The sequence below is a fragment of the Eubalaena glacialis genome, chromosome 9 (assembly GCF_028564815.1).
Source record: "Eubalaena glacialis isolate mEubGla1 chromosome 9, mEubGla1.1.hap2.+ XY, whole genome shotgun sequence".
NCBI lineage: Eukaryota > Metazoa > Chordata > Mammalia > Artiodactyla > Balaenidae > Eubalaena > Eubalaena glacialis.
In genome coordinates, this window is record NC_083724.1 from 94,467,975 (window position 1) to 94,539,011 (window position 71,037).

Genomic DNA, 71,037 nt, shown 5'->3' on the forward strand with positions numbered 1-71,037 from the left:
CATGGCTGTGAGAGGGAAAAAGAGGTTACACGAAGAGACAGGGTATTTCAGTTTCTGAGTCAGAGCTCATCCTGCCTTGTTATGTAGCTAAATGGAAACTCAAAGTGAGCCCTAGCTTCGAAGGAGGGCCCTGATATGCCATGCAGCGGGATAGGCGTACAACAGCTTCTATGAAGCCTTAGTCACTCTTCTGCTTTAGCTGAAGGCTAGTAAGCTTTTCTGGACTCCTAGACCCCTCGCGGCAGCACTCGCTTCCCTACAAAGGCACTGAGCACCCCCAGGCTCTCCTGAGTCGAAGATCAACATCCAGACACGTAGACCCTTCGCAGTACCCGTGTCTGTGCCGAGTGAAGGAGAGCATGATGCACACTTCGTCGCGGGACCTAGATTTTCTCAGCTCACCAATAGCCTCAGGAACATGATTCTAGGAGGTGCAGCATGCCATGCAAGTCTGCCTGCTTACAGTAGTCCGAGCTGTACTGAGAAAAACTCTTTGCTTACAATTCCTTCTACCACCTCATAGCTGAAGTCAACCTACCTCTAGGAGAAAGTCGGCTTGTGGTCCAAGTGCAACTAGAGCACACTTTCTGGTATAATGCTACAGGCTTTTGGAAGATGCCCAGGAGCCAGGACACCTAGGGAATTCTTTCATTTAGGCAGTTCGCTACACGCAGAACACCCGGCATAGGAAAGTGGATTCTCCAAGACCCAGGGAGTAGCTAGGTCTCTTTTGACTTGTTAGAAAGCACAGATGCTTCTTCTGCGTGTCAACCTGGAAATGGCGGCCTTAGGAGTCAAGCCTTGTTTTCCCGTCTTGAAAGCTCCATTCAAGCGGCCTTAAAGCTACCTGAGAAACACTGTGGTTGTGGGACTTGTATTCACTCCAGGCATGGCTCTGGAAGAACATGAGTTATCTCGAAAGAAAGCGGGTGCTTCCAGGCTCTGGTTAGGAGCATATCCTGCCCTGCACTAGAGCTAAGGGGAATCTTGACGTGCACTCTACCCTGGCCTACAGCTCTAATTTGCCATCCAGAAGGGTAGTTGTGCAGCCTTTTCCTTGAGTCCTTAGTCACAGTTCTGCATTAGTTTAAAGGTACTAATCTTCTCAGGACTCCAGTCCCACTCGTGCCAGTACCCGTTTCCGTACAAGAACTCTGAGTACCCCAGGGCTCCCCTGGGCTTGCCGGGCCACACTCACACCCGTAGGCCCTTCACTGTGCCCCTCTGTAGGCCGAGTGAAGCATAACAAACTGCACTCTTTCTTGGGAAAGCTAGATTTCCTCAGCTCACCAGCAGCCTCTGGAACACGGTTCTAGCAAGTCCAGCATACCATGGAAGTCGGCCTCATCGCCCTATTCTGAGCTGTACTGAGCAAAACTCTCTGCTTTGAAGTCCTTCGAGGACCTCATACCTGAAGTCACCGTATCTCAAGGAGAAAGACGGCTTGCATTCCAACGTCCACTAAAGCACAGTTTTCTGTGTAACACTTCAGGCTTTGGGGACATGCACAGGGCTCTTAGGAGACCTAGGGCAGTCTATTGTCTAGGCACGTCGCTACATGTACAACACCCTGTGCAGAAAACTTGATTCTGGGAAGAGCCAAGTAGCTAGCTAGGTCTCTTTTGTCCTCTTAGAAATCACAGATACTTACGCTGCGTGTCAATCTGGAAACAGGACCTGATGGGACTAGCCTTGTTTCCCATCATGAAAGCTCCTTTTATGCGCCTTGAAGCTAAGTGAAAAACACTGTTGGTGTCGTGCTTATACACACGACAGGCATGGCTGTGAGAGGGAAAAAGAGGTGTCACGAAGAAACATGGTATTCCAGTTTCTGAGTCAGAGCTGATCCTGTCCTGTTCTATAGCTAAAGGGAAACTCAAAGTGAGGCCTAACTTCGAAGGAGGGCCCTGATATGCCTTACAGCGGGTTAGGCGTGCAACAGCTTCCATGAGGCCTTAGTCGCTCTCCTGCTTTAGTTGAACGCTAGTAAGCTTTTCAGGCCGCCTAGATCCCTCGCGGCAGCACTCTTTTCCGTACAAGGATACTGAGTACCCCCAGGCTCCCCTGGGCTTGCTGGGCCGCACTCAGACGTGTAGGCCCATCAGGGTGCCCCTGGGTAGGCCGAGTGAAGGGTAACCCGCTGCACTCTTCCTTGGGCGAGCTAGATATCCCCAGCTCACCAACGGCTTCATCAACACGGTTCTAGCAAGGCCAGCATACCATGGAAGTCGTCCTCGTTGCCCTAGTCTGAGCGGTACTGAGAAAAACTCTCTGCTTACAAGTCCTTCTAGGACCTCATCCCTGAAGTCACCGTATCTCTAGGAGAAAGGCAGCTTGCACTGCAACTTCCACTACAGCACAGTTTTGTGTGGAACACTTCAGGTTTTTGGGAGAGGCACAGGACCCTAGGAGACCTAGGGCAGTCTTTCATCTAAGCAGTTCGCTACACGCAGAGCGCCCTATGCAGAAATGTTGAATCAGGGAAGAGCCAGGGAGGTAGCTAGGTCTCTTTTGACCTGCCAGTACCCACGGACGCTTATGCTGCGTGTCAACCTGGTGATGGTGCCTGATGCGAATGGCTTTGTTTTCCCACCTTGAAAGCTCTTCTTCTGCGCCTTGAAGCTCCCTTAAAAACACTGTGGTTGTCAGGCTTATACTCACGGCAGGCATGGCTGTGAGAGGGAAAAAGAGGTTACACGAAGAGACAGGGTATTTCAGTTTCTGAGTCAGAGCTCATCCTGCCTTGTTATGTAGCTAAATGGAAACTCAAAGTGAGCCCTAGCTTCGAAGGAGGGCCCTGATATGCCATGCAGCGGGATAGGCGTACAACAGCTTCTATGAAGCCTTAGTCACTCTTCTGCTTTAGCTGAAGGCTAGTAAGCTTTTCTGGACTCCTAGACCCCTCGCGGCAGCACTCGCTTCCCTACAAAGGCACTGAGCACCCCCAGGCTCTCCTGAGTCGAAGATCAACATCCAGACACGTAGACCCTTCGCAGTACCCGTGTCTGTGCCGAGTGAAGGAGAGCATGATGCACACTTCGTCGCGGGACCTAGATTTTCTCAGCTCACCAATAGCCTCAGGAACATGATTCTAGGAGGTGCAGCATGCCATGCAAGTCTGCCTGCTTACAGTAGTCCGAGCTGTACTGAGAAAAACTCTTTGCTTACAATTCCTTCTACCACCTCATAGCTGAAGTCAACCTACCTCTAGGAGAAAGTCGGCTTGTGGTCCAAGTGCAACTAGAGCACACTTTCTGGTATAATGCTACAGGCTTTTGGAAGATGCCCAGGAGCCAGGACACCTAGGGAATTCTTTCATTTAGGCAGTTCGCTACACGCAGAACACCCGGCATAGGAAAGTGGATTCTCCAAGACCCAGGGAGTAGCTAGGTCTCTTTTGACTTGTTAGAAAGCACAGATGCTTCTTCTGCGTGTCAACCTGGAAATGGCGGCCTTAGGAGTCAAGCCTTGTTTTCCCGTCTTGAAAGCTCCATTCAAGCGGCCTTAAAGCTACCTGAGAAACACTGTGGTTGTGGGACTTGTATTCACTCCAGGCATGGCTCTGGAAGAACATGAGTTATCTCGAAAGAAAGCGGGTGCTTCCAGGCTCTGGTTAGGAGCATATCCTGCCCTGCACTAGAGCTAAGGGGAATCTTGACGTGCACTCTACCCTGGCCTACAGCTCTGATTTGCCATCCAGAAGGGTAGTTGTGCAGCCTTTTCCTTGAGTCCTTAGTCACAGTTCTGCATTAGTTTAAAGGTACTAATCTTCTCAGGACTCCAGTCCCACTCGTGCCAGTACCCGTTTCCGTACAAGAACTCTGAGTACCCCAGGGCTCCCCTGGGCTTGCCGGGCCACACTCACACCCGTAGGCCCTTCACTGTGCCCCTCTGTAGGCCGAGTGAAGCATAACAAACTGCACTCTTTCTTGGGAAAGCTAGATTTCCTCAGCTCACCAGCAGCCTCTGGAACACGGTTCTAGCAAGTCCAGCATACCATGGAAGTCTGCCTCATCGCCCTATTCTGAGCTGTACTGAGCAAAACTCTCTGCTTTGAAGTCCTTCGAGGACCTCATACCTGAAGTCACCGTATCTCAAGGAGAAAGACGGCTTGCATTCCAACTTCCACTAAAGCACAGTTTTCTGTGTAACACTTCAGGCTTTGGGGACATGCACAGGGCTCTTAGGAGACCTAGGGCAGTCTATTGTCTAGGCACGTCGCTACATGTACAACACCCTGTGCAGAAAACTTGATTCTGGGAAGAGCCAAGTAGCTAGCTAGGTCTCTTTTGTCCTCTTAGAAACCACAGATACTTACGCTGCGTGTCAATCTGGAAACAGGACCTGATGGGACTAGCCTTGTTTCCCATCATGAAAGCTCCTTTTATGCGCCTTGAAGCTAAGTGAAAAACACTGTTGGTGTCGTGCTTATACACACGACAGGCATGGCTGTGAGAGGGAAAAAGAGGTGTCACGAAGAAACATGGTATTCCAGTTTCTGAGTCAGAGCTGATCCTGTCCTGTTCTATAGCTAAAGGGAAACTCAAAGTGAGGCCTAACTTCGAAGGAGGGCCCTGATATGCCTTACAGCGGGTTAGGCGTGCAACAGCTTCCATGAGGCCTTAGTCGCTCTCCTGCTTTAGTTGAACGCTAGTAAGCTTTTCAGGCCGCCTAGATCCCTCGCGGCAGCACTCGTTTCCGTACAAGGATACTGAGTACCCCCAGGCTCCCCTGGGCTTGCTGGGCCGCACTCAGACGCGTAGGCCCATCAGGGTGCCCCTGGGTAGGTCGAGTGAAGGGTAACCCGCTGCACTCTTCCTTGGGCGAGCTAGATATCCCCAGCTCACCAACGGCTTCATCAACACGGTTCTAGCAAGGCCAGCATACCATGGAAGTCGTCCTCGTTGCCCTAGTCTGAGCGGTACTGAGAAAAACTCTCTGCTTACAAGTTCTTCTAGGACCTCATCCCTGAAGTCACCGTATCTCTAGGAGAAAGGCAGCTTGCACTGCAACTTCCACTACAGCACAGTTTTGTGTGGAACACTTCAGGTTTTTGGGAGAGGCACAGGACCCTAGGAGACCTAGGGCAGTCTTTCATCTAAGCAGTTCGCTACACGCAGAGCGCCCTATGCAGAAATGTTGAATCAGGGAAGAGCCAGGGAGGTAGCTAGGTCTCTTTTGACCTGCCAGTACCCACGGACGCTTATGCTGCGTATCAACCTGGTGACGGTGCCTGATGCGAATGGCTTTGTTTTCCCACCTTGAAAGCTCTTCTTCTGCGCCTTGAAGCTCCCTTAAAAACACTGTGGTTGTCAGGCTTATACTCACGGCAGGCATGGCTGTGAGAGGGAAAAAGAGGTTACACGAAGAGACAGGGTATTTCAGTTTCTGAGTCAGAGCTCATCCTGCCTTGTTATGTAGCTAAATGGAAACTCAAAGTGAGCCCTAGCTTCGAAGGAGGGCCCTGATATGCCATGCAACGGGATAGGCGTACAACAGCTTCTATGAAGCCTTAGTCACTCTTCTGCTTTAGCTGAAGGCTAGTAAGCTTTTCTGGACTCCTAGACCCCTCGCGGCAGCACTCGCTTCCCTACAAAGGCACTGAGCACCCCAGGCTCTCCTGAGTCGAAGATCAACATCCAGACACGTAGACCCTTCGCAGTACCCGTGTCTGTGCCGAGTGAAGGAGAGCATGATGCACACTTCGTCGCGGGACCTAGATTTTCTCAGCTCACCAATAGCCTCAGGAACATGATTCTAGGAGGTGCAGCATGCCATGCAAGTCTGCCTGCTTACAGTAGTCCGAGCTGTACTGAGAAAAACTCTTTGCTTACAATTCCTTCTACCACCTCATAGCTGAAGTCAACCTACCTCTAGGAGAAAGTCGGCTTGTGGTCCAAGTGCAACTAGAGCACACTTTCTGGTATAATGCTACAGGCTTTTGGAAGATGCCCAGGAGCCAGGACACCTAGGGAATTCTTTCATTTAGGCAGTTCGCTACACGCAGAACACCCGGCATAGGAAAGTGGATTCTCCAAGACCCAGGGAGTAGCTAGGTCTCTTTTGACTTGTTAGAAAGCACAGATGCTTCTTCTGCGTGTCAACCTGGAAATGGCGGCCTTAGGAGTCAAGCCTTGTTTTCCCGTCTTGAAAGCTCCATTCAAGCGGCCTTAAAGCTACCTGAGAAACACTGTGGTTGTGGGACTTGTATTCACTCCAGGCATGGCTCTGGAAGAACATGAGTTATCTCGAAAGAAAGCGGGTGCTTCCAGGCTCTGGTTAGGAGCATATCCTGCCCTGCACTAGAGCTAAGGGGAATCTTGGCGTGCACTCTACCCTGGCCTACAGCTCTGATTTGCCATCCAGAAGGGTAGTTGTGCCGCCTTTTCCTTGAGTCCTTAGTCACAGTTCTGCATTAGTTTAAAGGTACTAATCTTCTCAGGACTCCAGTCCCACTCGTGCCAGTACCCGTTTCCGTACAAGAACTCTGAGTACCCCAGGGCTCCCCTGGGCTTGCCGGGCCACACTCACACCCGTAGGCCCTTCACTGTGCCCCTCTGTAGGCCGAGTGAAGCATAACAAACTGCACTCTTTCTTGGGAAAGCTAGATTTCCTCAGCTCACCAGCAGCCTCTGGAACACGGTTCTAGCAAGTCCAGCATACCATGGAAGTCTGCCTCATCGCCCTATTCTGAGCTGTACTGAGCAAAACTCTCTGCTTTGAAGTCCTTCGAGGACCTCATACCTGAAGTCACCGTATCTCAAGGAGAAAGACGGCTTGCATTCCAACTTCCACTAAAGCACAGTTTTCTGTGTAACACTTCAGGCTTTGGGGACATGCACAGGGCTCTTAGGAGACCTAGGGCAGTCTATTGTCTAGGCACGCCGCTACATGTACAACACCCTGTGCAGAAAACTTGATTCTGGGAAGAGCCAAGTAGCTAGCTAGGTCTCTTTTGTCCTCTTAGAAACCACAGATACTTACGCTGCGTGTCAATCTGGAAACAGGACCTGATGGGACTAGCCTTGTTTCCCATCATGAAAGCTCCTTTTATGCACCTTGAAGCTAAGTGAAAAACACTGTTGGTGTCGTGCTTATACACACGACAGGCATGGCTGTGAGAGGGAAAAAGAGGTGTCACGAAGAAACATGGTATTCCAGTTTCTGAGTCAGAGCTGATCCTGTCCTGTTCTATAGCTAAAGGGAAACTCAAAGTGAGGCCTAACTTCGAAGGAGGGCCCTGATATGCCTTACAGCGGGTTAGGCGTGCAACAGCTTCCATGAGGCCTTAGTCGCTCTCCTGCTTTAGTTGAACGCTAGTAAGCTTTTCAGGCCGCCTAGATCCCTCGCGGCAGCACTCGTTTCCGTACAAGGATACTGAGTACCCCCAGGCTCCCCTGGGCTTGCTGGGCCGCACTCAGACGCGTAGGCCCATCAGGGTGCCCCTGGGTAGGCCGAGTGAAGGGTAACCCGCTGCACTCTTCCTTGGGCGAGCTAGATATCCCCAGCTCAGCAACGGCTTCATCCACACGGTTCTAGCAAGGCCAGCATACCATGGAAGTCGTCCTCGTTGCCCTAGTCTGAGCGGTACTGAGAAAAACTCTCTGCTTACAAGTCCTTCTAGGACCTCATCCCTGAAGTCACCGTATCTCTAGGAGAAAGGCAGCTTGCACTGCAACTTCCACTACAGCACAGTTTTGTGTGGAACACTTCAGGTTTTTGGGAGAGGCACAGGACCCTAGGAGACCTAGGGCAGTCTTTCATCTAAGCAGTTCGCTACACGCAGAGCGCCCTATGCAGAAATGTTGAATCAGGGAAGAGCCAGGGAGGTAGCTAGGTCTCTTTTGACCTGCCAGTACCCACGGACGCTTATGCTGCGTGTCAACCTGGTGATGGTGCCTGATGAGAATGGCTTTGTTTTCCCACCTTGAAAGCTCTTCTTCTGCGCCTTGAAGCTCCCTTAAAAACACTGTGGTTGTCAGGCTTATACTCACGGCAGGCATGGCTGTGAGAGGGAAAAAGAGGTTACACGAAGAGACAGGGTATTTCAGTTTCTGAGTCAGAGCTCATCCTGCCTTGTTATGTAGCTAAATGGAAACTCAAAGTGAGCCCTAGCTTCGAAGGAGGGCCCTGATATGCCATGCAGCGGGATAGGCGTACAACAGCTTCTATGAAGCCTTAGTCACTCTTCTGCTTTAGCTGAAGGCTAGTAAGCTTTTCTGGACTCCTAGACCCCTCGCGGCAGCACTCGCTTCCCTACAAAGGCACTGAGCACCCCCAGGCTCTCCTGAGTCGAAGATCAACATCCAGACACGTAGACCCTTCGCAGTACCCGTGTCTGTGCCGAGTGAAGGAGAGCATGATGCACACTTCGTCGCGGGACCTAGATTTTCTCAGCTCACCAATAGCCTCAGGAACATGATTCTAGGAGGTGCAGCATGCCATGCAAGTCTGCCTGCTTACAGTAGTCCGAGCTGTACTGAGAAAAACTCTTTGCTTACAATTCCTTCTACCACCTCATAGCTGAAGTCAACCTACCTCTAGGAGAAAGTCGGCTTGTGGTCCAAGTGCAACTAGAGCACACTTTCTGGTATAATGCTACAGGCTTTTGGAAGATGCCCAGGAGCCAGGACACCTAGGGAATTCTTTCATTTAGGCAGTTCGCTACACGCAGAACACCCGGCATAGGAAAGTGGATTCTCCAAGACCCAGGGAGTAGCTAGGTCTCTTTTGACTTGTTAGAAAGCACAGATGCTTCTTCTGCGTGTCAACCTGGAAATGGCGGCCTTAGGAGTCAAGCCTTGTTTTCCCGTCTTGAAAGCTCCATTCAAGCGGCCTTAAAGCTACCTGAGAAACACTGTGGTTGTGGGACTTGTATTCACTCCAGGCATGGCTCTGGAAGAACATGAGTTATCTCGAAAGAAAGCGGGTGCTTCCAGGCTCTGGTTAGGAGCATATCCTGCCCTGCACTAGAGCTAAGGGGAATCTTGACGTGCACTCTACCCTGGCCTACAGCTCTAATTTGCCATCCAGAAGGGTAGTTGTGCAGCCTTTTCCTTGAGTCCTTAGTCACAGTTCTGCATTAGTTTAAAGGTACTAATCTTCTCAGGACTCCAGTCCCACTCGTGCCAGTACCCGTTTCCGTACAAGAACTCTGAGTACCCCAGGGCTCCCCTGGGCTTGCCGGGCCACACTCACACCCGTAGGCCCTTCACTGTGCCCCTCTGTAGGCCGAGTGAAGCATAACAAACTGCACTCTTTCTTGGGAAAGCTAGATTTCCTCAGCTCACCAGCAGCCTCTGGAACACGGTTCTAGCAAGTCCAGCATACCATGGAAGTCGGCCTCATCGCCCTATTCTGAGCTGTACTGAGCAAAACTCTCTGCTTTGAAGTCCTTCGAGGACCTCATACCTGAAGTCACCGTATCTCAAGGAGAAAGACGGCTTGCATTCCAACGTCCACTAAAGCACAGTTTTCTGTGTAACACTTCAGGCTTTGGGGACATGCACAGGGCTCTTAGGAGACCTAGGGCAGTCTATTGTCTAGGCACGTCGCTACATGTACAACACCCTGTGCAGAAAACTTGATTCTGGGAAGAGCCAAGTAGCTAGCTAGGTCTCTTTTGTCCTCTTAGAAATCACAGATACTTACGCTGCGTGTCAATCTGGAAACAGGACCTGATGGGACTAGCCTTGTTTCCCATCATGAAAGCTCCTTTTATGCGCCTTGAAGCTAAGTGAAAAACACTGTTGGTGTCGTGCTTATACACACGACAGGCATGGCTGTGAGAGGGAAAAAGAGGTGTCACGAAGAAACATGGTATTCCAGTTTCTGAGTCAGAGCTGATCCTGTCCTGTTCTATAGCTAAAGGGAAACTCAAAGTGAGGCCTAACTTCGAAGGAGGGCCCTGATATGCCTTACAGCGGGTTAGGCGTGCAACAGCTTCCATGAGGCCTTAGTCGCTCTCCTGCTTTAGTTGAACGCTAGTAAGCTTTTCAGGCCGCCTAGATCCCTCGCGGCAGCACTCTTTTCCGTACAAGGATACTGAGTACCCCCAGGCTCCCCTGGGCTTGCTGGGCCGCACTCAGACGTGTAGGCCCATCAGGGTGCCCCTGGGTAGGCCGAGTGAAGGGTAACCCGCTGCACTCTTCCTTGGGCGAGCTAGATATCCCCAGCTCACCAACGGCTTCATCAACACGGTTCTAGCAAGGCCAGCATACCATGGAAGTCGTCCTCGTTGCCCTAGTCTGAGCGGTACTGAGAAAAACTCTCTGCTTACAAGTCCTTCTAGGACCTCATCCCTGAAGTCACCGTATCTCTAGGAGAAAGGCAGCTTGCACTGCAACTTCCACTACAGCACAGTTTTGTGTGGAACACTTCAGGTTTTTGGGAGAGGCACAGGACCCTAGGAGACCTAGGGCAGTCTTTCATCTAAGCAGTTCGCTACACGCAGAGCGCCCTATGCAGAAATGTTGAATCAGGGAAGAGCCAGGGAGGTAGCTAGGTCTCTTTTGACCTGCCAGTACCCACGGACGCTTATGCTGCGTGTCAACCTGGTGATGGTGCCTGATGCGAATGGCTTTGTTTTCCCACCTTGAAAGCTCTTCTTCTGCGCCTTGAAGCTCCCTTAAAAACACTGTGGTTGTCAGGCTTATACTCACGGCAGGCATGGCTGTGAGAGGGAAAAAGAGGTTACACGAAGAGACAGGGTATTTCAGTTTCTGAGTCAGAGCTCATCCTGCCTTGTTATGTAGCTAAATGGAAACTCAAAGTGAGCCCTAGCTTCGAAGGAGGGCCCTGATATGCCATGCAGCGGGATAGGCGTACAACAGCTTCTATGAAGCCTTAGTCACTCTTCTGCTTTAGCTGAAGGCTAGTAAGCTTTTCTGGACTCCTAGACCCCTCGCGGCAGCACTCGCTTCCCTACAAAGGCACTGAGCACCCCCAGGCTCTCCTGAGTCGAAGATCAACATCCAGACACGTAGACCCTTCGCAGTACCCGTGTCTGTGCCGAGTGAAGGAGAGCATGATGCACACTTCGTCGCGGGACCTAGATTTTCTCAGCTCACCAATAGCCTCAGGAACATGATTCTAGGAGGTGCAGCATGCCATGCAAGTCTGCCTGCTTACAGTAGTCCGAGCTGTACTGAGAAAAACTCTTTGCTTACAATTCCTTCTACCACCTCATAGCTGAAGTCAACCTACCTCTAGGAGAAAGTCGGCTTGTGGTCCAAGTGCAACTAGAGCACACTTTCTGGTATAATGCTACAGGCTTTTGGAAGATGCCCAGGAGCCAGGACACCTAGGGAATTCTTTCATTTAGGCAGTTCGCTACACGCAGAACACCCGGCATAGGAAAGTGGATTCTCCAAGACCCAGGGAGTAGCTAGGTCTCTTTTGACTTGTTAGAAAGCACAGATGCTTCTTCTGCGTGTCAACCTGGAAATGGCGGCCTTAGGAGTCAAGCCTTGTTTTCCCGTCTTGAAAGCTCCATTCAAGCGGCCTTAAAGCTACCTGAGAAACACTGTGGTTGTGGGACTTGTATTCACTCCAGGCATGGCTCTGGAAGAACATGAGTTATCTCGAAAGAAAGCGGGTGCTTCCAGGCTCTGGTTAGGAGCATATCCTGCCCTGCACTAGAGCTAAGGGGAATCTTGACGTGCACTCTACCCTGGCCTACAGCTCTGATTTGCCATCCAGAAGGGTAGTTGTGCAGCCTTTTCCTTGAGTCCTTAGTCACAGTTCTGCATTAGTTTAAAGGTACTAATCTTCTCAGGACTCCAGTCCCACTCGTGCCAGTACCCGTTTCCGTACAAGAACTCTGAGTACCCCAGGGCTCCCCTGGGCTTGCCGGGCCACACTCACACCCGTAGGCCCTTCACTGTGCCCCTCTGTAGGCCGAGTGAAGCATAACAAACTGCACTCTTTCTTGGGAAAGCTAGATTTCCTCAGCTCACCAGCAGCCTCTGGAACACGGTTCTAGCAAGTCCAGCATACCATGGAAGTCTGCCTCATCGCCCTATTCTGAGCTGTACTGAGCAAAACTCTCTGCTTTGAAGTCCTTCGAGGACCTCATACCTGAAGTCACCGTATCTCAAGGAGAAAGACGGCTTGCATTCCAACTTCCACTAAAGCACAGTTTTCTGTGTAACACTTCAGGCTTTGGGGACATGCACAGGGCTCTTAGGAGACCTAGGGCAGTCTATTGTCTAGGCACGTCGCTACATGTACAACACCCTGTGCAGAAAACTTGATTCTGGGAAGAGCCAAGTAGCTAGCTAGGTCTCTTTTGTCCTCTTAGAAACCACAGATACTTACGCTGCGTGTCAATCTGGAAACAGGACCTGATGGGACTAGCCTTGTTTCCCATCATGAAAGCTCCTTTTATGCGCCTTGAAGCTAAGTGAAAAACACTGTTGGTGTCGTGCTTATACACACGACAGGCATGGCTGTGAGAGGGAAAAAGAGGTGTCACGAAGAAACATGGTATTCCAGTTTCTGAGTCAGAGCTGATCCTGTCCTGTTCTATAGCTAAAGGGAAACTCAAAGTGAGGCCTAACTTCGAAGGAGGGCCCTGATATGCCTTACAGCGGGTTAGGCGTGCAACAGCTTCCATGAGGCCTTAGTCGCTCTCCTGCTTTAGTTGAACGCTAGTAAGCTTTTCAGGCCGCCTAGATCCCTCGCGGCAGCACTCGTTTCCGTACAAGGATACTGAGTACCCCCAGGCTCCCCTGGGCTTGCTGGGCCGCACTCAGACGCGTAGGCCCATCAGGGTGCCCCTGGGTAGGTCGAGTGAAGGGTAACCCGCTGCACTCTTCCTTGGGCGAGCTAGATATCCCCAGCTCACCAACGGCTTCATCAACACGGTTCTAGCAAGGCCAGCATACCATGGAAGTCGTCCTCGTTGCCCTAGTCTGAGCGGTACTGAGAAAAACTCTCTGCTTACAAGTTCTTCTAGGACCTCATCCCTGAAGTCACCGTATCTCTAGGAGAAAGGCAGCTTGCACTGCAACTTCCACTACAGCACAGTTTTGTGTGGAACACTTCAGGTTTTTGGGAGAGGCACAGGACCCTAGGAGACCTAGGGCAGTCTTTCATCTAAGCAGTTCGCTACACGCAGAGCGCCCTATGCAGAAATGTTGAATCAGGGAAGAGCCAGGGAGGTAGCTAGGTCTCTTTTGACCTGCCAGTACCCACGGACGCTTATGCTGCGTATCAACCTGGTGACGGTGCCTGATGCGAATGGCTTTGTTTTCCCACCTTGAAAGCTCTTCTTCTGCGCCTTGAAGCTCCCTTAAAAACACTGTGGTTGTCAGGCTTATACTCACGGCAGGCATGGCTGTGAGAGGGAAAAAGAGGTTACACGAAGAGACAGGGTATTTCAGTTTCTGAGTCAGAGCTCATCCTGCCTTGTTATGTAGCTAAATGGAAACTCAAAGTGAGCCCTAGCTTCGAAGGAGGGCCCTGATATGCCATGCAACGGGATAGGCGTACAACAGCTTCTATGAAGCCTTAGTCACTCTTCTGCTTTAGCTGAAGGCTAGTAAGCTTTTCTGGACTCCTAGACCCCTCGCGGCAGCACTCGCTTCCCTACAAAGGCACTGAGCACCCCAGGCTCTCCTGAGTCGAAGATCAACATCCAGACACGTAGACCCTTCGCAGTACCCGTGTCTGTGCCGAGTGAAGGAGAGCATGATGCACACTTCGTCGCGGGACCTAGATTTTCTCAGCTCACCAATAGCCTCAGGAACATGATTCTAGGAGGTGCAGCATGCCATGCAAGTCTGCCTGCTTACAGTAGTCCGAGCTGTACTGAGAAAAACTCTTTGCTTACAATTCCTTCTACCACCTCATAGCTGAAGTCAACCTACCTCTAGGAGAAAGTCGGCTTGTGGTCCAAGTGCAACTAGAGCACACTTTCTGGTATAATGCTACAGGCTTTTGGAAGATGCCCAGGAGCCAGGACACCTAGGGAATTCTTTCATTTAGGCAGTTCGCTACACGCAGAACACCCGGCATAGGAAAGTGGATTCTCCAAGACCCAGGGAGTAGCTAGGTCTCTTTTGACTTGTTAGAAAGCACAGATGCTTCTTCTGCGTGTCAACCTGGAAATGGCGGCCTTAGGAGTCAAGCCTTGTTTTCCCGTCTTGAAAGCTCCATTCAAGCGGCCTTAAAGCTACCTGAGAAACACTGTGGTTGTGGGACTTGTATTCACTCCAGGCATGGCTCTGGAAGAACATGAGTTATCTCGAAAGAAAGCGGGTGCTTCCAGGCTCTGGTTAGGAGCATATCCTGCCCTGCACTAGAGCTAAGGGGAATCTTGACGTGCACTCTACCCTGGCCTACAGCTCTGATTTGCCATCCAGAAGGGTAGTTGTGCAGCCTTTTCCTTGAGTCCTTAGTCACAGTTCTGCATTAGTTTAAAGGTACTAATCTTCTCAGGACTCCAGTCCCACTCGTGCCAGTACCCGTTTCCGTACAAGAACTCTGAGTACCCCAGGGCTCCCCTGGGCTTGCCGGGCCACACTCACACCCGTAGGCCCTTCACTGTGCCCCTCTGTAGGCCGAGTGAAGCATAACAAACTGCACTCTTTCTTGGGAAAGCTAGATTTCCTCAGCTCACCAGCAGCCTCTGGAACACGGTTCTAGCAAGTCCAGCATACCATGGAAGTCGGCCTCATCGCCCTATTCTGAGCTGTACTGAGCAAAACTCTCTGCTTTGAAGTCCTTCGAGGACCTCATACCTGAAGTCACCGTATCTCAAGGAGAAAGACGGCTTGCATTCCAACGTCCACTAAAGCACAGTTTTCTGTGTAACACTTCAGGCTTTGGGGACATGCACAGGGCTCTTAGGAGACCTAGGGCAGTCTATTGTCTAGGCACGTCACTACATGTACAACACCCTGTGCAGAAAACTTGATTCTGGGAAGAGCCAAGTAGCTAGCTAGGTCTCTTTTGTCCTCTTAGAAACCACAGATACTTACGCTGCGTGTCAATCTGGAAACAGGACCTGATGGGACTAGCCTTGTTTCCCATCATGAAAGCTCCTTTTATGCGCCTTGAAGCTAAGTGAAAAACACTGTTGGTGTCGTGCTTATACACACGACAGGCATGGCTGTGAGAGGGAAAAAGAGGTGTCACGAAGAAACATGGTATTCCAGTTTCTGAGTCAGAGCTGATCCTGTCCTGTTCTATAGCTAAAGGGAAACTCAAAGTGAGGCCTAACTTCGAAGGAGGGCCCTGATATGCCTTACAGCGGGTTAGGCGTGCAACAGCTTCCATGAGGCCTTAGTCACTCTCCTGCTTTAGTTGAACGCTAGTAAGCTTTTCAGGCCGCCTAGATCCCTCGCGGCAGCACTCGTTTCCGTACAAGGATACTGAGTACCCCCAGGCTCCCCTGGGCTTGCTGGGCCGCACTCAGACGCGTAGGCCCATCAGGGTGCCCCTGGGTAGGCCGAGTGAAGGGTAACCCGCTGCACTCTTCCTTGGGCGAGCTAGATATCCCCAGCTCACCAACGGCTTCATCAACACGGTTCTAGCAAGGCCAGCATACCATGGAAGTCGTCCTCGTTGCCCTAGTCTGAGCGGTACTGAGAAAAACTCTCTGCTTACAAGTCCTTCTAGGACCTCATCCCTGAAGTCACCGTATCTCTAGGAGAAAGGCAGCTTGCACTGCAACTTCCACTACAGCACAGTTTTGTGTGGAACACTTCAGGTTTTTGGGAGAGGCACAGGACCCTAGGAGACCTAGGGCAGTCTTTCATCTAAGCAGTTGGCTACACGCAGAGCGCCCTATGCAGAAATGTTGAATCAGGGAAGAGCCAGGGAGGTAGCTAGGTCTCTTTTGACCTGCCAGTACCCACGGACGCTTATGCTGCGTATCAACCTGGTGACGGTGCCTGATGCGAATGGCTTTGTTTTCCCACCTTGAAAGCTCTTCTTCTGCGCCTTGAAGCTCCCTTAAAAACACTGTGGTTGTCAGGCTTATACTCACGGCAGGCATGGCTGTGAGAGGGAAAAAGAGGTTACACGAAGAGACAGGGTATTTCAGTTTCTGAGTCAGAGCTCATCCTGCCTTGTTATGTAGCTAAATGGAAACTCAAAGTGAGCCCTAGCTTCGAAGGAGGGCCCTGATATGCCATGCAGCGGGATAGGCGTACAACAGCTTCTATGAAGCCTTAGTCACTCTTCTGCTTTAGCTGAAGGCTAGTAAGCTTTTCTGGACTCCTAGACCCCTCGCGGCAGCACTCGCTTCCCTACAAAGGCACTGAGCACCCCCAGGCTCTCCTGAGTCGAAGATCAACATCCAGACACGTAGACCCTTCGGAGTACCCGTGTCTGTGCCGAGTGAAGGAGAGCATGATGCACACTTCGTCGCGGGACCTAGATTTTCTCAGCTCACCAATAGCCTCAGGAACATGATTCTAGGAGGTGCAGCATGCCATGCAAGTCTGCCTGCTTACAGTAGTCCGAGCTGTACTGAGAAAAACTCTTTGCTTACAATTCCTTCTACCACCTCATAGCTGAAGTCAACCTACCTCTAGGAGAAAGTCGGCTTGTGGTCCAAGTGCAACTAGAGCACACTTTCTGGTATAATGCTACAGGCTTTTGGAAGATGCCCAGGAGCCAGGACACCTAGGGAATTCTTTCATTTAGGCAGTTCGCTACACGCAGAACACCCGGCATAGGAAAGTGGATTCTCCAAGACCCAGGGAGTAGCTAGGTCTCTTTTGACTTGTTAGAAAGCACAGATGCTTCTTCTGCGTGTCAACCTGGAAATGGCGGCCTTAGGAGTCAAGCCTTGTTTTCCCGTCTTGAAAGCTCCATTCAAGCGGCCTTAAAGCTACCTGAGAAACACTGTGGTTGTGGGACTTGTATTCACTCCAGGCATGGCTCTGGAAGAACATGAGTTATCTCGAAAGAAAGCGGGTGCTTCCAGGCTCTGGTTAGGAGCATATCCTGCCCTGCACTAGAGCTAAGGGGAATCTTGACGTGCACTCTACCCTGGCCTACAGCTCTGATTTGCCATCCAGAAGGGTAGTTGTGCAGCCTTTTCCTTGAGTCCTTAGTCACAGTTCTGCATTAGTTTAAAGGTACTAATCTTCTCAGGACTCCAGTCCCACTCGTGCCAGTACCCGTTTCCGTACAAGAACTCTGAGTACCCCAGGGCTCCCCTGGGCTTGCCGGGCCACACTCACACCCGTAGGCCCTACACTGTGCCCCTCTGTAGGCCGAGTGAAGCATAACAAACTGCACTCTTTCTTGGGAAAGCTAGATTTCCTCAGCTCACCAGCAGCCTCTGGAACACGGTTCTAGCAAGTCCCGCATACCATGGAAGTCTGCCTCATCGCCCTATTCTGAGCTGTACTGAGCAAAACTCTCTGCTTTGAAGTCCTTCGAGGACCTCATACCTGAAGTCACCGTATCTCAAGGAGAAAGACGGCTTGCATTCCAACTTCCACTAAAGCACAGTTTTCTGTGTAACACTTCAGGCTTTGGGGACATGCACAGGGCTCTTAGGAGACCTAGGGCAGTCTATTGTCTAGGCACGTCGCTACATGTACAACACCCTGTGCAGAAAACTTGATTCTGGGAAGAGCCAAGTAGCTAGCTAGGTCTCTTTTGTCCTCTTAGAAACCACAGATACTTAGGCTACGTGTCAATCTGGAAACAGGACCTGATGGGACTAGCCTTGTTTCCCATCATGAAAGCTCCTTTTATGCGCCTTGAAGCTAAGTGAAAAACACTGTTGGTGTCGGGCTTATACACACGACAGGCATGGCTGTGAGAGGGAAAAAGAGGTGTCACGAAGAAACATGGTATTCCAGTTTCTGAGTCAGAGCTGATCCTGTCCTGTTCTATAGCTAAAGGGAAACTCAAAGTGAGGCCTAACTTCGAAGGAGGGCCCTGATATGCCTTACAGCGGGTTAGGCGTGCAACAGCTTCCATGAGGCCTTAGTCGCTCTCCTGCTTTAGTTGAACGCTAGTAAGCTTTTCAGGCCGCCTAGATCCCTCGCGGCAGCACTCGTTTCCGTACAAGGATACTGAGTACCCGCAGGCTCCCCTGGGCTTGCTGGGCCGCACTCAGACCCGTAGGCCCATCAGGGTGCCCCTGGGTAGGCCGAGTGAAGGGTAACCCGCTGAACTCTTCCTTGGGCGAGCTAGATATCCCCAGCTCACCAACGGCTTCATCAACACGGTTCTAGCAAGGCCAGCATACCATGGAAGTCGTCCTCGTTGCCCTAGTCTGAGCGGTACTGAGAAAAACTCTCTGCTTACAAGTCCTTCTAGGACCTCATCCCTGAAGTCACCGTATCTCTAGGAGAAAGGCAGCTTGCACTGCAACTTCCACTACAGCACAGTTTTGTGTGGAACACTTCAGGTTTTTGGGAGAGGCACAGGACCCTAGGAGACCTAGGGCAGTCTTTCATCTAAGCAGTTCGCTACACGCAGAGCGCCCTATGCAGAAATGTTGAATCAGGGAAGAGCCAGGGAGGTAGCTAGGTCTCTTTTGACCTGCCAGTACCCACGGACGCTTATGCTGCATGTCAACCTGGTGATGGTGCCTGATGCGAATGGCTTTGTTTTCCCACCTTGAAAGCTCTTCTTCTGCGCCTTGAAGCTCCCTTAAAAACACTGTGGTTGTCAGGCTTATACTCACGGCAGGCATGGCTGTGAGAGGGAAAAAGAGGTTACACGAAGAGACAGGGTATTTCAGTTTCTGAGTCAGAGCTCATCCTGCCTTGTTATGTAGCTAAATGGAAACTCAAAGTGAGCCCTAGCTTCGAAGGAGGGCCCTGATATGCCATGCAGCGGGATAGGCGTACAACAGCTTCTATGAAGCCTTAGTCACTCTTCTGCTTTAGCTGAAGGCTAGTAAGCTTTTCTGGACTCCTAGACCCCTCGCGGCAGCACTCGCTTCCCTACAAAGGCACTGAGCACCCCCAGGCTCTCCTGAGTCGAAGATCAACATCCAGACACGTAGACCCTTCGCAGTACCCGTGTCTGTGCCGAGTGAAGGAGAGCATGATGCACACTTCGTCGCGGGACCTAGATTTTCTCAGCTCACCAATAGCCTCAGGAACATGATTCTAGGAGGTGCAGCATGCCATGCAAGTCTGCCTGCTTACAGTAGTCCGAGCTGTACTGAGAAAAACTCTTTGCTTACAATTCCTTCTACCACCTCATAGCTGAAGTCAACCTACCTCTAGGAGAAAGTCGGCTTGTGGTCCAAGTGCAACTAGAGCACACTTTCTGGTATAATGCTACAGGCTTTTGGAAGATGCCCAGGAGCCAGGACACCTAGGGAATTCTTTCATTTAGGCAGTTCGCTACACGCAGAACACCCGGCATAGGAAAGTGGATTCTCCAAGACCCAGGGAGTAGCTAGGTCTCTTTTGACTTGTTAGAAAGCACAGATGCTTCTTCTGCGTGTCAACCTGGAAATGGCGGCCTTAGGAGTCAAGCCTTGTTTTCCCGTCTTGAAAGCTCCATTCAAGCGGCCTTAAAGCTACCTGAGAAACACTGTGGTTGTGGGACTTGTATTCACTCCAGGCATGGCTCTGGAAGAACATGAGTTATCTCGAAAGAAAGCGGGTGCTTCCAGGCTCTGGTTAGGAGCATATCCTGCCCTGCACTAGAGCTAAGGGGAATCTTGACGTGCACTCTACCCTGGCCTACAGCTCTAATTTGCCATCCAGAAGGGTAGTTGTGCAGCCTTTTCCTTGAGTCCTTAGTCACAGTTCTGCATTAGTTTAAAGGTACTAATCTTCTCAGGACTCCAGTCCCACTCGTGCCAGTACCCGTTTCCGTACAAGAACTCTGAGTACCCCAGGGCTCCCCTGGGCTTGCCGGGCCACACTCACACCCGTAGGCCCTTCACTGTGCCCCTCTGTAGGCCGAGTGAAGCATAACAAACTGCACTCTTTCTTGGGAAAGCTAGATTTCCTCAGCTCACCAGCAGCCTCTGGAACACGGTTCTAGCAAGTCCAGCATACCATGGAAGTCGGCCTCATCGCCCTATTCTGAGCTGTACTGAGCAAAACTCTCTGCTTTGAAGTCCTTCGAGGACCTCATACCTGAAGTCACCGTATCTCAAGGAGAAAGACGGCTTGCATTCCCACTTCCACTAAAGCACAGTTTTCTGTGTAACACTTCAGGCTTTGGGGACATGCACAGGGCTCTTAGGAGACCTAGGGCAGTCTATTGTCTAGGCACGTCGCTACATGTACAACACCCTGTGCAGAAAACTTGATTCTGGGAAGAGCCAAGTAGCTAGCTAGGTCTCTTTTGTCCTCTTAGAAACCACAGATACTTACGCTGCGTGTCAATCTGGAAACAGGACCTGATGGGACTAGCCTTGTTTCCCATCATGAAAGCTCCTTTTATGCGCCTTGAAGCTAAGTGAAAAACACTGTTGGTGTCGTGCTTATACACACGACAGGCATGGCTGTGAGAGGGAAAAAGAGGTGTCACGAAGAAACATGGTATTCCAGTTTCTGAGTCAGAGCTGATCCTGTCCTGTTGTATAGCTAAAGGGAAACTCAAAGTGAGGCCTAACTTCGAAGGAGGGCCCTGATATGCCTTACAGCGGGTTAGGCGTGCAACAGCTTCCATGAGGCCTTAGTCGCTCTCCTGCTTTAGTTGAACGCTAGTAAGCTTTTCAGGCCGCCTAGATCCCTCGCGGCAGCACTCGTTTCCGTACAAGGATACTGAGTACCCCCAGGCTCCCCTGGGCTTGCTGGGCCGCACTCAGACGCGTAGGCCCATCAGGGTGCCCCTGGGTAGGCCGAGTGAAGGGTAACCCGCTGCACTCTTCCTTGGGCGAGCTAGATATCCCCAGCTCACCAACGGCTTCATCAACACGGTTCTAGCAAGGCCAGCATACCATGGAAGTCGTCCTCGTTGCCCTAGTCTGAGCGGTACTGAGAAAAACTCTCTGCTTACAAGTCCTTCTAGGACCTCATCCCTGAAGTCACCGTATCTCTAGGAGAAAGGCAGCTTGCACTGCAACTTCCACTACAGCACAGTTTTCTGTGGAACACTTCAGGTTTTTGGGAGAGGCACAGGACCCTAGGAGACCTAGGGCAGTCTTTCATCTAAGCAGTTCGCTACACGCAGAGCGCCCTATGCAGAAATGTTGAATCAGGGAAGAGCCAGGGAGGTAGCTAGGTCTCTTTTGACCTGCCAGTACCCACGGACGCTTATGCTGCGTGTCAACCTGGTGATGGTGCCTGATGCGACTGGCTTTGTTTTCCCACCTTGAAAGCTCTTCTTCTGCGCCTTGAAGCTCCCTTAAAAACACTGTGGTTGTCAGGCTTATACTCACGGCAGGCATGGCTGTGAGAGGGAAAAAGAGGTTACACGAAGAGACGGGGTATTTCAGTTTCTGAGTCAGAGCTCATCCTGCCTTGTTATGTAGCTAAATGGAAACTCAAAGTGAGCCCTAGCTTCGAAGGAGGGCCCTGATATGCCATGCAGCGGGATAGGCGTACAACAGCTTCTATGAAGCCTTAGTCACTCTTCTGCTTTAGCTGAAGGCTAGTAAGCTTTTCTGGACTCCTAGACCCCTCGCGACAGCACTCGCTTCCCTACAAAGGCACTGAGCACCCCCAGGCTCTCCTGAGTCGAAGATCAACATTCAGACACGTAGACCCTTCGGAGTACCCGTGTCTGTGCCGAGTGAAGGAGAGCATGATGCACACTTCGTCGCGGGACCTAGATTTTCTCAGCTCACCAATAGCCTCAGGAACATGATTCTAGGAGGTGCAGCATGCCATGCAAGTCTACCTGCTTACAGTAGTCTGAGCTGTACTGAGAAAAACTCTTTGCTTACAATTCCTTCTACCACCTCATAGCTGAAGTCAACCTACCTCTAGGAGAAAGTCGGCTTGTGGTCCAAGTGCAACTAGAGCACACTTTCTGGTATAATGCTACAGGCTTTTGGAAGATGCCCAGGAGCCAGGACACCTAGGGAATTCTTTCATTTAGGCAGTTCGCTACACGCAGAACACCCGGCATAGGAAAGTGGATTCTCCAAGACCCAGGGAGTAGCTAGGTCTCTTTTGACTTGTTAGAAAGCACAGATGCTTCTTCTGCGTGTCAACCTGGAAATGGCGGCCTTAGGAGTCAAGCCTTGTTTTCCCATCTTGAAAGCTCCATTCAAGCGGCCTTAAAGCTACCTGAAAAACACTGTGGTTGTGGGACTTGTATTCACTCCAGGCATGGCTCTGGAAGAACATGAGTTATCTCGAAAGAAAGCGGGTGCTTCCAGGCTCTGGTTAGGAGCATATCCTGCCCTGCACTAGAGCTAAGGGGAATCTTGACGTGCACTCTACCCTGGCCTACAGCTCTGATTTGCCCTCCAGAAGGGTAGTTGTGCAGCCTTTTCCTTGAGTCCTTAGTCACAGTTCTGCATTAGTTTAAAGGTACTAATCTTCTCAGGACTCCAGTCCCACTCGTGCCAGTACCCGTTTCCGTACAAGAACTCTGAGTACCCCAGGGCTCCCCTGGGCTTGCCGGGCCACACTCACACCCGTAGGCCCTTCACTGTGCCCCTCTGTAGGCCGAGTGAAGCATAACAAACTGCACTCTTTCTTGGGAAAGCTAGATTTCCTCAGCTCACCAGCAGCCTCTGGAACACGGTTCTAGCAAGTCCCGCATACCATGGAAGTCTGCCTCATCGCCCTATTCTGAGCTGTACTGAGCAAAACTCTCTGCTTTGAAGTCCTTCGAGGACCTCATACCTGAAGTCACCGTATCTCAAGGAGAAAGACGGCTTGCATTCCCACTTCCACTAAAGCACAGTTTTCTGTGTAACACTTCAGGCTTTGGGGACATGCACAGGGCTCTTAGGAGACCTAGGGCAGTCTATTGTCTAGGCACGTCGCTACATGTACAACACCCTGTGCAGAAAACTTGATTCTGGGAAGAGCCAAGTAGCTAGCTAGGTCTCTTTTGTCCTCTTAGAAACCACAGATACTTACGCTGCGTGTCAATCTGGAAACAGGACCTGATGGGACTAGCCTTGTTTCCCATCATGAAAGCTCCTTTTATGCACCTTGAAGCTAAGTGAAAAACACTGTTGGTGTCGTGCTTATACACACGACAGGCATGGCTGTGAGAGGGAAAAAGAGGTGTCACGAAGAAACATGGTATTCCAGTTTCTGAGTCAGAGCTGATCCTGTCCTGTTCTATAGCTAAAGGGAAACTCAAAGTGAGGCCTAACTTCGAAGGAGGGCCCTGATATGCCTTACAGCGGGTTAGGCGTGCAACAGCTTCCATGAGGCCTTAGTCGCTCTCCTGCTTTAGTTGAACGCTAGTAAGCTTTTCAGGCCGCCTAGATCCCTCGCGGCAGCACTCGTTTCCGTACAAGGATACTGAGTACCCCCAGGCTCCCCTGGGCTTGCTGGGCCGCACTCAGACGCGTAGGCCCATCAGGGTGCCCCTGGGTAGGCCGAGTGAAGGGTAACCCGCTGCACTCTTCCTTGGGCGAGCTAGATATCCCCAGCTCACCAACGGCTTCATGAACACGGTTCTAGCAAGGCCAGCATACCATGGAAGTCGTCCTCGTTGCCCTAGTCTGAGCGGTACTGAGAAAAACTCTCTGCTTACAAGTCCTTCTAGGACCTCATCCCTGAAGTCACCGTATCTCTAGGAGAAAGGCAGCTTGCACTGCAACTTCCACTACAGCACAGTTTTGTGTGGAACACTTCAGGTTTTTGGGAAAGGCACAGGACCCTAGGAGACCTAGGGCAGTCTTTCATCTAAGCAGTTCGCTACACGCAGAGCGCCCTATGCAGAAATGTTGAATCAGGGAAGAGCCAGGGAGGTAGCTAGGTCTCTTTTGACCTGCCAGTACCCACGGACGCTTATGCTGCATGTCAACCTGGTGATGGTGCCTGATGCGACTGGCTTTGTTTTCCCACCTTGAAAGCTCTTCTTCTGCGCCTTGAAGCTCCCTTAAAAACACTGTGGTTGTCAGGCTTATACTCACGGCAGGCATGGCTGTGAGAGGGAAAAAGAGGTTACACGAAGAGACAGGGTATTTCAGTTTCTGAGTCAGAGCTCATCCTGCCTTGTTATGTAGCTAAATGGAAACTCAAAGTGAGCCCTAGCTTCGAAGGAGGGCCCTGATATGCCATGCAGCGGGATAGGCGTACAACAGCTTCTATGAAGCCTTAGTCACTCTTCTGCTTTAGCTGAACGCTAGTAAGCTTTTCTGGACTCCTAGACCCCTCGCGGCAACACTCGCTTCCCTACAAAGGCACTGAGCACCCCCAGGCTCTCCTGAGTCGAAGATCAACATCCAGACACGTAGACCCTTCGGAGTACCCGTGTCTGTGCCGAGTGAAGGAGAGCATGATGCACACTTCGTCGCGGGACCTAGATTTTCTCAGCTCACCAATAGCCTCAGGAACATGATTCTAGGAGGTGCAGCATGCCATGCAAGTCTGCCTGCTTACAGTAGTCCGAGCTGTACTGAGAAAAACTCTTTGCTTACAATTCCTTCTACCACCTCATAGCTGAAGTCAACCTACCTCTAGGAGAAAGTCGGCTTGTGGTCCAAGTGCAACTAGAGCACACTTTCTGGTATAATGCTACAGGCTTTTGGAAGATGCCCAGGAGCCAGGACACCTAGGGAATTCTTTCATTTAGGCAGTTCGCTACACGCAGAACACCCGGCATAGGAAAGTGGATTCTCCAAGACCCAGGGAGTAGCTAGGTCTCTTTTGACTTGTTAGAAAGCACAGATGCTTCTTCTGCGTGTCAACCTGGAAATGGCGGCCTTAGGAGTCAAGCCTTGTTTTCCCGTCTTGAAAGCTCCATTCAAGCGGCCTTAAAGCTACCTGAGAAACACTGTGGTTGTGGGACTTGTATTCACTCCAGGCATGGCTCTGGAAGAACATGAGTTATCTCGAAAGAAAGCGGGTGCTTCCAGGCTCTGGTTAGGAGCATATCCTGCCCTGCACTAGAGCTAAGGGGAATCTTGACGTGCACTCTACCCTGGCCTACAGCTCTGATTTGCCCTCCAGAAGGGTAGTTGTGCAGCCTTTTCCTTGAGTCCTTAGTCACAGTTCTGCATTAGTTTAAAGGTACTAATCTTCTCAGGACTCCAGTCCCACTCGTGCCAGTACCCGTTTCCGTACAAGAACTCTGAGTACCCCAGGGCTCCCCTGGGCTTGCCGGGCCACACTCACACCCGTAGGCCCTTCACTGTGCCCCTCTGTAGGCCGAGTGAAGCATAACAAACTGCACTCTTTCTTGGGAAAGCTAGATTTCCTCAGCTCACCAGCAGCCTCTGGAACACGGTTCTAGCAAGTCCAGCATACCATGGAAGTCTGCCTCATCGCCCTATTCTGAGCTGTACTGAGCAAAACTCTCTGCTTTGAAGTCCTTCGAGGACCTCATACCTGAAGTCACCGTATCTCAAGGAGAAAGACGGCTTGCATTCCAACGTCCACTAAAGCACAGTTTTCTGTGTAACACTTCAGGCTTTGGGGACATGCACAGGGCTCTTAGGAGACCTAGGGCAGTCTATTGTCTAGGCACGTCGCTACATGTACAACACCCTGTGCAGAAAACTTGATTCTGGGAAGAGCCAAGTAGCTAGCTAGGTCTCTTTTGTCCTCTTAGAAACCACAGATACTTACGCTGCGTGTCAATCTGGAAACAGGACCTGATGGGACTAGCCTTGTTTCCCATCATGAAAGCTCCTTTTATGCGCCTTGAAGCTAAGTGAAAAACACTGTTGGTGTCGGGCTTATACACACGACAGGCATGGCTGTGAGAGGGAAAGAGAGGTGTCACGAAGAAACATGGTATTCCAGTTTCTGAGTCAGAGCTGATCCTGTCCTGTTGTATAGCTAAAGGGAAACTCAAAGTGAGGCCTAACTTCGAAGGAGGGCCCTGATATGCCTTACAGCGGGTTAGGCGTGCAACAGCTTCCATGAGGCCTTAGTCGCTCTCCTGCTTTAGTTGAACGCTAGTAAGCTTTTCAGGCCGCCTAGATCCCTCGCGGCAGCACTCGTTTCCGTACAAGGATACTGAGTACCCCCAGGCTCCCCTGGGCTTGCTGGGCCGCACTCAGACGCGTAGGCCCATCAGGGTGCCCCTGGGTAGGCCGAGTGAAGGGTAACCCGCTGCACTCTTCCTTGGGCGAGCTAGATATCCCCAGCTCACCAACGGCTTCATGAACACGGTTCTAGCAAGGCCAGCATACCATGGAAGTCGTCCTCGTTGCCCTAGTCTGAGCGGTACTGAGAAAAACTCTCTGCTTACAAGTCCTTCTAGGACCTCATCCCTGAAGTCACCGTACCTCTAGGAGAAAGGCAGCTTGCACTGCAACTTCCACTACAGCACAGTTTTGTGTGGAACACTTCAGGTTTTTGGGAGAGGCACAGGACCCTAGGAGACCTAGGGCAGTCTTTCATCTAAGCAGTTCGCTACACGCAGAGCGCCCTATGCAGAAAAGTTGAATCAGGGAAGAGCCAGGGAGGTAGCTAGGTCTCTTTTGACCTGCCAGTACCCACGGACGCTTATGCTGCATGTCAACCTGGTGATGGTGCCTGATGCGAATGGCTTTGTTTTCCCACCTTGAAAGCTCTTCTTCTGCGCCTTGAAGCTCCCTTAAAAACACTGTGGTTGTCAGGCTTATACTCACGGCAGGCATGGCTGTGAGAGGGAAAAAGAGGTTACACGAAGAGACAGGGTATTTCAGTTTCTGAGTCAGAGCTCATCCTGCCTTGTTATGTAGCTAAATGGAAACTCAAAGTGAGCCCTAGCTTCGAAGGAGGGCCCTGATATGCCATGCAGCGGGATAGGCGTACAACAGCTTCTATGAAGCCTTAGTCACTCTTCTGCTTTAGCTGAAGGCTAGTAAGCTTTTCTGGACTCCTAGACCCCTCGCGGCAGCACTCGCTTCCCTACAAAGGCACTGAGCACCCCCAGGCTCTCCTGAGTCGAAGATCAACATCCAGACACGTAGACCCTTCGGAGTACCCGTGTCTGTGCCGAGTGAAGGAGAGCATGATGCACACTTCGTCGCGGGACCTAGATTTTCTCAGCTCACCAATAGCCTCAGGAACATGATTCTAGGAGGTGCAGCATGCCATGCAAGTCTGCCTGCTTACAGTAGTCCGAGCTGTACTGAGAAAAACTCTTTGCTTACAATTCCTTCTACCACCTCATAGCTGAAGTCAACCTACCTCTAGGAGAAAGTCGGCTTGTGGTCCAAGTGCAACTAGAGCACACTTTCTGGTATAATGCTACAGGCTTTTGGAAGATGCCCAGGAGCCAGGACACCTAGGGAATTCTTTCATTTAGGCAGTTCGCTACACGCAGAACACCCGGCATAGGAAAGTGGATTCTCCAAGACCCAGGGAGTAGCTAGGTCTCTTTTGACTTGTTAGAAAGCACAGATGCTTCTTCTGCGTGTCAACCTGGAAATGGCGGCCTTAGGAGTCAAGCCTTGTTTTCCCGTCTTGAAAGCTCCATTCAAGCGGCCTTAAAGCTACCTGAGAAACACTGTGGTTGTGGGACTTGTATTCACTCCAGGCATGGCTCTGGAAGAACATGAGTTATCTCGAAAGAAAGCGGGTGCTTCCAGGCTCTGGTTAGGAGCATATCCTGCCCTGCACTAGAGCTAAGGGGAATCTTGACGTGCACTCTACCCTGGCCTACAGCTCTGATTTGCCATCCAGAAGGGTAGTTGTGCAGCCTTTTCCTTGAGTCCTTAGTCACAGTTCTGCATTAGTTTAAAGGTACTAATCTTCTCAGGACTCCAGTCCCACTCGTGCCAGTACCCGTTTCCGTACAAGAACTCTGAGTACCCCAGGGCTCCCCTGGGCTTGCCGGGCCACACTCACACCCGTAGGCCCTTCACTGTGCCCCTCTGTAGGCCGAGTGAAGCATAACAAACTGCACTCTTTCTTGGGAAAGCTAGATTTCCTCAGCTCACCAGCAGCCTCTGGAACACGGTTCTAGCAAGTCCAGCATACCATGGAAGTCTGCCTCATCGCCCTATTCTGAGCTGTACTGAGCAAAACTCTCTGCTTTGAAGTCCTTCGAGGACCTCATACCTGAAGTCACCGTATCTCAAGGAGAAAGACGGCTTGCATTCCAACGTCCACTAAAGCACAGTTTTCTGTGTAACACTTCAGGCTTTGGGGACATGCACAGGGCTCTTAGGAGACCTAGGGCAGTCTATTGTCTAGGCACGTCGCTACATGTACAACACCCTGTGCAGAAAACTTGATTCTGGGAAGAGCCAAGTAGCTAGCTAGGTCTCTTTTGTCCTCTTAGAAACCACAGATACTTAGGCTACGTGTCAATCTGGAAACAGGACCTGATGGGACTAGCCTTGTTTCCCATCATGAAAGCTCCTTTTATGCGCCTTGAAGCTAAGTGAAAAACACTGTTGGTGTCGGGCTTATACACACGACAGGCATGGCTGTGAGAGGGAAAAAGAGGTGTCACGAAGAAACATGGTATTCCAGTTTCTGAGTCAGAGCTGATCCTGTCCTGTTCTATAGCTAAAGGGAAACTCAAAGTGAGGCCTAACTTCGAAGGAGGGCCCTGATATGCCTTACAGCGGGTTAGGCGTGCAACAGCTTCCATGAGGCCTTAGTCGCTCTCCTGCTTTAGTTGAACGCTAGTAAGCTTTTCAGGCCGCCTAGATCCCTCGCGGCAGCACTCGTTTCCGTACAAGGATACTGAGTACCCCCAGGCTCCCCTGGGCTTGCTGGGCCGCACTCAGACGCGTAGGCCCATCAGGGTGCCCCTGGGTAGGCCGAGTGAAGGGTAACCCGCTGCACTCTTCCTTGGGCGAGCTAGATATCCCCAGCTCACCAACGGCTTCATCAACACGGTTCTAGCAAGGCCAGCATACTATGGAAGTCGTCCTCGTTGCCCTAGTCTGAGCGGTACTGAGAAAAACTCTCTGCTTACAAGTCCTTCTAGGACCTCATCCCTGAAGTCACCGTATCTCTAGGAGAAAGGCAGCTTGCACTGCAACTTCCACTACAGCACAGTTTTGTGTGGAACACTTCAGGTTTTTGGGAGAGGCACAGGACCCTAGGAGACCTAGGGCAGTCTTTCATCTAAGCAGTTCGCTACACGCAGAGCGCCCTATGCAGAAATGTTGAATCAGGGAAGAGCCAGGGAGGTAGCTAGGTCTCTTTTGACCTGCCAGTACCCACGGACGCTTATGCTGCATGTCAACCTGGTGATGGTGCCTGATGCGAATGGCTTTGTTTTCCCACCTTGAAAGCTCTTCTTCTGCGCCTTGAAGCTCCCTTAAAAACACTGTGGTTGTCAGGCTTATACTCACGGCAGGCATGGCTGTGAGAGGGAAAAAGAGGTTACACGAAGAGACAGGGTATTTCAGTTTCTGAGTCAGAGCTCATCCTGCCTTGTTATGTAGCTAAATGGAAACTCAAAGTGAGCCCTAGCTTCGAAGGAGGGCCCTGATATGCCATGCAGCGGGATAGGCGTACAACAGCTTCTATGAAGCCTTAGTCACTCTTCTGCTTTAGCTGAAGGCTAGTAAGCTTTTCTGGACTCCTAGACCCCTCGCGGCAGCACTCGCTTCCCTACAAAGGCACTGAGCACCCCCAGGCTCTCCTGAGTCGAAGATCAACATCCAGACACGTAGACCCTTCAGAGTACCCGTGTCTGTGCCGAGTGAAAGAGAGCATGATGCACACTTCGTCGCGGGACCTAGATTTTCTCAGCTCACCAATAGCCTCAGGAACATGATTCTAGGAGGTGCAGCATGCCATGCAAGTCTGCCTGCTTACAGTAGTCCGAGCTGTACTGAGAAAAACTCTTTGCTTACAATTCCTTCTACCACCTCATAGCTGAAGTCAACCTACCTCTAGGAGAAAGTCGGCTTGTGGTCCAAGTGCAACTAGAGCACACTTTCTGGTATAATGCTACAGGCTTTTGGAAGATGCCCAGGAGCCAGGACACCTAGGGAATTCTTTCATTTAGGCAGTTCGCTACACGCAGAACACCCGGCATAGGAAAGTGGATTCTCCAAGACCCAGGGAGTAGCTAGGTCTCTTTTGACTTGTTAGAAAGCACAGATGCTTCTTCTGCGTGTCAACCTGGAAATGGCGGCCTTAGGAGTCAAGCCTTGTTTTCCCGTCTTGAAAGCTCCATTCAAGCGGCCTTAAAGCTACCTGAGAAACACTGTGGTTGTGGGACTTGTATTCACTCCAGGCATGGCTCTGGAAGAACATGAGTTATCTCGAAAGAAAGCGGGTGCTTCCAGGCTCTGGTTAGGAGCATATCCTGCCCTGCACTAGAGCTAAGGGGAATCTTGACGTGCACTCTACCCTGGCCTACAGCTCTGATTTGCCATCCAGAAGGGTAGTTGTGCCGCCTTTTCCTTGAGTCCTTAGTCACAGTTCTGCATTAGTTTAAAGGTACTAATCTTCTCAGGACTCCAGTCCCACTCGTGCCAGTACCCGTTTCCGTACAAGAACTCTGAGTACCCCAGGGCTCCCCTGGGCTTGCCGGGCCACACTCACACCCATAGGCCCTTCACTGTGCCCCTCTGTAGGCCGAGTGAAGCATAACAAACTGCACTCTTTCTTGGGAAAGCTAGATTTCCTCAGCTCACCAGCAGCCTCTGGAACACGGTTCTAGCAAGTCCAGCATACCATGGAAGTCTGCCTCATCGCCCTATTCTGAGCTGTACTGAGCAAAACTCTCTGCTTTGAAGTCCTTCGAGGACCTCATACCTGAAGTCACCGTATCTCAAGGAGAAAGACGGCTTGCATTCCAACGTCCACTAAAGCACAGTTTTCTGTGTAACACTTCAGGCTTTGGGGACATGCACAGGGCTCTTAGGAGACCTAGGGCAGTCTATTGTCTAGGCACGTCGCTACATGTACAACACCCTGTGCAGAAAACTTGATTCTGGGAAGAGCCAAGTAGCTAGCTAGGTCTCTTTTGTCCTCTTAGAAACCACAGATACTTACGCTGCGTGTCAATCTGGAAACAGGACCTGATGGGACTAGCCTTGTTTCCCATCATGAAAGCTCCTTTTATGCGCCTTGAAGCTAAGTGAAAAACACTGTTGGTGTCGTGCTTATACACACGACAGGCATGGCTGTGAGAGGGAAAAAGAGGTGTCACGAAGAAACATGGTATTCCAGTTTCTGAGTCAGAGCTGATCCTGTCCTGTTGTATAGCTAAAGGGAAACTCAAAGTGAGGCCTAACTTCGAAGGAGGGCCCTGATATGCCTTACAGCGGGTTAGGCGTGCAACAGCTTCCATGAGGCCTTAGTCGCTCTCCTGCTTTAGTTGAACGCTAGTAAGCTTTTCAGGCCGCCTAGATCCCTCGCGGCAGCACTCGTTTCCGTACAAGGATACTGAGTACCCCCAGGCTCCCCTGGGCTTGCTGGGCCGCACTCAGACGCGTAGGCCCATCAGGGTGCCCCTGGGTAGGCCGAGTGAAGGGTAACCCGCTGCACTCTTCCTTGGGCGAGCTAGATATCCCCAGCTCACCAACGGCTTCATGAACACGGTTCTAGCAAGGCCAGCATACCATGGAAGTCGTCCTCGTTGCCCTAGTCTGAGCGGTACTGAGAAAAACTCTCTGCTTACAAGTCCTTCTAGGACCTCATCCCTGAAGTCACCGTACCTCTAGGAGAAAGGCAGCTTGCACTGCAACTTCCACTACAGCACAGTTTTGTGTGGAACACTTCAGGTTTTTGGGAGAGGCACAGGACCCTAGGAGACCTAGGGCAGTCTTTCATCTAAGCAGTTCGCTACACGCAGAGCGCCCTATGCAGAAAAGTTGAATCAGGGAAGAGCCAGGGAGGTAGCTAGGTCTCTTTTGACCTGCCAGTACCCACGGACGCTTATGCTGCATGTCAACCTGGTGATGGTGCCTGATGCGAATGGCTTTGTTTTCCCACCTTGAAAGCTCTTCTTCTGCGCCTTGAAGCTCCCTTAAAAACACTGTGGTTGTCAGGCTTATACTCACGGCAGGCATGGCTGTGAGAGGGAAAAAGAGGTTACACGAAGAGACAGGGTATTTCAGTTTCTGAGTCAGAGCTCATCCTGCCTTGTTATGTAGCTAAATGGAAACTCAAAGTGAGCCCTAGCTTCGAAGGAGGGCCCTGATATGCCATGCAGCGGGATAGGCGTACAACAGCTTCTATGAAGCCTTAGTCACTCTTCTGCTTTAGCTGAAGGCTAGTAAGCTTTTCTGGACTCCTAGACCCCTCGCGGCAGCACTCGCTTCCCTACAAAGGCACTGAGCACCCCCAGGCTCTCCTGAGTCGAAGATCAATATCCAGACACGTAGACCCTTCGGAGTACCCGTGTCTGTGCCGAGTGAAGGAGAGCATGATGCACACTTCGTCGCGGGACCTAGATTTTCTCAGCTCACCAATAGCCTCAGGAACATGATTCTAGGAGGTGCAGCATGCCATGCAAGTCTGCCTGCTTACAGTAGTCCGAGCTGTACTGAGAAAAACTCTTTGCTTACAATTCCTTCTACCACCTCATAGCTGAAGTCAACCTACCTCTAGGAGAAAGTCGGCTTGTGGTCCAAGTGCAACTAGAGCACACTTTCTGGTATAATGCTACAGGCTTTTGGAAGATGCCCAGGAGCCAGGACACCTAGGGAATTCTTTCATTTAGGCAGTTCGCTACACGCAGAACACCCGGCATAGGAAAGTGGATTCTCCAAGACCCAGGGAGTAGCTAGGTCTCTTTTGACTTGTTAGAAAGCACAGATGCTTCTTCTGCGTGTCAACCTGGAAATGGCGGCCTTAGGAGTCAAGCCTTGTTTTCCCGTCTTGAAAGCTCCATTCAAGCGGCCTTAAAGCTACCTGAGAAACACTGTGGTTGTGGGACTTGTATTCACTCCAGGCATGGCTCTGGAAGAACATGAGTTATCTCGAAAGAAAGCGGGTGCTTCCAGGCTCTGGTTAGGAGCATATCCTGCCCTGCACTAGAGCTAAGGGGAATCTTGACGTGCACTCTACCCTGGCCTACAGCTCTGATTTGCCATCCAGAAGGGTAGTTGTGCCGCCTTTTCCTTGAGTCCTTAGTCACAGTTCTGCATTAGTTTAAAGGTACTAATCTTCTCAGGACTCCAGTCCCACTCGTGCCAGTACCCGTTTCCGTACAAGAACTCTGAGTACCCCAGGGCTCCCCTGGGCTTGCCGGGCCACACTCACACCCGTAGGCCCTTCACTGTGCCCCTCTGTAGGCCGAGTGAAGCATAACAAACTGCACTCTTTCTTGGGAAAGCTAGATTTCCTCAGCTCACCAGCAGCCTCTGGAACACGGTTCTAGCAAGTCCAGCATACCATGGAAGTCTGCCTCATCGCCCTATTCTGAGCTGTACTGAGCAAAACTCTCTGCTTTGAAGTCCTTCGAGGACCTCATACCTGAAGTCACCGTATCTCAAGGAGAAAGACGGCTTGCATTCCAACGTCCACTAAAGCACAGTTTTCTGTGTAACACTTCAGGCTTTGGGGACATGCACAGGGCTCTTAGGAGACCTAGGGCAGTCTATTGTCTAGGCACGTCGCTACATGTACAACACCCTGTGCAGAAAACTTGATTCTGGGAAGAGCCAAGTAGCTAGCTAGGTCTCTTTTGTCCTCTTAGAAACCACAGATACTTAGGCTACGTGTCAATCTGGAAACAGGACCTGATGGGACTAGCCTTGTTTCCCATCATGAAAGCTCCTTTTATGCGCCTTGAAGCTAAGTGAAAAACACTGTTGGTGTCGGGCTTATACACACGACAGGCATGGCTGTGAGAGGGAAAAAGAGGTGTCACGAAGAAACATGGTATTCCAGTTTCTGAGTCAGAGCTGATCCTGTCCTGTTCTATAGCTAAAGGGAAACTCAAAGTGAGGCCTAACTTCGAAGGAGGGCCCTGATATGCCTTACAGCGGGTTAGGCGTGCAACAGCTTCCATGAGGCCTTAGTCGCTCTCCTGCTTTAGTTGAACGCTAGTAAGCTTTTCAGGCCGCCTAGATCCCTCGCGGCAGCACTCGTTTCCGTACAAGGATACTGAGTACCCCCAGGCTCCCCTGGGCTTGCTGGGCCGCACTCAGACGCGTAGGCCCATCAGGGTGCCCCTGGGTAGGCCGAGTGAAGGGTAACCCGCTGCACTCTTCCTTGGGCGAGCTAGATATCCCCAGCTCACCAACGGCTTCATCAACACGGTTCTAGCAAGGCCAGCATACTATGGAAGTCGTCCTCGTTGCCCTAGTCTGAGCGGTACTGAGAAAAACTCTCTGCTTACAAGTCCTTCTAGGACCTCATCCCTGAAGTCACCGTATCTCTAGGAGAAAGGCAGCTTGCACTGCAACTTCCACTACAGCACAGTTTTGTGTGGAACACTTCAGGTTTTTGGGAGAGGCACAGGACCCTAGGAGACCTAGGGCAGTCTTTCATCTAAGCAGTTCGCTACACGCAGAGCGCCCTATGCAGAAATGTTGAATCAGGGAAGAGCCAGGGAGGTAGCTAGGTCTCTTTTGACCTGCCAGTACCCACGGACGCTTATGCTGCATGTCAACCTGGTGATGGTGCCTGATGCGAATGGCTTTGTTTTCCCACCTTGAAAGCTCTTCTTCTGCGCCTTGAAGCTCCCTTAAAAACACTGTGGTTGTCAGGCTTATACTCACGGCAGGCATGGCTGTGAGAGGGAAAAAGAGGTTACACGAAGAGACAGGGTATTTCAGTTTCTGAGTCAGAGCTCATCCTGCCTTGTTATGTAGCTAAATGGAAACTCAAAGTGAGCCCTAGCTTCGAAGGAGGGCCCTGATATGCCATGCAGCGGGATAGGCGTACAACAGCTTCTATGAAGCCTTAGTCACTCTTCTGCTTTAGCTGAAGGCTAGTAAGCTTTTCTGGACTCCTAGACCCCTCGCGGCAGCACTCGCTTCCCTACAAAGGCACTGAGCACCCCCAGGCTCTCCTGAGTCGAAGATCAACATCCAGACACGTAGACCCTTCGGAGTACCCGTGTCTGTGCCGAGTGAAGGAGAGCATGATGCACACTTCGTCGCGGGACCTAGATTTTCTCAGCTCACCAATAGCCTCAGGAACATGATTCTAGGAGGTGCAGCATGCCATGCAAGTCTGCCTGCTTACAGTAGTCCGAGCTGTACTGAGAAAAACTGTTTGCTTACAATTCCTTCTACCACCTCATAGCTGAAGTCAACCTACCTCTAGGAGAAAGTCGGCTTGTGGTCCAAGTGCAACTAGAGCACACTTTCTGGTATAATGCTACAGGCTTTTGGAAGATGCCCAGGAGCCAGGACACCTAGGGAATTCTTTCATTTAGGCAGTTCGCTACACGCAGAACACCCGGCATAGGAAAGTGGATTCTCCAAGACCCAGGGAGTAGCTAGGTCTCTTTTGACTTGTTAGAAAGCACAGATGCTTCTTCTGCGTGTCAACCTGGAAATGGCGGCCTTAGGAGTCAAGCCTTGTTTTCCCGTCTTGAAAGCTCCATTCAAGCGGCCTTAAAGCTACCTGAGAAACACTGTGGTTGTGGGACTTGTATTCACTCCAGGCATGGCTCTGGAAGAACATGAGTTATCTCGAAAGAAAGCGGGTGCTTCCAGGCTCTGGTTAGGAGCATATCCTGCCCTGCACTAGAGCTAAGGGGAATCTTGACGTGCACTCTACCCTGGCCTACAGCTCTGATTTGCCATCCAGAAGGGTAGTTGTGCCGCCTTTTCCTTGAGTCCTTAGTCACAGTTCTGCATTAGTTTAAAGGTACTAATCTTCTCAGGACTCCAGTCCCACTCGTGCCAGTACCCGTTTCCGTACAAGAACTCTGAGTACCCCAGGGCTCCCCTGGGCTTGCCGGGCCACACTCACACCCATAGGCCCTTCACTGTGCCCCTCTGTAGGCCGAGTGAAGCATAACAAACTGCACTCTTTCTTGGGAAAGCTAGATTTCCTCAGCTCACCAGCAGCCTCTGGAACACGGTTCTAGCAAGTCCAGCATACCATGGAAGTCTGCCTCATCGCCCTATTCTGAGCTGTACTGAGCAAAACTCTCTGCTTTGAAGTCCTTCGAGGACCTCATACCTGAAGTCACCGTATCTCAAGGAGAAAGACGGCTTGCATTCCAACGTCCACTAAAGCACAGTTTTCTGTGTAACACTTCAGGCTTTGGGGACATGCACAGGGCTCTTAGGAGACCTAGGGCAGTCTATTGTCTAGGCACGTCGCTACATGTACAACACCCTGTGCAGAAAACTTGATTCTGGGAAAGGCCAAGTAGCTAGCTAGGTCTCTTTTGTCCTCTTAGAAACCACAGATACTTACGCTGCGTGTCAATCTGGAAACAGGACCTGATGGGACTAGCCTTGTTTCCCATCATGAAAGCTCCTTTTATGCGCCTTGAAGCTAAGTGAAAAACACTGTTGGTGTCGTGCTTATACACACGACAGGCATGGCTGTGAGAGGGAAAAAGAGGTGTCACGAAGAAACATGGTATTCCAGTTTCTGAGTCAGAGCTGATCCTGTCCTGTTCTATAGCTAAAGGGAAACTCAAAGTGAGGCCTAACTTCGAAGGAGGGCCCTGATATGCCTTACAGCGGGTTAGGCGTGCAACAGCTTCCATGAGGCCTTAGTCGCTCTCCTGCTTTAGTTGAACTCTAGTAAGCTTTTCAGGCCGCCTAGATCCCTCGCGACAGCACTCGTTTCCGTACAAGGATACTGAGTACCCCCAGGCTCCCCTGGGCTTGCTGGGCCGCACTCAGACGCGTAGGCCCATCAGGGTGCCCCTGGGTAGGCCGAGTGAAGGGTAACCCGCTGCACTCTTCCTTGGGCGAGCTAGATATCCCCAGCTCACCAACGGCTTCATCAACACGGTTCTAGCAAGGCCAGCATACCATGGAAGTCGTCCTCGTTGCCCTAGTCTGAGCGGTACTGAGAAAAACTCTCTGCTTACAAGTCCTTCTAGGACCTCATCCCTGAAGTCACCGTATCTCTAGGAGAAAGGCAGCTTGCACTGCAACTTCCACTACAGCACAGTTTTGTGTGGAACACTTCAGGTTTTTGGGAGAGGCACAGGACCCTAGGAGACCTAGGGCAGTCTTTCATCTAAGCAGTTCGCTACACGCAGAGCGCCCTATGCAGAAATGTTGAATCAGGGAAGAGCCAGGGAGGTAGCTAGGTCTCTTTTGACCTGCCAGTACCCACGGACGCTTATGCTGCATGTCAACCTGGTGATGGTGCCTGATGCGAATGGCTTTGTTTTCCCACCTTGAAAGCTCTTCTTCTGCGCCTTGAAGCTCCCTTAAAAACACTGTGGTTGTCAGGCTTATACTCACGGCAGGCATGGCTGTGAGAGGGAAAAAGAGGTTACACGAAGAGACAGGGTATTTCAGTTTCTGAGTCAGAGCTCATCCTGCCTTGTTATGTAGCTAAATGGAAACTCAAAGTGAGCCCTAGCTTCGAAGGAGGGCCCTGATATGCCATGCAGCGGGATAGGCGTACAACAGCTTCTATGAAGCCTTAGTCACTCTTCTGCTTTAGCTGAAGGCTAGTAAGCTTTTCTGGACTCCTAGACCCCTCGCGGCAGCACTCGCTTCCCTACAAAGGCACTGAGCACCCCCAGGCTCTCCTGAGTCGAAGATCAACATCCAGACACGTAGACCCTTCGCAGTACCCGTGTCTGTGCCGAGTGAAGGAGAGCATGATGCACACTTCGTCGCGGGACCTAGATTTTCTCAGCTCACCAATAGCCTCAGGAACATGATTCTAGGAGGTGCAGCATGCCATGCAAGTCTGCCTGCTTACAGTAGTCCGAGCTGTACTGAGAAAAACTCTTTGCTTACAATTCCTTCTACCACCTCATAGCTGAAGTCAACCTACCTCTAGGAGAAAGTCGGCTTGTGGTCCAAGTGCAACTAGAGCACACTTTCTGGTATAATGCTACAGGCTTTTGGAAGATGCCCAGGAGCCAGGACACCTAGGGAATTCTTTCATTTAGGCAGTTCGCTACACGCAGAACACCCGGCATAGGAAAGTGGATTCTCCAAGACCCAGGGAGTAGCTAGGTCTCTTTTGACTTGTTAGAAAGCACAGATGCTTCTTCTGCGTGTCAACCTGGAAATGGCGGCCTTAGGAGTCAAGCCTTGTTTTCCCGTCTTGAAAGCTCCATTCAAGCGGCCTTAAAGCTACCTGAGAAACACTGTGGTTGTGGGACTTGTATTCACTCCAGGCATGGCTCTGGAAGAACATGAGTTATCTCGAAAGAAAGCGGGTGCTTCCAGGCTCTGGTTAGGAGCATATCCTGCCCTGCACTAGAGCTAAGGGGAATCTTGACGTGCACTCTACCCTGGCCTACAGCTCTGATTTGCCATCCAGAAGGGTAGTTGTGCAGCCTTTTCCTTGAGTCCTTAGTCACAGTTCTGCATTAGTTTAAAGGTACTAATCTTCTCAGGACTCCAGTCCCACTCGTGCCAGTACCCGTTTCCGTACAAGAACTCTGAGTACCCCAGGGCTCCCCTGGGCTTGCCGGGCCACACTCACACCCGTAGGCCCTTCACTGTGCCCCTCTGTAGGCCGAGTGAAGCATAACAAACTGCACTCTTTCTTGGGAAAGCTAGATTTCCTCAGCTCACCAGCAGCCTCTGGAACACGGTTCTAGCAAGTCCAGCATACCATGGAAGTCTGCCTCATCGCCCTATTCTGAGCTGTACTGAGCAAAACTCTCTGCTTTGAAGTCCTTCGAGGACCTCATACCTGAAATCACCATATCTCAAGGAGAAAGACGGCTTGCATTCCAATTTCCACTAAAGCACAGTTTTCTGTGTAACACTTCAGGCTTTGGGGACATGCACAGGGCTCTTAGGAGACCTAGGGCAGTCTATTGTCTAGGCACGTCGCTACATGTACAACACCCTGTGCAGAAAACTTGATTCTGGGAAGAGCCAAGTAGCTAGCTAGGTCTCTTTTGTCCTCTTAGAAACCACAGATACTTACGCTGCATGTCAATCTGGAAACAGGACCTGATGGGACTAGCCTTGTTTCCCATCATGAAAGCTCCTTTTATGCGCCTTGAAGCTAAGTGAAAAACACTGTTGGTGTCGTGCTTATACACACGACAGGCATGGCTGTGAGAGGGAAAAAGAGGTGTCACGAAGAAACATGGTATTCCAGTTTCTGAGTCAGAGCTGATCCTGTCCTGTTCTATAGCTAAAGGGAAACTCAAAGTGAGGCCTAACTTCGAAGGAGGGCCCTGATATGCCTTACAGCGGGTTAGGCGTGCAACAGCTTCCATGAGGCCTTAGTCGCTCTCCTGCTTTAGTTGAACGCTAGTAAGCTTTTCAGGCCGCCTAGATCCCTCGCGGCAGCACTCGTTTCCGTACAAGGATACTGAGTACCCCCAGGCTCCCCTGGGCTTGCTGGGCCGCACTCAGACGTGTAGGCCCATCAGGGTGCCCCTGGGTAGGCCGAGTGAAGGGTAACCCGCTGCACTCTTCCTTGGGCGAGCTAGATATCCCCAGCTCACCAACGGCTTCATGAACACGGTTCTAGCAAGGCCAGCATACCATGGAAGTCGTCCTCGTTGCCCTAGTCTGAGCGGTACTGAGAAAAACTCTCTGCTTACAAGTCCTTCTAGGACCTCATCCCTGAAGTCACCGTATCTCTAGGAGAAAGGCAGCTTGCACTGCAACTTCCACTACAGCACAGTTTTGTGTGGAACACTTCAGGTTTTTGGGAGAGGCACAGGACCCTAGGAGACCTAGGGCAGTCTTTCATCTAAGCAGTTCGCTACACGCAGAGCGCCCTATGCAGAAATGTTGAATCAGGGAAGAGCCAGGGAGGTAGCTAGGTCTCTTTTGACCTGCCAGTACCCACGGACGCTTATGCTGCATGTCAACCTGGTGATGGTGCCTGATGCGAATGGCTTTGTTTTCCCACCTTGAAAGCTCTTCTTCTGCGCCTTGAAGCTCCCTTAAAAACACTGTGGTTGTCAGGCTTATACTCACGGCAGGCATGGCTGTGAGAGGGAAAAAGAGGTTACACGAAGAGACAGGGTATTTCAGTTTCTGAGTCAGAGCTCATCCTGCCTTGTTATGTAGCTAAATGGAAACTCAAAGTGAGCCCTAGCTTCGAAGGAGGGCCCTGATATGCCATGCAGCGGGATAGGCGTACAACAGCTTCTATGAAGCCTTAGTCACTCTTCTGCTTTAGCTGAAGGCTAGTAAGCTTTTCTGGACTCCTAGACCCCTCGCGGCAGCACTCGCTTCCCTACAAAGGCACTGAGCACCCCCAGGCTCTCCTGAGTCGAAGATCAACATCCAGACACGTAGACCCTTCGGAGTACCCGTGTCTGTGCCGAGTGAAGGAGAGCATGATGCACACTTCGTCGCGGGACCTAGATTTTCTCAGCTCACCAATAGCCTCAGGAACATGATTCTAGGAGGTGCAGCATGCCATGCAAGTCTGCCTGCTTACAGTAGTCCGAGCTGTACTGAGAAAAACTCTTTGCTTACAATTCCTTCTACCACCTCATAGCTGAAGTCAACCTACCTCTAGGAGAAAGTCGGCTTGTGGTCCAAGTGCAACTAGAGCACACTTTCTGGTATAATGCTACAGGCTTTTGGAAGATGCCCAGGAGCCAGGACACCTAGGGAATTCTTTCATTTAGGCAGTTCGCTACACGCAGAACACCCGGCATAGGAAAGTGGATTCTCCAAGACCCAGGGAGTAGCTAGGTCTCTTTTGACTTGTTAGAAAGCACAGATGCTTCTTCTGCGTGTCAACCTGGAAATGGCGGCCTTAGGAGTCAAGCCTTGTTTTCCCGTCTTGAAAGCTCCATTCAAGCGGCCTTAAAGCTACCTGAGAAACACTGTGGTTGTGGGACTTGTATTCACTCCAGGCATGGCTCTGGAAGAACATGAGTTATCTCGAAAGAAAGCGGGTGCTTCCAGGCTCTGGTTAGGAGCATATCCTGCCCTGCACTAGAGCTAAGGGGAATCTTGACGTGCACTCTACCCTGGCCTACAGCTCTGATTTGCCATCCAGAAGGGTAGTTGTGCCGCCTTTTCCTTGAGTCCTTAGTCACAGTTCTGCATTAGTTTAAAGGTACTAATCTTCTCAGGACTCCAGTCCCACTCGTGCCAGTACCCGTTTCCGTACAAGAACTCTGAGTACCCCAGGGCTCCCCTGGGCTTGCCGGGCCACACTCACACCCGTAGGCCCTTCACTGTGCCCCTCTGTAGGCCGAGTGAAGCATAACAAACTGCACTCTTTCTTGGGAAAGCTAGATTTCCTCAGCTCACCAGCAGCCTCTGGAACACGGTTCTAGCAAGTCCAGCATACCATGGAAGTCTGCCTCATCGCCCTATTCTGAGCTGTACTGAGCAAAACTCTCTGCTTTGAAGTCCTTCGAGGACCTCATACCTGAAGTCACCGTATCTCAAGGAGAAAGACGGCTTGCATTCCAACGTCCACTAAAGCACAGTTTTCTGTGTAACACTTCAGGCTTTGGGGACATGCACAGGGCTCTTAGGAGACCTAGGGCAGTCTATTCTCTAGGCACGTCGCTACATGTACAACACCCTGTGCAGAAAACTTGATTCTGGGAAGAGCCAAGTAGCTAGCTAGGTCTCTTTTGTCCTCTTAGAAACCACAGATACTTAGGCTACGTGTCAATCTGGAAACAGGACCTGATGGGACTAGCCTTGTTTCCCATCATGAAAGCTCCTTTTATGCGCCTTGAAGCTAAGTGAAAAACACTGTTGGTGTCGGGCTTATACACACGACAGGCATGGCTGTGAGAGGGAAAAAGAGGTGTCACGAAGAAACATGGTATTCCAGTTTCTGAGTCAGAGCTGATCCTGTCCTGTTCTATAGCTAAAGGGAAACTCAAAGTGAGGCCTAACTTCGAAGGAGGGCCCTGATATGCCTTACAGCGGGTTAGGCGTGCAACAGCTTCCATGAGGCCTTAGTCGCTCTCCTGCTTTAGTTGAACGCTAGTAAGCTTTTCAGGCCGCCTAGATCCCTCGCGGCAGCACTCGTTTCCGTACAAGGATACTGAGTACCCCCAGGCTCCCCTGGGCTTGCTGGGCCGCACTCAGACGCGTAGGCCCATCAGGGTGCCCCTGGGTAGGCCGAGTGAAGGGTAACCCGCTGCACTCTTCCTTGGGCGAGCTAGATATCCCCAGCTCACCAACGGCTTCATCAACACGGTTCTAGCAAGGCCAGCATACTATGGAAGTCGTCCTCGTTGCCCTAGTCTGAGCGGTACTGAGAAAAACTCTCTGCTTACAAGTCCTTCTAGGACCTCATCCCTGAAGTCACCGTATCTCTAGGAGAAAGGCAGCTTGCACTGCAACTTCCACTACAGCACAGTTTTGTGTGGAACACTTCAGGTTTTTGGGAGAGGCACAGGACCCTAGGAGACCTAGGGCAGTCTTTCATCTAAGCAGTTCGCTACACGCAGAGCGCCCTATGCAGAAATGTTGAATCAGGGAAGAGCCAGGGAGGTAGCTAGGTCTCTTTTGACCTGCCAGTACCCACGGACGCTTATGCTGCATGTCAACCTGGTGATGGTGCCTGATGCGAATGGCTTTGTTTTCCCACCTTGAAAGCTCTTCTTCTGCGCCTTGAAGCTCCCTTAAAAACACTGTGGTTGTCAGGCTTATACTCACGGCAGGCATGGCTGTGAGAGGGAAAAAGAGGTTACACGAAGAGACAGGGTATTTCAGTTTCTGAGTCAGAGCTCATCCTGCCTTGTTATGTAGCTAAATGGAAACTCAAAGTGAGCCCTAGCTTCGAAGGAGGGCCCTGATATGCCATGCAGCGGGATAGGCGTACAACAGCTTCTATGAAGCCTTAGTCACTCTTCTGCTTTAGCTGAAGGCTAGTAAGCTTTTCTGGACTCCTAGACCCCTCGCGGCAGCACTCGCTTCCCTACAAAGGCACTGAGCACCCCCAGGCTCTCCTGAGTCGAAGATCAACATCCAGACACGTAGACCCTTCGGAGTACCCGTGTCTGTGCCGAGTGAAGGAGAGCATGATGCACACTTCGTCGCGGGACCTAGATTTTCTCAGCTCACCAATAGCCTCAGGAACATGATTCTAGGAGGTGCAGCATGCCATGCAAGTCTGCCTGCTTACAGTAGTCCGAGCTGTACTGAGAAAAACTGTTTGCTTACAATTCCTTCTACCACCTCATAGCTGAAGTCAACCTACCTCTAGGAGAAAGTCGGCTTGTGGTCCAAGTGCAACTAGAGCACACTTTCTGGTATAATGCTACAGGCTTTTGGAAGATGCCCAGGAGCCAGGACACCTAGGGAATTCTTTCATTTAGGCAGTTCGCTACACGCAGAACACCCGGCATAGGAAAGTGGATTCTCCAAGACCCAGGGAGTAGCTAGGTCTCTTTTGACTTGTTAGAAAGCACAGATGCTTCTTCTGCGTGTCAACCTGGAAATGGCGGCCTTAGGAGTCAAGCCTTGTTTTCCCGTCTTGAAAGCTCCATTCAAGCGGCCTTAAAGCTACCTGAGAAACACTGTGGTTGTGGGACTTGTATTCACTCCAGGCATGGCTCTGGAAGAACATGAGTTATCTCGAAAGAAAGCGGGTGCTTCCAGGCTCTGGTTAGGAGCATATCCTGCCCTGCACTAGAGCTAAGGGGAATCTTGACGTGCACTCTACCCTGGCCTACAGCTCTGATTTGCCATCCAGAAGGGTAGTTGTGCCGCCTTTTCCTTGAGTCCTTAGTCACAGTTCTGCATTAGTTTAAAGGTACTAATCTTCTCAGGACTCCAGTCCCACTCGTGCCAGTACCCGTTTCCGTACAAGAACTCTGAGTACCCCAGGGCTCCCCTGGGCTTGCCGGGCCACACTCACACCCATAGGCCCTTCACTGTGCCCCTCTGTAGGCCGAGTGAAGCATAACAAACTGCACTCTTTCTTGGGAAAGCTAGATTTCCTCAGCTCACCAGCAGCCTCTGGAACACGGTTCTAGCAAGTCCAGCATACCATGGAAGTCTGCCTCATCGCCCTATTCTGAGCTGTACTGAGCAAAACTCTCTGCTTTGAAGTCCTTCGAGGACCTCATACCTGAAGTCACCGTATCTCAAGGAGAAAGACGGCTTGCATTCCAACGTCCACTAAAGCACAGTTTTCTGTGTAACACTTCAGGCTTTGGGGACATGCACAGGGCTCTTAGGAGACCTAGGGCAGTCTATTGTCTAGGCACGTCGCTACATGTACAACACCCTGTGCAGAAAACTTGATTCTGGGAAGAGCCAAGTAGCTAGCTAGGTCTCTTTTGTCCTCTTAGAAACCACAGATACTTACGCTGCGTGTCAATCTGGAAACAGGACCTGATGGGACTAGCCTTGTTTCCCATCATGAAAGCTCCTTTTATGCGCCTTGAAGCTAAGTGAAAAACACTGTTGGTGTCGTGCTTATACACACGACAGGCATGGCTGTGAGAGGGAAAAAGAGGTGTCACGAAGAAACATGGTATTCCAGTTTCTGAGTCAGAGCTGATCCTGTCCTGTTCTATAGCTAAAGGGAAACTCAAAGTGAGGCCTAACTTCGAAGGAGGGCCCTGATATGCCTTACAGCGGGTTAGGCGTGCAACAGCTTCCATGAGGCCTTAGTCGCTCTCCTGCTTTAGTTGAACGCTAGTAAGCTTTTCAGGCCGCCTAGATCCCTCGCGACAGCACTCGTTTCCGTACAAGGATACTGAGTACCCCCAGGCTCCCCTGGGCTTGCTGGGCCGCACTCAGACGCGTAGGCCCATCAGGGTGCCCCTGGGTAGGCCGAGTGAAGGGTAACCCGCTGCACTCTTCCTTGGGCGAGCTAGATATCCCCAGCTCACCAACGGCTTCATCAACACGGTTCTAGCAAGGCCAGCATACCATGGAAGTCGTCCTCGTTGCCCTAGTCTGAGCGGTACTGAGAAAAACTCTCTGCTTACAAGTCCTTCTAGGACCTCATCCCTGAAGTCACCGTATCTCTAGGAGAAAGGCAGCTTGCACTGCAACTTCCACTACAGCACAGTTTTGTGTGGAACACTTCAGGTTTTTGGGAGAGGCACAGGACCCTAGGAGACCTAGGGCAGTCTTTCATCTAAGCAGTTCGCTACACGCAGAGCGCCCTATGCAGAAATGTTGAATCAGGGAAGAGCCAGGGAGGTAGCTAGGTCTCTTTTGACCTGCCAGTACCCACGGACGCTTATGCTGCATGTCAACCTGGTGATGGTGCCTGATGCGAATGGCTTTGTTTTCCCACCTTGAAAGCTCTTCTTCTGCGCCTTGAAGCTCCCTTAAAAACACTGTGGTTGTCAGGCTTATACTCACGGCAGGCATGGCTGTGAGAGGGAAAAAGAGGTTACACGAAGAGACAGGGTATTTCAGTTTCTGAGTCAGAGCTCATCCTGCCTTGTTATGTAGCTAAATGGAAACTCAAAGTGAGCCCTAGCTTCGAAGGAGGGCCCTGATATGCCATGCAGCGGGATAGGCGTACAACAGCTTCTATGAAGCCTTAGTCACTCTTCTGCTTTAGCTGAAGGCTAGTAAGCTTTTCTGGACTCCTAGACCCCTCGCGGCAGCACTCGCTTCCCTACAAAGGCACTGAGCACCCCCAGGCTCTCCTGAGTCGAAGATCAACATCCAGACACGTAGACCCTTCGCAGTACCCGTGTCTGTGCCGAGTGAAGGAGAGCATGATGCACACTTCGTCGCGGGACCTAGATTTTCTCAGCTCACCAATAGCCTCAGGAACATGATTCTAGGAGGTGCAGCATGCCATGCAAGTCTGCCTGCTTACAGTAGTCCGAGCTGTACTGAGAAAAACTCTTTGCTTACAATTCCTTCTACCACCTCATAGCTGAAGTCAACCTACCTCTAGGAGAAAGTCGGCTTGTGGTCCAAGTGCAACTAGAGCACACTTTCTGGTATAATGCTACAGGCTTTTGGAAGATGCCCAGGAGCCAGGACACCTAGGGAATTCTTTCATTTAGGCAGTTCGCTACACGCAGAACACCCGGCATAGGAAAGTGGATTCTCCAAGACCCAGGGAGTAGCTAGGTCTCTTTTGACTTGTTAGAAAGCACAGATGCTTCTTCTGCGTGTCAACCTGGAAATGGCGGCCTTAGGAGTCAAGCCTTGTTTTCCCGTCTTGAAAGCTCCATTCAAGCGGCCTTAAAGCTACCTGAGAAACACTGTGGTTGTGGGACTTGTATTCACTCCAGGCATGGCTCTGGAAGAACATGAGTTATCTCGAAAGAAAGCGGGTGCTTCCAGGCTCTGGTTAGGAGCATATCCTGCCCTGCACTAGAGCTAAGGGGAATCTTGACGTGCACTCTACCCTGGCCTACAGCTCTGATTTGCCATCCAGAAGGGTAGTTGTGCAGCCTTTTCCTTGAGTCCTTAGTCACAGTTCTGCATTAGTTTAAAGGTACTAATCTTCTCAGGACTCCAGTCCCACTCGTGCCAGTACCCGTTTCCGTACAAGAACTCTGAGTACCCCAGGGCTCCCCTGGGCTTGCCGGGCCACACTCACACCCGTAGGCCCTTCACTGTGCCCCTCTGTAGGCCGAGTGAAGCATAACAAACTGCACTCTTTCTTGGGAAAGCTAGATTTCCTCAGCTCACCAGCAGCCTCTGGAACACGGTTCTAGCAAGTCCAGCATACCATGGAAGTCTGCCTCATCGCCCTATTCTGAGCTGTACTGAGCAAAACTCTCTGCTTTGAAGTCCTTCGAGGACCTCATACCTGAAATCACCATATCTCAAGGAGAAAGACGGCTTGCATTCCAATTTCCACTAAAGCACAGTTTTCTGTGTAACACTTCAGGCTTTGGGGACATGCACAGGGCTCTTAGGAGACCTAGGGCAGTCTATTGTCTAGGCACGTCGCTACATGTACAACACCCTGTGCAGAAAACTTGATTCTGGGAAGAGCCAAGTAGCTAGCTAGGTCTCTTTTGTCCTCTTAGAAACCACAGATACTTACGCTGCATGTCAATCTGGAAACAGGACCTGATGGGACTAGCCTTGTTTCCCATCATGAAAGCTCCTTTTATGCGCCTTGAAGCTAAGTGAAAAACACTGTTGGTGTCGTGCTTATACACACGACAGGCATGGCTGTGAGAGGGAAAAAGAGGTGTCACGAAGAAACATGGTATTCCAGTTTCTGAGTCAGAGCTGATCCTGTCCTGTTCTATAGCTAAAGGGAAACTCAAAGTGAGGCCTAACTTCGAAGGAGGGCCCTGATATGCCTTACAGCGGGTTAGGCGTGCAACAGCTTCCATGAGGCCTTAGTCGCTCTCCTGCTTTAGTTGAACGCTAGTAAGCTTTTCAGGCCGCCTAGATCCCTCGCGGCAGCACTCGTTTCCGTACAAGGATACTGAGTACCCCCAGGCTCCCCTGGGCTTGCTGGGCCGCACTCAGACGTGTAGGCCCATCAGGGTGCCCCTGGGTAGGCCGAGTGAAGGGTAACCCGCTGCACTCTTCCTTGGGCGAGCTAGATATCCCCAGCTCACCAACGGCTTCATCAACACGGTTCTAGCAAGGCCAGCATACCATGGAAGTCGTCCTCGTTGCCCTAGTCTGAGCGGTACTGAGAAAAACTCTCTGCTTACAAGTCCTTCTAGGACCTCATCCCTGAAGTCACCGTATCTCTAGGAGAAAGGCAGCTTGCACTGCAACTTCCACTACAGCACAGTTTTGTGTGGAACACTTCAGGTTTTTGGGAGAGGCACAGGACCCTAGGAGACCTAGGGCAGTCTTTCATCTAAGCAGTTCGCTACACGCAGAGCGCCCTATGCAGAAATGTTGAATCAGGGAAGAGCCAGGGAGGTAGCTAGGTCTCTTTTGACCTGCCAGTACCCACGGACGCTTATGCTGCATGTCAACCTGGTGATGGTGCCTGATGCGAATGGCTTTGTTTTCCCACCTTGAAAGCTCTTCTTCTGCGCCTTGAAGCTCCCTTAAAAACACTGTGGTTGTCAGGCTTATACTCACGGCAGGCATGGCTGTGAGAGGGAAAAAGAGGTTACACGAAGAGACAGGGTATTTCAGTTTCTGAGTCAGAGCTCATCCTGCCTTGTTATGTAGCTAAATGGAAACTCAAAGTGAGCCCTAGCTTCGAAGGAGGGCCCTGATATGCCATGCAGCGGGATAGGCGTACAACAGCTTCTATGAAGCCTTAGTCACTCTTCTGCTTTAGCTGAAGGCTAGTAAGCTTTTCTGGACTCCTGGACCCCTCGCGGCAGCACTCGCTTCCCTACAAAGGCACTGAGCACCCCCAGGCTCTCCTGAGTCGAAGATCAACATCCAGACACGTAGACCCTTCGGAGTACCCGTGTCTGTGCCGAGTGAAGGAGAGCATGATGCACACTTCGTCACGGGACCTAGATTTTCTCAGCTCACCAATAGCCTCAGGAACATGATTCTAGGAGGTGCAGCATGCCATGCAAGTCTGCCTGCTTACAGTAGTCCGAGCTGTACTGAGAAAAACTCTTTGCTTACAATTCCTTCTACCACCTCATAGCTGAAGTCAACCTACCTCTAGGAGAAAGTCGGCTTGTGGTCCAAGTGCAACTAGAGCACACTTTCTGGTATAATGCTACAGGCTTTTGGAAGATGCCCAGGAGCCAGGACACCTAGGGAATTCTTTCATTTAGGCAGTTCGCTACACGCAGAACACCCGGCATAGGAAAGTGGATTCTCCAAGACCCAGGGAGTAGCTAGGTCTCTTTTGACTTGTTAGAAAGCACAGATGCTTCTTCTGCGTGTCAACCTGGAAATGGCGGCCTTAGGAGTCAAGCCTTGTTTTCCCGTCTTGAAAGCTCCATTCAAGCGGCCTTAAAGCTACCTGAGAAACACTGTGGTTGTGGGACTTGTATTCACTCCAGGCATGGCTCTGGAAGAACATGAGTTATCTCGAAAGAAAGCGGGTGCTTCCAGGCTCTGGTTAGGAGCATATCCTGCCCTGCACTAGAGCTAAGGGGAATCTTGACGTGCACTCTACCCTGGCCTACAGCTCTGATTTGCCATCCAGAAGGGTAGTTGTGCAGCCTTTTCCTTGAGTCCTTAGTCACAGTTCTGCATTAGTTTAAAGGTACTAATCTTCTCAGGACTCCAGTCCCACTCGTGCCAGTACCCGTTTCCGTACAAGAACTCTGAGTACCCCAGGGCTCCCCTGGGCTTGCCGGGCCACACTCACACCCGTAGGCCCTTCACTGTGCCCCTCTGTAGGCCGAGTGAAGCATAACAAACTGCACTCTTTCTTGGGAAAGCTAGATTTCCTCAGCTCACCAGCAGCCTCTGGAACACGGTTCTAGCAAGTCCCGCATACCATGGAAGTCTGCCTCATCGCCCTATTCTGAGCTGTACTGAGCAAAAGTCTCTGCTTTGAAGTCCTTCGAGGACCTCATACCTGAAGTCACCGTATCTCAAGGAGAAAGACGGCTTGCATTCCAACGTCCACTAAAGCACAGTTTTCTGTGTAACACTTCAGGCTTTGGGGACATGCACAGGGCTCTTAGGAGACCTAGGGCAGTCTATTGTCTAGGCACGTCGCTACATGTACAACACCCTGTGCAGAAAACTTGATTCTGGGAAGAGCCAAGTAGCTAGCTAGGTCTCTTTTGTCCTCTTAGAAACCACAGATACTTACGCTGCGTGTCAATCTGGAAACAGGACCTGATGGGACTAGCCTTGTTTCCCATCATGAAAGCTCCTTTTATGCGCCTTGAAGCTAAGTGAAAAACACTGTTGGTGTCGTGCTTATACACACGACAGGCATGGCTGTGAGAGGGAAAAAGAGGTGTCACGAAGAAACATGGTATTCCAGTTTCTGAGTCAGAGCTGATCCTGTCCTGTTCTATAGCTAAAGGGAAACTCAAAGTGAGGCCTAACTTCGAAGGAGGGCCCTGATATGCCTTACAGCGGGTTAGGCGTGCAACAGCTTCCATGAGGCCTTAGTCGCTCTCCTGCTTTAGTTGAACGCTAGTAAGCTTTTCAGGCCGCCTAGATCCCTCGCGGCAGCACTCGTTTCCGTACAAGGATACTGAGTACCCCCAGGCTCCCCTGGGCTTGCTGGGCCGCACTCAGACGCGTAGGCCCATCAGGGTGCCCCTGGGTAGGCCGAGTGAAGGGTAACCCGCTGCACTCTTCCTTGGGCGAGCTAGATATCCCCAGCTCACCAACGGCTTCATCAACACGGTTCTAGCAAGGCCAGCATACCATGGAAGTCGTCCTCGTTGCCCTAGTCTGAGCGGTACTGAGAAAAACTCTCTGCTTACAAGTCCTTCTAGGACCTCATCCCTGAAGTCACCGTATCTCTAGGAGAAAGGCAGCTTGCACTGCAACTTCCACTACAGCACAGTTTTGTGTGGAACACTTCAGGTTTTTGGGAGAGGCACAGGACCCTAGGAGACCTAGGGCAGTCTTTCATCTAAGCAGTTCGCTACACGCAGAGCGCCCTATGCAGAAATGTTGAATCAGGGAAGAGCCAGGGAGGTAGCTAGGTCTCTTTTGACCTGCCAGTACCCACGGACGCTTATGCTGCATGTCAACCTGGTGATGGTGCCTGATGCGAATGGCTTTGTTTTCCCACCTTGAAAGCTCTTCTTCTGCGCCTTGAAGCTCCCTTAAAAACACTGTGGTTGTCAGGCTTATACTCACGGCAGGCATGGCTGTGAGAGGGAAAAAGAGGTTACACGAAGAGACAGGGTATTTCAGTTTCTGAGTCAGAGCTCATCCTGCCTTGTTATGTAGCTAAATGGAAACTCAAAGTGAGCCCTAGCTTCGAAGGAGGGCCCTGATATGCCATGCAGCGGGATAGGCGTACAACAGCTTCTATGAAGCCTTAGTCACTCTTCTGCTTTAGCTGAAGGCTAGTAAGCTTTTCTGGACTCCTAGACCCCTCGCGGCAGCACTCGCTTCCCTACAAAGGCACTGAGCACCCCCAGGCTCTCCTGAGTCGAAGATCAACATCCAGACACGTAGACCCTTCGGAGTACCCGTGTCTGTGCCGAGTGAAGGAGAGCATGATGCACACTTCGTCGCGGGACCTAGATTTTCTCAGCTCACCAATAGCCTCAGGAACATGATTCTAGGAGGTGCAGCATGCCATGCAAGTCTGCCTGCTTACAGTAGTCCGAGCTGTACTGAGAAAAACTCTTTGCTTACAATTCCTTCTACCACCTCATAGCTGAAGTCAACCTACCTCTAGGAGAAAGTCGGCTTGTGGTCCAAGTGCAACTAGAGCACACTTTCTGGTATAATGCTACAGGCTTTTGGAAGATGCCCAGGAGCCAGGACACCTAGGGAATTCTTTCATTTAGGCAGTTCGCTACACGCAGAACACCCGGCATAGGAAAGTGGATTCTCCAAGACCCAGGGAGTAGCTAGGTCTCTTTTGACTTGTTAGAAAGCACAGATGCTTCTTCTGCGTGTCAACCTGGAAATGGCGGCCTTAGGAGTCAAGCCTTGTTTTCCCGTCTTGAAAGCTCCATTCAAGCGGCCTTAAAGCTACCTGAGAAACACTGTGGTTGTGGGACTTGTATTCACTCCAGGCATGGCTCTGGAAGAACATGAGTTATCTCGAAAGAAAGCGGGTGCTTCCAGGCTCTGGTTAGGAGCATATCCTGCCCTGCACTAGAGCTAAGGGGAATCTTGACGTGCACTCTACCCTGGCCTACAGCTCTGATTTGCCATCCAGAAGGGTAGTTGTGCCGCCTTTTCCTTGAGTCCTTAGTCACAGTTCTGCATTAGTTTAAAGGTACTAATCTTCTCAGGACTCCAGTCCCACTCGTGCCAGTACCCGTTTCCGTACAAGAACTCTGAGTACCCCAGGGCTCCCCTGGGCTTGCCGGGCCACACTCACACCCGTAGGCCCTTCACTGTGCCCCTCTGTAGGCCGAGTGAAGCATAACAAACTGCACTCTTTCTTGGGAAAGCTAGATTTCCTCAGCTCACCAGCAGCCTCTGGAACACGGTTCTAGCAAGTCCAGCATACCATGGAAGTCTGCCTCATCGCCCTATTCTGAGCTGTACTGAGCAAAACTCTCTGCTTTGAAGTCCTTCGAGGACCTCATACCTGAAGTCACCGTATCTCAAGGAGAAAGACGGCTTGCATTCCAACGTCCACTAAAGCACAGTTTTCTGTGTAACAGTTCAGGCTTTGGGGACATGCACAGGGCTCTTAGGAGACCTAGGGCAGTCTATTGTCTAGGCACGTCGCTACATGTACAACACCCTGTGCAGAAAACTTGATTCTGGGAAGAGCCAAGTAGCTAGCTAGGTCTCTTTTGTCCTCTTAGAAACCACAGATACTTACGCTGCGTGTCAATCTGGAAACAGGACCTGATGGGACTAGCCTTGTTTCCCATCATGAAAGCTCCTTTTATGCGCCTTGAAGCTAAGTGAAAAACACTGTTGGTGTCGTGCTTATACACACGACAGGCATGGCTGTGAGAGGGAAAAAGAGGTGTCACGAAGAAACATGGTATTCCAGTTTCTGAGTCAGAGCTGATCCTGTCCTGTTCTATAGCTAAAGGGAAACTCAAAGTGAGGCCTAACTTCGAAGGAGGGCCCTGATATGCCTTACAGCGGGTTAGGCGTGCAACAGCTTCCATGAGGCCTTAGTCGCTCTCCTGCTTTAGTTGAACGCTAGTAAGCTTTTCAGGCCGCCTAGATCCCTCGCGGCAGCACTCGTTTCCGTACAAGGATACTGAGTACCCGCAGGCTCCCCTGGGCTTGCTGGGCCGCACTCAGACGCGTAGGCCCATCAGGGTGCCCCTGGGTAGGCCGAGTGAAGGGTAACCCGCTGCACTCTTCCTTGGGCGAGCTAGATATCCCCAGCTCACCAACGGCTTCATCAACACGGTTCTAGCAAGGCCAGCATACCATGGAAGTCGTCCTCGTTGCCCTAGTCTGAGCGGTACTGAGAAAAACTCTCTGCTTACAAGTCCTTCTAGGACCTCATCCCTGAAGTCACCGTATCTCTAGGAGAAAGGCAGCTTGCACTGCAACTTCCACTACAGCACAGTTTTGTGTGGAACACTTCAGGTTTTTGGGAGAGGCACAGGACCCTAGGAGACCTAGGGCAGTCTTTCATCTAAGCAGTTCGCTACACGCAGAGCGCCCTATGCAGAAATGTTGAATCAGGGAAGAGCCAGGGAGGTAGCTAGGTCTCTTTTGACCTGCCAGTACCCACGGACGCTTATGCTGCATGTCAACCTGGTGATGGTGCCTGATGCGAATGGCTTTGTTTTCCCACCTTGAAAGCTCTTCTTCTGCGCCTTGAAGCTCCCTTAAAAACACTGTGGTTGTCAGGCTTATACTCACGGCAGGCATGGCTGTGAGAGGGAAAAAGAGGTTACACGAAGAGACAGGGTATTTCAGTTTCTGAGTCAGAGCTCATCCTGCCTTGTTATGTAGCTAAATGGAAACTCAAAGTGAGCCCTAGCTTCGAAGGAGGGCCCTGATATGCCATGCAGCGGGATAGGCGTACAACAGCTTCTATGAAGCCTTAGTCACTCTTCTGCTTTAGCTGAAGGCTAGTAAGCTTTTCTGGACTCCTAGACCCCTCGCGGCAGCACTCGCTTCCCTACAAAGGCACTGAGCACCCCCAGGCTCTCCTGAGTCGAAGATCAACATCCAGACACGTAGACCCTTCGCAGTACCCGTGTCTGTGCCGAGTGAAGGAGAGCATGATGCACACTTCGTCGCGGGACCTAGATTTTCTCAGCTCACCAATAGCCTCAGGAACATGATTCTAGGAGGTGCAGCATGCCATGCAAGTCTGCCTGCTTACAGTAGTCCGAGCTGTACTGAGAAAAACTCTTTGCTTACAATTCCTTCTACCACCTCATAGCTGAAGTCAACCTACCTCTAGGAGAAAGTCGGCTTGTGGTCCAAGTGCAACTAGAGCACACTTTCTGGTATAATGCTACAGGCTTTTGGAAGATGCCCAGGAGCCAGGACACCTAGGGAATTCTTTCATTTAGGCAGTTCGCTACACGCAGAACACCCGGCATAGGAAAGTGGATTCTCCAAGACCCAGGGAGTAGCTAGGTCTCTTTTGACTTGTTAGAAAGCACAGATGCTTCTTCTGCGTGTCAACCTGGAAATGGCGGCCTTAGGAGTCAAGCCTTGTTTTCCCGTCTTGAAAGCTCCATTCAAGCGGCCTTAAAGCTACCTGAGAAACACTGTGGTTGTGGGACTTGTATTCACTCCAGGCATGGCTCTGGAAGAACATGAGTTATCTCGAAAGAAAGCGGGTGCTTCCAGGCTCTGGTTAGGAGCATATCCTGCCCTGCACTAGAGCTAAGGGGAATCTTGACGTGCACTCTACCCTGGCCTACAGCTCTGATTTGCCATCCAGAAGGGTAGTTGTGCAGCCTTTTCCTTGAGTCCTTAGTCACAGTTCTGCATTAGTTTAAAGGTACTAATCTTCTCAGGACTCCAGTCCCACTCGTGCCAGTACCCGTTTCCGTACAAGAACTCTGAGTACCCCAGGGCTCCCCTGGGCTTGCCGGGCCACACTCACACCCGTAGGCCCTTCACTGTGCCCCTCTGTAGGCCGAGTGAAGCATAACAAACTGCACTCTTTCTGGGGAAAGCTAGATTTCCTCAGCTCACCAGCAGCCTCTGGAACACGGTTCTAGCAAGTCCAGCATACCATGGAAGTCTGCCTCATCGCCCTATTCTGAGCTGTACTGAGCAAAAGTCTCTGCTTTGAAGTCCTTCGAGGACCTCATACCTGAAGTCACTGTATCTCAAGGAGAAAGACGGCTTGCATTCCAACTTCCACTAAAGCACAGTTTTCTGTGTAACACTTCAGGCTTTGGGGACATGCACAGGGCTCTTAGGAGACCTAGGGCAGTCTATTGTCTAGGCACGTCGCTACATGTACAACACCCTGTGCAGAAAACTTGATTCTGGGAAGAGCCAAGTAGCTAGCTAGGTCTCTTTTGTCCTCTTAGAAACCACAGATACTCACGCTGCGTGTCAATCTGGAAACAGGACCTGATGGGACTAGCCTTGTTTCCCATCATGAAAGCTCCTTTTATGCGCCTTGAAGCTAAGTGAAAAACACTGTTGGTGTCGTGCTTATACACACGACAGGCATGGCTGTGAGAGGGAAAAAGAGGTGTCACGAAGAAACATGGTATTCCAGTTTCTGAGTCAGAGCTGATCCTGTCCTGTTCTATAGCTAAAGGGAAACTCAAAGTGAGGCCTAACTTCGAAGGAGGGCCCTGATATGCCTTACAGCGGGTTAGGCGTGCAACAGCTTCCATGAGGCCTTAGTCGCTCTCCTGCTTTAGTTGAACGCTAGTAAGCTTTTCAGGCCGCCTAGATCCCTCGCGGCAGCACTCGTTTCCGTACAAGGATACTGAGTACCCCCAGGCTCCCCTGGGCTTGCTGGGCCGCACTCAGACGCGTAGGCCCATCAGGGTGCCCCTGGGTAGGCCGAGTGAAGGGTAACCCGCTGCACTCTTCCTTGGGCGAGCTAGATATCCCCAGCTCACCAACGGCTTCATCAACACGGTTCTAGCAAGGCCAGCATACCATGGAAGTCGTCCTCGTTGCCCTAGTCTGAGCGGTACTGAGAAAAACTCTCTGCTTACAAGTCCTTCTAGGACCTCATCCCTGAAGTCACCGTATCTCTAGGAGAAAGGCAGCTTGCACTGCAACTTCCACTACAGCACAGTTTTGTGTGGAACACTTCAGGTTTTTGGGAGAGGCACAGGACCCTAGGAGACCTAGGGCAGTCTTTCATCTAAGCAGTTCGCTACACGCAGAGCGCCCTATGCAGAAATGTTGAATCAGGGAAGAGCCAGGGAGGTAGCTAGGTCTCTTTTGACCTGCCAGTACCCACGGACGCTTATGCTGCATGTCAACCTGGTGATGGTGCCTGATGCGAATGGCTTTGTTTTCCCACCTTGAAAGCTCTTCTTCTGCGCCTTGAAGCTCCCTTAAAAACACTGTGGTTGTCAGGCTTATACTCACGGCAGGCATGGCTGTGAGAGGGAAAAAGAGGTTACACGAAGAGACAGGGTATTTCAGTTTCTGAGTCAGAGCTCATCCTGCCTTGTTATGTAGCTAAATGGAAACTCAAAGTGAGCCCTAGCTTCGAAGGAGGGCCCTGATATGCCATGCAGCGGGATAGGCGTACAACAGCTTCTATGAAGCCTTAGTCACTCTTCTGCTTTAGCTGAAGGCTAGTAAGCTTTTCTGGACTCCTGGACCCCTCGCGGCAGCACTCGCTTCCCTACAAAGGCACTGAGCACCCCCAGGCTCTCCTGAGTCGAAGATCAACATCCAGACACGTAGACCCTTCGGAGTACCCGTGTCTGTGCCGAGTGAAGGAGAGCATGATGCACACTTCGTCGCGGGACCTAGATTTTCTCAGCTCACCAATAGCCTCAGGAACATGATTCTAGGAGGTGCAGCATGCCATGCAAGTCTGCCTGCTTACAGTAGTCCGAGCTGTACTGAGAAAAACTCTTTGCTTACAATTCCTTCTACCACCTCATAGCTGAAGTCAACCTACCTCTAGGAGAAAGTCGGCTTGTGGTCCAAGTGCAACTAGAGCACACTTTCTGGTATAATGCTACAGGCTTTTGGAAGATGCCCAGGAGCCAGGACACCTAGGGAATTCTTTCATTTAGGCAGTTCGCTACACGCAGAACACCCGGCATAGGAAAGTGGATTCTCCAAGACCCAGGGAGTAGCTAGGTCTCTTTTGACTTGTTAGAAAGCACAGATGCTTCTTCTGCGTGTCAACCTGGAAATGGCGGCCTTAGGAGTCAAGCCTTGTTTTCCCGTCTTGAAAGCTCCATTCAAGCGGCCTTAAAGCTACCTGAGAAACACTGTGGTTGTGGGACTTGTATTCACTCCAGGCATGGCTCTGGAAGAACATGAGTTATCTCGAAAGAAAGCGGGTGCTTCCAGGCTCTGGTTAGGAGCATATCCTGCCCTGCACTAGAGCTAAGGGGAATCTTGACGTGCACTCTACCCTGGCCTACAGCTCTGATTTGCCATCCAGAAGGGTAGTTGTGCCGCCTTTTCCTTGAGTCCTTAGTCACAGTTCTGCATTAGTTTAAAGGTACTAATCTTCTCAGGACTCCAGTCCCACTCGTGCCAGTACCCGTTTCCGTACAAGAACTCTGAGTACCCCAGGGCTCCCCTGGGCTTGCCGGGCCACACTCACACCCGTAGGCCCTTCACTGTGCCCCTCTGTAGGCCGAGTGAAGCATAACAAACTGCACTCTTTCTTGGGAAAGCTAGATTTCCTCAGCTCACCAGCAGCCTCTGGAACACGGTTCTAGCAAGTCCAGCATATCATGGAGGTCTGCCTCATCGCCCTATTCTGAGCTGTACTGAGCAAAACTCTCTGCTTTGAAGTCCTTCGAGGACCTCATACCTGAAGTCACCGTATCTCAAGGAGAAAGACGGCTTGCATTCCAACTTCCACTAAAGCACAGTTTTCTGTGTAACACTTCAGGCTTTGGGGACATGCACAGGGCTCTTAGGAGACCTAGGGCAGTCTATTGTCTAGGCACGTCGCTACATGTACAACACCCTGTGCAGAAAACTTGATTCTGGGAAGAGCCAAGTAGCTAGCTAGGTCTCTTTTGTCCTCTTAGAAACCACAGATACTCACGCTGCGTGTCAATCTGGAAACAGGACCTGATGGGACTAGCCTTGTTTCCCATCATGAAAGCTCCTTTTATGCGCCTTGAAGCTAAGTGAAAAACACTGTTGGTGTCGTGCTTATACACACGACAGGCATGGCTGTGAGAGGGAAAAAGAGGTGTCACGAAGAAACATGGTATTCCAGTTTCTGAGTCAGAGCTGATCCTGTCCTGTTCTATAGCTAAAGGGAAACTCAAAGTGAGGCCTAACTTCGAAGGAGGGCCCTGATATGCCTTACAGCGGGTTAGGCGTGCAACAGCTTCCATGAGGCCTTAGTCGCTCTCCTGCTTTAGTTGAACGCTAGTAAGCTTTTCAGGCCGCCTAGATCCCTCGCGGCAGCACTCGTTTCCGTACAAGGATACTGAGTACCCGCAGGCTCCCCTGGGCTTGCTGGGCCGCACTCAGACGCGTAGGCCCATCAGGGTGCCCCTGGGTAGGCCGAGTGAAGGGTAACCCGCTGCACTCTTCCTTGGGCGAGCTAGATATCCCCAGCTCACCAACGGCTTCATGAACACGGTTCTAGCAAGGCCAGCATACCATGGAAGTCGTCCTCGTTGCCCTAGTCTGAGCGGTACTGAGAAAAACTCTCTGCTTACAAGTCCTTCTAGGACCTCATCCCTGAAGTCACCGTATCTCTAGGAGAAAGGCAGCTTGCACTGCAACTTCCACTACAGCACAGTTTTGTGTGGAACACTTCAGGTTTTTGGGAGAGGCACAGGACCCTAGGAGACCTAGGGCAGTCTTTCATCTAAGCAGTTCGCTACACGCAGAGCGCCCTATGCAGAAATGTTGAATCAGGGAAGAGCCAGGGAGGTAGCTAGGTCTCTTTTGACCTGCCAGTACCCACGGACGCTTATGCTGCATGTCAACCTGGTGATGGTGCCTGATGCGAATGGCTTTGTTTTCCCACCTTGAAAGCTCTTCTTCTGCGCCTTGAAGCTCCCTTAAAAACACTGTGGTTGTCAGGCTTATACTCACGGCAGGCATGGCTGTGAGAGGGAAAAAGAGGTTACACGAAGAGACAGGGTATTTCAGTTTCTGAGTCAGAGCTCATCCTGCCTTGTTATGTAGCTAAATGGAAACTCAAAGTGAGCCCTAGCTTCGAAGGAGGGCCCTGATATGCCATGCAGCGGGATAGGCGTACAACAGCTTCTATGAAGCCTTAGTCACTCTTCTGCTTTAGCTGAAGGCTAGTAAGCTTTTCTGGACTCCTGGACCCCTCGCGGCAGCACTCGCTTCCCTACAAAGGCACTGAGCACCCCCAGGCTCTCCTGAGTCGAAGATCAACATCCAGACACGTAGACCCTTCGGAGTACCCGTGTCTGTGCCGAGTGAAGGAGAGCATGATGCACACTTCGTCGCGGGACCTAGATTTTCTCAGCTCACCAATAGCCTCAGGAACATGATTCTAGGAGGTGCAGCATGCCATGCAAGTCTGCCTGCTTACAGTAGTCCGAGCTGTACTGAGAAAAACTCTTTGCTTACAATTCCTTCTACCACCTCATAGCTGAAGTCAACCTACCTCTAGGAGAAAGTCGGCTTGTGGTCCAAGTGCAACTAGAGCACACTTTCTGGTATAATGCTACAGGCTTTTGGAAGATGCCCAGGAGCCAGGACACCTAGGGAATTCTTTCATTTAGGCAGTTCGCTACACGCAGAACACCCGGCATAGGAAAGTGGATTCTCCAAGACCCAGGGAGTAGCTAGGTCTCTTTTGACTTGTTAGAAAGCACAGATGCTTCTTCTGCGTGTCAACCTGGAAATGGCAGCCTTAGGAGTCAAGCCTTGTTTTCCCGTCTTGAAAGCTCCATTCAAGCGGCCTTAAAGCTACCTGAGAAACACTGTGGTTGTGGGACTTGTATTCACTCCAGGCATGGCTCTGGAAGAACATGAGTTATCTCGAAAGAAAGCGGGTGCTTCCAGGCTCTGGTTAGGAGCATATCCTGCCCTGCACTAGAGCTAAGGGGAATCTTGACGTGCACTCTACCCTGGCCTACAGCTCTGATTTGCCATCCAGAAGGGTAGTTGTGCCGCCTTTTCCTTGAGTCCTTAGTCACAGTTCTGCATTAGTTTAAAGGTACTAATCTTCTCAGGACTCCAGTCCCACTCGTGCCAGTACCCGTTTCCGTACAAGAACTCTGAGTACCCCAGGGCTCCCCTGGGCTTGCCGGGCCACACTCACACCCGTAGGCCCTTCACTGTGCCCCTCTGTAGGCCGAGTGAAGCATAACAAACTGCACTCTTTCTGGGGAAAGCTAGATTTCCTCAGCTCACCAGCAGCCTCTGGAACACGGTTCTAGCAAGTCCAGCATACCATGGAAGTCTGCCTCATCGCCCTATTCTGAGCTGTACTGAGCAAAAGTCTCTGCTTTGAAGTCCTTCGAGGACCTCATACCTGAAGTCACTGTATCTCAAGGAGAAAGACGGCTTGCATTCCAACTTCCACTAAAGCACAGTTTTCTGTGTAACACTTCAGGCTTTGGGGACATGCACAGGGCTCTTAGGAGACCTAGGGCAGTCTATTGTCTAGGCACGTCGCTACATGTACAACACCCTGTGCAGAAAACTTGATTCTGGGAAGAGCCAAGTAGCTAGCTAGGTCTCTTTTGTCCTCTTAGAAACCACAGATACTCACGCTGCGTGTCAATCTGGAAACAGGACCTGATGGGACTAGCCTTGTTTCCCATCATGAAAGCTCCTTTTATGCGCCTTGAAGCTAAGTGAAAAACACTGTTGGTGTCGTGCTTATACACACGACAGGCATGGCTGTGAGAGGGAAAAAGAGGTGTCACGAAGAAACATGGTATTCCAGTTTCTGAGTCAGAGCTGATCCTGTCCTGTTCTATAGCTAAAGGGAAACTCAAAGTGAGGCCTAACTTCGAAGGAGGGCCCTGATATGCCTTACAGCGGGTTAGGCGTGCAACAGCTTCCATGAGGCCTTAGTCGCTCTCCTGCTTTAGTTGAACGCTAGTAAGCTTTTCAGGCCGCCTAGATCCCTCGCGGCAGCACTCGTTTCCGTACAAGGATACTGAGTACCCCCAGGCTCCCCTGGGCTTGCTGGGCCGCACTCAGACGCGTAGGCCCATCAGGGTGCCCCTGGGTAGGCCGAGTGAAGGGTAACCCGCTGCACTCTTCCTTGGGCGAGCTAGATATCCCCAGCTCACCAACGGCTTCATCAACACGGTTCTAGCAAGGCCAGCATACCATGGAAGTCGTCCTCGTTGCCCTAGTCTGAGCGGTACTGAGAAAAACTCTCTGCTTACAAGTCCTTCTAGGACCTCATCCCTGAAGTCACCGTATCTCTAGGAGAAAGGCAGCTTGCACTGCAACTTCCACTACAGCACAGTTTTGTGTGGAACACTTCAGGTTTTTGGGAGAGGCACAGGACCCTAGGAGACCTAGGGCAGTCTTTCATCTAAGCAGTTCGCTACACGCAGAGCGCCCTATGCAGAAATGTTGAATCAGGGAAGAGCCAGGGAGGTAGCTAGGTCTCTTTTGACCTGCCAGTACCCACGGACGCTTATGCTGCATGTCAACCTGGTGATGGTGCCTGATGCGAATGGCTTTGTTTTCCCACCTTGAAAGCTCTTCTTCTGCGCCTTGAAGCTCCCTTAAAAACACTGTGGTTGTCAGGCTTATACTCACGGCAGGCATGGCTGTGAGAGGGAAAAAGAGGTTACACGAAGAGACAGGGTATTTCAGTTTCTGAGTCAGAGCTCATCCTGCCTTGTTATGTAGCTAAATGGAAACTCAAAGTGAGCCCTAGCTTCGAAGGAGGGCCCTGATATGCCATGCAGCGGGATAGGCGTACAACAGCTTCTATGAAGCCTTAGTCACTCTTCTGCTTTAGCTGAAGGCTAGTAAGCTTTTCTGGACTCCTGGACCCCTCGCGGCAGCACTCGCTTCCCTACAAAGGCACTGAGCACCCCCAGGCTCTCCTGAGTCGAAGATCAACATCCAGACACGTAGACCCTTCGGAGTACCCGTGTCTGTGCCGAGTGAAGGAGAGCATGATGCACACTTCGTCGCGGGACCTAGATTTTCTCAGCTCACCAATAGCCTCAGGAACATGATTCTAGGAGGTGCAGCATGCCATGCAAGTCTGCCTGCTTACAGTAGTCCGAGCTGTACTGAGAAAAACTCTTTGCTTACAATTCCTTCTACCACCTCATAGCTGAAGTCAACCTACCTCTAGGAGAAAGTCGGCTTGTGGTCCAAGTGCAACTAGAGCACACTTTCTGGTATAATGCTACAGGCTTTTGGAAGATGCCCAGGAGCCAGGACACCTAGGGAATTCTTTCATTTAGGCAGTTCGCTACACGCAGAACACCCGGCATAGGAAAGTGGATTCTCCAAGACCCAGGGAGTAGCTAGGTCTCTTTTGACTTGTTAGAAAGCACAGATGCTTCTTCTGCGTGTCAACCTGGAAATGGCGGCCTTAGGAGTCAAGCCTTGTTTTCCCGTCTTGAAAGCTCCATTCAAGCGGCCTTAAAGCTACCTGAGAAACACTGTGGTTGTGGGACTTGTATTCACTCCAGGCATGGCTCTGGAAGAACATGAGTTATCTCGAAAGAAAGCGGGTGCTTCCAGGCTCTGGTTAGGAGCATATCCTGCCCTGCACTAGAGCTAAGGGGAATCTTGACGTGCACTCTACCCTGGCCTACAGCTCTGATTTGCCATCCAGAAGGGTAGTTGTGCCGCCTTTTCCTTGAGTCCTTAGTCACAGTTCTGCATTAGTTTAAAGGTACTAATCTTCTCAGGACTCCAGTCCCACTCGTGCCAGTACCCGTTTCCGTACAAGAACTCTGAGTACCCCAGGGCTCCCCTGGGCTTGCCGGGCCACACTCACACCCGTAGGCCCTTCACTGTGCCCCTCTGTAGGCCGAGTGAAGCATAACAAACTGCACTCTTTCTTGGGAAAGCTAGATTTCCTCAGCTCACCAGCAGCCTCTGGAACACGGTTCTAGCAAGTCCAGCATACCATGGAGGTCTGCCTCATCGCCCTATTCTGAGCTGTACTGAGCAAAACTCTCTGCTTTGAAGTCCTTCGAGGACCTCATACCTGAAGTCACCGTATCTCAAAGAGAAAGACGGCTTGCATTCCAACTTCCACTAAAGCACAGTTTTCTGTGTAACACTTCAGGCTTTGGGGACATGCACAGGGCTCTTAGGAGACCTAGGGCAGTCTATTGTCTAGGCACGTCGCTACATGTACAACACCCTGTGCAGAAAACTTGATTCTGGGAAGAGCCAAGTAGCTAGCTAGGTCTCTTTTGTCCTCTTAGAAACCACAGATACTCACGCTGCGTGTCAATCTGGAAACAGGACCTGATGGGACTAGCCTTGTTTCCCATCATGAAAGCTCCTTTTATGCGCCTTGAAGCTAAGTGAAAAACACTGTTGGTGTCGTGCTTATACACACGACAGGCATGGCTGTGAGAGGGAAAAAGAGGTGTCACGAAGAAACATGGTATTCCAGTTTCTGAGTCAGAGCTGATCCTGTCCTGTTCTATAGCTAAAGGGAAACTCAAAGTGAGGCCTAACTTCGAAGGAGGGCCCTGATATGCCTTACAGCGGGTTAGGCGTGCAACAGCTTCCATGAGGCCTTAGTCGCTCTCCTGCTTTAGTTGAACGCTAGTAAGCTTTTCAGGCCGCCTAGATCCCTCGCGGCAGCACTCGTTTCCGTACAAGGATACTGAGTACCCCCAGGCTCCCCTGGGCTTGCTGGGCCGCACTCAGACGCGTAGGCCCATCAGGGTGCCCCTGGGTAGGCCGAGTGAAGGGTAACCCGCTGCACTCTTCCTTGGGCGAGCTAGATATCCCCAGCTCACCAACGGCTTCATCAACACGGTTCTAGCAAGGCCAGCATACCATGGAAGTCGTCCTCGTTGCCCTAGTCTGAGCGGTACTGAGAAAAACTCTCTGCTTACAAGTCCTTCTAGGACCTCATCCCTGAAGTCACCGTATCTCTAGGAGAAAGGCAGCTTGCACTGCAACTTCCACTACAGCACAGTTTTGTGTGGAACACTTCAGGTTTTTGGGAGAGGCACAGGACCCTAGGAGACCTAGGGCAGTCTTTCATCTAAGCAGTTCGCTACACGCAGAGCGCCCTATGCAGAAATGTTGAATCAGGGAAGAGCCAGGGAGGTAGCTAGGTCTCTTTTGACCTGCCAGTACCCACGGACGCTTATGCTGCATGTCAACCTGGTGATGGTGCCTGATGCGAATGGCTTTGTTTTCCCACCTTGAAAGCTCTTCTTCTGCGCCTTGAAGCTCCCTTAAAAACACTGTGGTTGTCAGGCTTATACTCACGGCAGGCATGGCTGTGAGAGGGAAAAAGAGGTTACACGAAGAGACAGGGTATTTCAGTTTCTGAGTCAGAGCTCATCCTGCCTTGTTATGTAGCTAAATGGAAACTCAAAGTGAGCCCTAGCTTCGAAGGAGGGCCCTGATATGCCATGCAGCGGGATAGGCGTACAACAGCTTCTATGAAGCCTTAGTCACTCTTCTGCTTTAGCTGAAGGCTAGTAAGCTTTTCTGGACTCCTGGACCCCTCGCGGCAGCACTCGCTTCCCTACAAAGGCACTGAGCACCCCCAGGCTCTCCTGAGTCGAAGATCAACATCCAGACACGTAGACCCTTCGGAGTACCCGTGTCTGTGCCGAGTGAAGGAGAGCATGATGCACACTTCGTCGCGGGACCTAGATTTTCTCAGCTCACCAATAGCCTCAGGAACATGATTCTAGGAGGTGCAGCATGCCATGCAAGTCTGCCTGCTTACAGTAGTCCGAGCTGTACTGAGAAAAACTCTTTGCTTACAATTCCTTCTACCACCTCATAGCTGAAGTCAACCTACCTCTAGGAGAAAGTCGGCTTGTGGTCCAAGTGCAACTAGAGCACACTTTCTGGTATAATGCTACAGGCTTTTGGAAGATGCCCAGGAGCCAGGACACCTAGGGAATTCTTTCATTTAGGCAGTTCGCTACACGCAGAACACCCGGCATAGGAAAGTGGATTCTCCAAGACCCAGGGAGTAGCTAGGTCTCTTTTGACTTGTTAGAAAGCACAGATGCTTCTTCTGCGTGTCAACCTGGAAATGGCAGCCTTAGGAGTCAAGCCTTGTTTTCCCGTCTTGAAAGCTCCATTCAAGCGGCCTTAAAGCTACCTGAGAAACACTGTGGTTGTGGGACTTGTATTCACTCCAGGCATGGCTCTGGAAGAACATGAGTTATCTCGAAAGAAAGCGGGTGCTTCCAGGCTCTGGTTAGGAGCATATCCTGCCCTGCACTAGAGCTAAGGGGAATCTTGACGTGCACTCTACCCTGGCCTACAGCTCTGATTTGCCATCCAGAAGGGTAGTTGTGCCGCCTTTTCCTTGAGTCCTTAGTCACAGTTCTGCATTAGTTTAAAGGTACTAATCTTCTCAGGACTCCAGTCCCACTCGTGCCAGTACCCGTTTCCGTACAAGAACTCTGAGTACCCCAGGGCTCCCCTGGGCTTGCCGGGCCACACTCACACCCGTAGGCCCTTCACTGTGCCCCTCTGTAGGCCGAGTGAAGCATAACAAACTGCACTCTTTCTGGGGAAAGCTAGATTTCCTCAGCTCACCAGCAGCCTCTGGAACACGGTTCTAGCAAGTCCAGCATACCATGGAAGTCTGCCTCATCGCCCTATTCTGAGCTGTACTGAGCAAAAGTCTCTGCTTTGAAGTCCTTCGAGGACCTCATACCTGAAGTCACTGTATCTCAAGGAGAAAGACGGCTTGCATTCCAACTTCCACTAAAGCACAGTTTTCTGTGTAACACTTCAGGCTTTGGGGACATGCACAGGGCTCTTAGGAGACCTAGGGCAGTCTATTGTCTAGGCACGTCGCTACATGTACAACACCCTGTGCAGAAAACTTGATTCTGGGAAGAGCCAAGTAGCTAGCTAGGTCTCTTTTGTCCTCTTAGAAACCACAGATACTCACGCTGCGTGTCAATCTGGAAACAGGACCTGATGGGACTAGCCTTGTTTCCCATCATGAAAGCTCCTTTTATGCGCCTTGAAGCTAAGTGAAAAACACTGTTGGTGTCGTGCTTATACACACGACAGGCATGGCTGTGAGAGGGAAAAAGAGGTGTCACGAAGAAACATGGTATTCCAGTTTCTGAGTCAGAGCTGATCCTGTCCTGTTCTATAGCTAAAGGGAAACTCAAAGTGAGGCCTAACTTCGAAGGAGGGCCCTGATATGCCTTACAGCGGGTTAGGCGTGCAACAGCTTCCATGAGGCCTTAGTCGCTCTCCTGCTTTAGTTGAACGCTAGTAAGCTTTTCAGGCCGCCTAGATCCCTCGCGGCAGCACTCGTTTCCGTACAAGGATACTGAGTACCCCCAGGCTCCCCTGGGCTTGCTGGGCCGCACTCAGACGCGTAGGCCCATCAGGGTGCCCCTGGGTAGGCCGAGTGAAGGGTAACCCGCTGCACTCTTCCTTGGGCGAGCTAGATATCCCCAGCTCACCAACGGCTTCATCAACACGGTTCTAGCAAGGCCAGCATACCATGGAAGTCGTCCTCGTTGCCCTAGTCTGAGCGGTACTGAGAAAAACTCTCTGCTTACAAGTCCTTCTAGGACCTCATCCCTGAAGTCACCGTATCTCTAGGAGAAAGGCAGCTTGCACTGCAACTTCCACTACAGCACAGTTTTGTGTGGAACACTTCAGGTTTTTGGGAGAGGCACAGGACCCTAGGAGACCTAGGGCAGTCTTTCATCTAAGCAGTTCGCTACACGCAGAGCGCCCTATGCAGAAATGTTGAATCAGGGAAGAGCCAGGGAGGTAGCTAGGTCTCTTTTGACCTGCCAGTACCCACGGACGCTTATGCTGCATGTCAACCTGGTGATGGTGCCTGATGCGAATGGCTTTGTTTTCCCACCTTGAAAGCTCTTCTTCTGCGCCTTGAAGCTCCCTTAAAAACACTGTGGTTGTCAGGCTTATACTCACGGCAGGCATGGCTGTGAGAGGGAAAAAGAGGTTACACGAAGAGACAGGGTATTTCAGTTTCTGAGTCAGAGCTCATCCTGCCTTGTTATGTAGCTAAATGGAAACTCAAAGTGAGCCCTAGCTTCGAAGGAGGGCCCTGATATGCCATGCAGCGGGATAGGCGTACAACAGCTTCTATGAAGCCTTAGTCACTCTTCTGCTTTAGCTGAAGGCTAGTAAGCTTTTCTGGACTCCTGGACCCCTCGCGGCAGCACTCGCTTCCCTACAAAGGCACTGAGCACCCCCAGGCTCTCCTGAGTCGAAGATCAACATCCAGACACGTAGACCCTTCGGAGTACCCGTGTCTGTGCCGAGTGAAGGAGAGCATGATGCACACTTCGTCGCGGGACCTAGATTTTCTCAGCTCACCAATAGCCTCAGGAACATGATTCTAGGAGGTGCAGCATGCCATGCAAGTCTGCCTGCTTACAGTAGTCCGAGCTGTACTGAGAAAAACTCTTTGCTTACAATTCCTTCTACCACCTCATAGCTGAAGTCAACCTACCTCTAGGAGAAAGTCGGCTTGTGGTCCAAGTGCAACTAGAGCACACTTTCTGGTATAATGCTACAGGCTTTTGGAAGATGCCCAGGAGCCAGGACACCTAGGGAATTCTTTCATTTAGGCAGTTCGCTACACGCAGAACACCCGGCATAGGAAAGTGGATTCTCCAAGACCCAGGGAGTAGCTAGGTCTCTTTTGACTTGTTAGAAAGCACAGATGCTTCTTCTGCGTGTCAACCTGGAAATGGCGGCCTTAGGAGTCAAGCCTTGTTTTCCCGTCTTGAAAGCTCCATTCAAGCGGCCTTAAAGCTACCTGAGAAACACTGTGGTTGTGGGACTTGTATTCACTCCAGGCATGGCTCTGGAAGAACATGAGTTATCTCGAAAGAAAGCGGGTGCTTCCAGGCTCTGGTTAGGAGCATATCCTGCCCTGCACTAGAGCTAAGGGGAATCTTGACGTGCACTCTACCCTGGCCTACAGCTCTGATTTGCCATCCAGAAGGGTAGTTGTGCCGCCTTTTCCTTGAGTCCTTAGTCACAGTTCTGCATTAGTTTAAAGGTACTAATCTTCTCAGGACTCCAGTCCCACTCGTGCCAGTACCCGTTTCCGTACAAGAACTCTGAGTACCCCAGGGCTCCCCTGGGCTTGCCGGGCCACACTCACACCCGTAGGCCCTTCACTGTGCCCCTCTGTAGGCCGAGTGAAGCATAACAAACTGCACTCTTTCTTGGGAAAGCTAGATTTCCTCAGCTCACCAGCAGCCTCTGGAACACGGTTCTAGCAAGTCCAGCATACCATGGAGGTCTGCCTCATCGCCCTATTCTGAGCTGTACTGAGCAAAACTCTCTGCTTTGAAGTCCTTCGAGGACCTCATACCTGAAGTCACCGTATCTCAAAGAGAAAGACGGCTTGCATTCCAACTTCCACTAAAGCACAGTTTTCTGTGTAACACTTCAGGCTTTGGGGACATGCACAGGGCTCTTAGGAGACCTAGGGCAGTCTATTGTCTAGGCACGTCGCTACATGTACAACACCCTGTGCAGAAAACTTGATTCTGGGAAGAGCCAAGTAGCTAGCTAGGTCTCTTTTGTCCTCTTAGAAACCACAGATACTCACGCTGCGTGTCAATCTGGAAACAGGACCTGATGGGACTAGCCTTGTTTCCCATCATGAAAGCTCCTTTTATGCGCCTTGAAGCTAAGTGAAAAACACTGTTGGTGTCGTGCTTATACACACGACAGGCATGGCTGTGAGAGGGAAAAAGAGGTGTCACGAAGAAACATGGTATTCCAGTTTCTGAGTCAGAGCTGATCCTGTCCTGTTCTATAGCTAAAGGGAAACTCAAAGTGAGGCCTAACTTCGAAGGAGGGCCCTGATATGCCTTACAGCGGGTTAGGCGTGCAACAGCTTCCATGAGGCCTTAGTCGCTCTCCTGCTTTAGTTGAACGCTAGTAAGCTTTTCAGGCCGCCTAGATCCCTCGCGGCAGCACTCGTTTCCGTACAAGGATACTGAGTACCCCCAGGCTCCCCTGGGCTTGCTGGGCCGCACTCAGACGCGTAGGCCCATCAGGGTGCCCCTGGGTAGGCCGAGTGAAGGGTAACCCGCTGCACTCTTCCTTGGGCGAGCTAGATATCCCCAGCTCACCAACGGCTTCATCAACACGGTTCTAGCAAGGCCAGCATACCATGGAAGTCGTCCTCGTTGCCCTAGTCTGAGAGGTACTGAGAAAAACTCTCTGCTTACAAGTCCTTCTAGGACCTCATCCCTGAAGTCACCGTATCTCTAGGAGAAAGGCAGCTTGCACTGCAACTTCCACTACAGCACAGTTTTGTGTGGAACACTTCAGGTTTTTGGGAGAGGCACAGGACCCTAGGAGACCTAGGGCAGTCTTTCATCTAAGCAGTTCGCTACACGCAGAGCGCCCTATGCAGAAATGTTGAATCAGGGAAGAGCCAGGGAGGTAGCTAGGTCTCTTTTGACCTGCCAGTACCCACGGACGCTTATGCTGCATGTCAACCTGGTGATGGTGCCTGATGCGAATGGCTTTGTTTTCCCACCTTGAAAGCTCTTCTTCTGCGCCTTGAAGCTCCCTTAAAAACACTGTGGTTGTCAGGCTTATACTCACGGCAGGCATGGCTGTGAGAGGGAAAAAGAGGTTACACGAAGAGACAGGGTATTTCAGTTTCTGAGTCAGAGCTCATCCTGCCTTGTTATGTAGCTAAATGGAAACTCAAAGTGAGCCCTAGCTTCGAAGGAGGGCCCTGATATGCCATGCAGCGGGATAGGCGTACAACAGCTTCTATGAAGCCTTAGTCACTCTTCTGCTTTAGCTGAAGGCTAGTAAGCTTTTCTGGACTCCTGGACCCCTCGCGGCAGCACTCGCTTCCCTACAAAGGCACTGAGCACCCCCAGGCTCTCCTGAGTCGAAGATCAACATCCAGACACGTAGACCCTTCGGAGTACCCGTGTCTGTGCCGAGTGAAGGAGAGCATGATGCACACTTCGTCGCGGGACCTAGATTTTCTCAGCTCACCAATAGCCTCAGGAACATGATTCTAGGAGGTGCAGCATGCCATGCAAGTCTGCCTGCTTACAGTAGTCCGAGCTGTACTGAGAAAAACTCTTTGCTTACAATTCCTTCTACCACCTCATAGCTGAAGTCAACCTACCTCTAGGAGAAAGTCGGCTTGTGGTCCAAGTGCAACTAGAGCACACTTTCTGGTATAATGCTACAGGCTTTTGGAAGATGCCCAGGAGCCAGGACACCTAGGGAATTCTTTCATTTAGGCAGTTCGCTACACGCAGAACACCCGGCATAGGAAAGTGGATTCTCCAAGACCCAGGGAGTAGCTAGGTCTCTTTTGACTTGTTAGAAAGCACAGATGCTTCTTCTGCGTGTCAACCTGGAAATGGCGGCCTTAGGAGTCAAGCCTTGTTTTCCCGTCTTGAAAGCTCCATTCAAGCGGCCTTAAAGCTACCTGAGAAACACTGTGGTTGTGGGACTTGTATTCACTCCAGGCATGGCTCTGGAAGAACATGAGTTATCTCGAAAGAAAGCGGGTGCTTCCAGGCTCTGGTTAGGAGCATATCCTGCCCTGCACTAGAGCTAAGGGGAATCTTGACGTGCACTCTACCCTGGCCTACAGCTCTGATTTGCCATCCAGAAGGGTAGTTGTGCCGCCTTTTCCTTGAGTCCTTAGTCACAGTTCTGCATTAGTTTAAAGGTACTAATCTTCTCAGGACTCCAGTCCCACTCGTGCCAGTACCCGTTTCCGTACAAGAACTCTGAGTACCCCAGGGCTCCCCTGGGCTTGCCGGGCCACACTCACACCCGTAGGCCCTTCACTGTGCCCCTCTGTAGGCCGAGTGAAGCATAACAAACTGCACTCTTTCTTGGGAAAGCTAGATTTCCTCAGCTCACCAGCAGCCTCTGGAACACGGTTCTAGCAAGTCCAGCATACCATGGAGGTCTGCCTCATCGCCCTATTCTGAGCTGTACTGAGCAAAACTCTCTGCTTTGAAGTCCTTCGAGGACCTCATACCTGAAGTCACCGTATCTCAAGGAGAAAGACGGCTTGCATTCCAACGTCCACTAAAGCACAGTTTTCTGTGTAACACTTCAGGCTTTGGGGACATGCACAGGGCTCTTAGGAGACCTAGGGCAGTCTATTGTCTAGGCACGTCGCTACATGTACAACACCCTGTGCAGAAAACTTGATTCTGGGAAGAGCCAAGTAGCTAGCTAGGTCTCTTTTGTCCTCTTAGAAACCACAGATACTTACGCTGCGTGTCAATCTGGAAACAGGACCTGATGGGACTAGCCTTGTT